This window comes from Anopheles ziemanni, chromosome 3 (assembly GCF_943734765.1).
Source record: "Anopheles ziemanni chromosome 3, idAnoZiCoDA_A2_x.2, whole genome shotgun sequence".
In the NCBI taxonomy this organism is placed as follows: domain Eukaryota; kingdom Metazoa; phylum Arthropoda; class Insecta; order Diptera; family Culicidae; genus Anopheles; species Anopheles ziemanni.
The window spans coordinates 56,542,456-56,607,309 of record NC_080706.1 but is presented as its reverse complement, the minus strand read 5'-3'; the positions used below and the strand labels follow the sequence as shown (position 1 = coordinate 56,607,309).

At 41.7% G+C, this 64,854-nt stretch overlaps 5 protein-coding genes across 5 annotated transcripts; 3 read left to right on the top strand and 2 right to left on the bottom strand.

Moving 5' to 3' along the window:
• Positions 1-35,698: 35,698 nt before the first annotated feature.
• Positions 35,699-37,569, bottom strand: LOC131285071 (sodium-independent sulfate anion transporter-like). The gene is made up of 2 exons (XM_058313929.1): positions 37,542-37,569; positions 35,699-37,467 (listed from the first exon to the last, which is right to left on the bottom strand). Exons 1-2 carry the CDS (start codon positions 37,567-37,569, stop codon positions 35,699-35,701), a joined length of 1,797 nt encoding a protein of 598 aa, XP_058169912.1.
• Positions 37,570-38,453: 884 nt separating this feature from the next.
• LOC131288240 (sodium-independent sulfate anion transporter-like) lies at positions 38,454-40,570 on the bottom strand. Its single transcript, XM_058317356.1, has 4 exons — positions 40,525-40,570; positions 39,896-40,333; positions 39,481-39,831; positions 38,454-39,415 (listed from the first exon to the last, which is right to left on the bottom strand). Exons 1-4 carry the CDS (start codon positions 40,568-40,570, stop codon positions 38,454-38,456), a joined length of 1,797 nt encoding a protein of 598 aa, XP_058173339.1.
• Positions 40,571-43,567: 2,997 nt separating this feature from the next.
• On the top strand, positions 43,568-46,147 carry LOC131287648 (sodium-independent sulfate anion transporter-like). The gene is made up of 5 exons (XM_058316717.1): positions 43,568-43,589; positions 43,976-44,120; positions 44,188-44,840; positions 44,946-45,701; positions 45,771-46,147. Exons 2-5 carry the CDS (start codon positions 44,078-44,080, stop codon positions 46,137-46,139), a joined length of 1,821 nt encoding a protein of 606 aa, XP_058172700.1. The 5' UTR covers positions 43,568-43,589; positions 43,976-44,077; the 3' UTR covers positions 46,140-46,147.
• A 747-nt stretch (positions 46,148-46,894) lies between these two features.
• LOC131285069 (putative mediator of RNA polymerase II transcription subunit 26) lies at positions 46,895-54,944 on the top strand. Its single transcript, XM_058313928.1, has 6 exons — positions 46,895-47,069; positions 47,205-48,516; positions 53,249-53,473; positions 53,550-53,812; positions 53,886-54,034; positions 54,626-54,944. Exons 1-6 carry the CDS (start codon positions 47,014-47,016, stop codon positions 54,844-54,846), a joined length of 2,226 nt encoding a protein of 741 aa, XP_058169911.1. The 5' UTR covers positions 46,895-47,013; the 3' UTR covers positions 54,847-54,944.
• An 8,491-nt stretch (positions 54,945-63,435) lies between these two features.
• LOC131288288 (uncharacterized) lies at positions 63,436-64,606 on the top strand. The gene is made up of 4 exons (XM_058317407.1): positions 63,436-63,571; positions 63,785-63,875; positions 64,223-64,341; positions 64,455-64,606. Exons 1-4 carry the CDS (start codon positions 63,436-63,438, stop codon positions 64,604-64,606), a joined length of 498 nt encoding a protein of 165 aa, XP_058173390.1.
• The last annotated feature ends 248 nt before the right edge of the window (positions 64,607-64,854 follow it).

Sequence of the window (64,854 nt, the reverse complement as noted above, 5' to 3'; positions counted from 1 at the left end):
TCGTCCGAGTGGCGTGCTGTGATTTAGGATGTCCTGCCGGCAGCCCCAGGAGACTGCTAACGGACCGAGTGTTTGTTTCCTATCATATTTCGTCCGATGTTTTCCAATGAATCTAGACGGCGACTCTCGGAGACTGTCCGGAATTGGATCGTTGGAATAGTTGTACAGACTCTCGGTTTACAACTTAATTTATCTTAGGCGTGCGAGAGGCCGTTTAGATATTTCCAGCCTCTCTAGCATCCGTTGGTGTTCTTTGCGTTCTGATCCGCACATGTTGTTCTCTTACCCTACGGTTGGTGATTGTATAGCCGACGTCTTTTTTACGACGGTTCGATCGAGCAGATTTCCAGTTAGGCCAAATACGCGCGCACACCAGAAGAACGCAAGCAAGAATTGCGGCCAGGCGAAAAAACTGTCAAAAGGTATTTCTCCTTTTGCTTCATTTTCGGGCTCCGTCCCAATGGTCCCGCCGGTGGGAGTTCGTTGCTTCGTTCTTTCGGTTCGTTAATTCGTTTGTTCTTGCGTCGTGGCTCCCCGAGGCTAAAACGGGAAGTTCAAACTCCCGAAGAGCCGCTCGCGCGTCGCTGCTCCCCGGGTGGAGAAATATAAACAAGATAATCAAAGAATTCCTCGGCCCACAAGACGTGATGCTGGGCGATGGCTGGACCATGCATGGTGGGAGAAAGAGCACGAGACACACGGACCCAAGATCGGTGAGTAGCATCGTGTTCACGACGGTGTTCAAGCTTGGAGGGGCTTGGTCCAATGCCAATAAACGCGTTTCATTAGCCGATCGAGCGGGTGAGAAAATTAAGAGGTATCTCTTTAATGATTCATCCTTCTCGGTTCCCCGGATCCGTTTGGGGGATCTGTCGGCTCTGTCTCTCAAATGCCAGCGTATACCAGCCTTGCCGTTGCACGGCTGAAAGGTTCTTGGGAAGGCCCAGGAAACAGACAAAAAACCATCGATTTTACACGCGCCTCCGCTCCGTTCTGGTGCGCTAAGTCACTTTCTCCCCTTATTTCTCGTTCACATTTGGAGGCTTTGCTGGAGCCACCGGCTACACACATATACACAACACTAACTTGTACACAAAGCGAGAGAATAAGCCTAAGCCGCGTGCATCGTGTTCATTTTAATCACTTATTTAATTTCTCGTTTCGAGCCGCGTCTTCGCATTTTTCGCGTTCCCATCCGTTGCTTTTAAATGTGCCACACTCGTTTGGTAATTTGAGATGTCCTTTTTATAAATCAGTTTCCTTTTATCTTTTATAATATTTGTACACTATATATGAAAGTAAATTAAGATTCTTCACTCACCAATTTTTTATTTTGTGTATTTGAGATGTTGGACTACATATTTCTGTTTGAAATAAATACTGGAATTTGAAAGCAATTTTATGTTTGTACATGAAAACCCATATCGGACATTATTTATTTTGAACATCAATAGCCACATCTATCTGATATTTTTATTGTTTGTGCTTTTGAAAACATTTAATTTTTTTGCTACAAATACTGAAATACATCAAAGACGCATGCCTTTGATCGTTCAATACGTCCTCCGTATGTAGGGCATTAAAGCGCGCATGATGTCCACATGCACTTTTCTTGAATTGCATTGAACATAATCAACGTTTAGTATTAAGGCAGTTTCATGTACTCCGTATATCAAAGAGTGTTTCCGGGTTGACTATCTGCGCACATGAAACAACAATCGACATATGTTGTGAAAATAAGTAACCAACGCTCTAGGTTCTAGACAAAACGTTTTCTCGTACAATGTTTTTTCTACATCAAAGACGGTGAGATCGTGTTTGCGTCGTTTCAGGTTTTATCCAAACACAACAGACCCGTAGATCAAAAAGAAATTAATTAATATTTTCTATATCATGCACGTGTTCGTGTTCCCGTTGCAACAACGCGATATGAACGCAGATGTTGTCCATTTGTTCGGCATTTGTGCCGTTCCATGCAAAGAAAACTCAAATCCCGGACTGGGTAAAGGGTAAAACGAACTCGTCAGACCGGAAGTTCGGGTTCGATCGAACAACGATCACGTCGACTTGTGGCGTTGATTTTGTAAATATTGATAAACTGATCGAATATCGATGGCAAACGTCTAGCTGCGGCAAAACGTGTATTTCGAGCTGACTTCTTGAGAAGTGAATGTTTTCTGCAGTCGACGACACCGAACGAACCGAAGTTTTGAGTATTACATTTTACAAACCAAACTTTGTTGCCACAGATTCATTGGTGCTACCGGTTTGACCGCAGATATCAATGTACACAATAACCAATATATGAAGATATACCACAATGCTTTGTTTGATTATAACTTCGCTAGCGTCGTCGCAATCCGGACACATGAGACGAACGCAACTTAAGCACGGCCTTGTTTACGGTACGGAGGAAGTAAGCAGAAAAAATACATATCAAATCTAAACAATGGATCGACCGTATCGATAAATCATGTGTACCAAGTTTTCATTTGTAAACATTGAAAAATATCACAGTTCAACAGATTACACTTGGTTTAACAATGTGACTATTTTTAAATCAAATGTTGTTGTCGTGTTTTTTTTGTTTATTTAACAAAAGTTCTTTGAAACAAATTTAGGTAAAACCGATAAAATCGTCAATTGCAAGGGTATGCCCATGAGAGATAATTAAAAAAGAAAATTTTCTTCTTTTTGGCGTAACGACCTCTTGGTCATGCCTGCCCGTTAAGGGCTTACGAGACTTGTTTCCTTGTTGTACGTGGATAGTCAGTCCTCTCGTACAGGGGAGGGTCCGGTCTCGGTTGGGATTCGAACCCACGCCGTCGAGGTGGTGAGCCCCGGCGCTCATGGGCCGATTTTCTAACCGGCGCTACCGGTTTATTTGTTTATTTAACAAAAGTTCTTTGAAACAAATTTAGGTAAAACCGAGAAAATCGTCAATTGCAAGGGTATGCCCATGAGATATAATTAAAAAAGAAAATTTGACAACCTGCTTATTGTGGAAACCACTAGAAATGCAAATTCAAATAATAAAAGAGAGTAAAAACTTTCATCCAAAAATCGATGATTTTTGATAATCAGGAAGATCACATTAAATAAATCCCTGGAACGCCTAATACGGCGCTTCTCTGTGGCCGGTAAAACATTCTTCAATGCTAAACGGAGAACTGTGCAAATCAGAAATTACACACTAGAAATATCTGAATCTGCAATCATGCAGACATTTCTCTCTTTTCCGCGCAACCAGTCAAAGCCCGAAAGCTGCCGAGCGAGATCTGAGATTGCATGTGCCCCTCAGCATCGAATTGGGTCGAATTGGGCTCTCCAGCGCCAGATTGAATCAATTCGATTGCATTCAACCGCCATCGACGGTGCATCCCTTTTCATCTCGGGAGGGGCACGCCAAAACAAAGCAAATGCTGAAAAATATGTTATGCGATCCTTCCCTCTTCGCTTTCCTTGACCGCCCCCGTAGGCGTTCGGCGGCGTTGTGCTGCGCGGAAATATAAATAACTAAATTAAGCCATTATCTTCGTTTTACTCCTCATCACAAAATTGACGACTGTGGCAGCCTTTCGTCGGCCAACTGGTGGGGTCTCCATATTACGTGCGCAAAGGATGAGCCGAGCGAGTGTGGACAAAGCAGAAATAGCAATCATTGCGGATGGTTCTGCGGATGATTCTTAAACCCTGCAGCGAAAAGCATGGTCAGCCTGCTTCGGCCAACGAATCCTGTGCCGTGCAGCGACGGCACAATCATGGGCGAGCTCTGCAAAAGCTGCGTGAACAGGGCGGCCGATCGATTCCCAACATCCTGGCTTAACGCAGCCTGCCGCCCGGCGGGCTGGCCGCGTAATGAGGTGGTGTGGTCTACCCTTGCTCTCCGGAGCGTGTTTTATAAACCGCTTCATAATAATACCGCGGTGCCTCAGATTTCGCCTGACTGCGTGACTTTTATCAGCGTTTTCGCTTGTTTATTTTAGGGTCCCCATTTATTTGCTCGCTGCCAACTGACGTGTGGTAGAGCCTGGTTTTTTGTGCACCTCTGGACACCCCGAACCCTACTCAGGTATGTCCGAGTCCGTTCGATAGGATGAAGCAGCCGAAGTCATCGGCCAGCGGATCGGAACTGAGATCCCAGGATGGTGTTGGCAAGAAAAAGAAGGATAAAGCAGGTGATGCAGAAGATATTGCTCTTGGACAGGATGCTACGGAATGTCGGTGGAGCACGAGTGAGAAATGATTTGGGCACGAAATAAGGCCTTGAGCAAACGACTATTATGAAGTAATGAAATATTGCATGCTAAAACCTTAACCTTTGCATTATTGTTTCTCTGCAGCTTTCCAATTTGCGATGAAGTATTTCCACGCAAACGACCTGGTATCTTTAATAATTTAGCATGTTCTTGCTCACGTTTCGCATGTGCATTGAAATAAATGCTTTCTAACCAAAATTTTAGGTTTTCTAATTAAAAAAAAGTTAAAAACTTATCAATATACAATTTGTTACTTATAACTTTTAAGCTCTTTTCCAAATTATAAAATACTAATCTTGGGTACGTTGTTTTCATTTCACTCGAGCGATTTACTTTTGAAGGCTGTTTCGGCATGCATTTACCCTCTTGTAAATGGTTTAATAACTTTTTGTTTGTTTTACGAACCTATGAAACTATCTCTCATCTCAGACGATGTACCAGAAAATAATAAAAGCATGAATGAATTTATGTTTTTCAATCCATCAAAAATGTAGTTGCTCCTCAACTTTCCAAGTTAAAAGAAAAATGGAAAAAATTAAAAGTCATATTGAACAAATGTCAGTCAAAATCACTAAGATATTTATGAACTCAAATAGTGACAAAATCAGCGTGATTTATGTTTACCCTGAAAAATGAAAATAATTATTGATGCACAATTTTAGTGTTTTCAAAGAAAGCATTTTGAAATTCTCCAGCCAAACGTGTAAAACGTATGAATGTATTTTATCTCGACCTCTATTCGATTTCATCACTATCGTTATTGATCCTTGTCAATTTTAATATAACTGTTGCAAGGCGATATTCTGTTTAATGAATATTACAGGGGAAAGCATGGTGATTGGATACTTCAGTAAAATTTGCATTTAAATAGTCTTGAACAGCCTTGTTTAACATTCCAAAATGTAGAAGCATGCACTTTACAGTTAAACCGCGATCGAGCTTAAAGTCAGTGATAAAGATTATAATTAATATTTGACCTCTTTCAGCAATACAGTACAGATTCACTACAAAGGAGAAATATTCATATTAAGTTGCCATAAACTATGGCGAAACCCATTCGATACCAGTCGGTCTTCTTATTCGGTTTGTTAGAATGTGGATACACTATCAACGTCAACTTTCTCCACTTGGAACTCCACTCCACTCCACGTAGTCATTACAAGGCAAACACCGAAGCTCGCCCAGAAAGCCTTTCACATTACGTAGTGGACGGATTTATTTAAAAGCTGGTGGTTTGGATTTCCCATGTTTTGTCTCAATGGCTTTCGATGCGATTTTTTTCTTCGTCCCTACGCTACATCTCACTCCAATGGATGAACCCGTTTATGTAAATTAGTATAGCGCATTTATTATTGCAATTTATTTCCACCCATTTTCTGCTCGTTTCCTTGTCGGCTCGTCCTTGTACATCGATCGGGAGCCCAAGTATGAAGCCAAGAGAGTCCATCAATTCCATCCATTCCATTCCAAAGCACGGCGGAAGAAATGCGGCCAACGTTCTATCACAAACTAGCAGAACATACTCTCTCTCTCCCTCTCTTTTCTCTCTCCCTCTCTCTCTCTCTCTTTCTTTCTCTCTCTCTCTCTCTTTCTCTCTAACACACACACACACACACACACACACACACACACACACATACACACGCTTTCTTCTCTCCTAAGATCCGACCACAAATGTGTTTCAAGTTCCATTGCTTATGCGACACTTGGGCGGCAGGATGCACGATGGTGGCACTGGTTTATTTTCATGAACATTTTGCAATAAACTGGTTTTCGGACACGCCACGGTACAGCATCCTGCTGTTTGTCTGATCAGAAGCGCCTGGGTCTGTTCCCTTACCTGGTTTGCCCAAGGAAATGCCATACTACATTTTCAACCATGCTGACCAACTCGCCTCTCCGTTTTGCTACAGGGTGGTAATCGAAGCCAATCTCGCGAAAAAGCAATCGCCGACCTTCTTCGAGGTGTGCTGGACAGTGTTCTGCCGGGGAGGTACGGATCGAACCATTTCCAGTTACGAGCTAATTAAGCCATCATCTACATGATTATAGGACACTTTTTGCCTTTGCTTCTATATCGCTTCGTACTCGCTCTTTTAACTTCTGGTTCTTTGGACTTTGGAGCGATCTTATTTTCTCTCACTCTTTCACACTCTGTGTTGTTTTATTTTCTGTTTTTTTCATCAACAAGATACACAGAAAAAGAATTAAGAAAACTCTCGGCCAAACACTACTCATATACACTTGCTGTGAAGGTCAATGAACAGGGCATGAATTTATCTCGAATATGTGGGCGATGGCTAATGCACTTTTCCGTACAGGGAAACCAGCTGAAAGTTTCATGAAAAAACGGAAACCCCATTGGATTACGTGTGGAAGCATGGTGTTAAACATCCTTTTTTATGAACATACGTAGCCGTATGCGAGGCGTGTAAGCTGCGGTAGCAAAGTAATTTAACCATAGCTCAGTGTCATTGCGGTAGAGGCACACAAGTGTGACCGGGTGCCGATCGGATGATCATGTTACACGAAAGATCACCCCCGGATAGGCTACGAACATGCTACGTGAGAAAATTGTTGTTGGTAGCTTCAAGTTGCCGTACACCACCGCAACCGCAAAGCAAAAGTCACATTAAAAAAGGGTGAACCGAAAGCAAACCTGCAATGCACATGCCCAACGCATCGTGATAATGTGATAATTGCATGTGTGGCAAACACAGCTCAATGCCAATTATACCGGGACTCCTTGATACCGGGAAAAGAGCAAAACAAAGTTGCAAACCTTAGGCGTCCATACCATGTTTAGCCACGAATGATAGTGAATTAATTAAGGGAACCTAGCGCTACCCAGTAGCTGCTTACATTATGTGTAGCGTTTGCTGGCGGCAGGAGGTCAACCAAACTTGTTACGGTTTGATGACGCGCATCGGGCTGGTCCAAACCCCGTAGTCCATTGCGATCAGTACCAAATAGAGGTGCACCTCTCCCAGGCCCTGAGATAACCTGTTGAACCGAGCAGTCCCAGTTCCTTTCAAAAGGTCCATCAAAATACTCTTGTGCGTCCGACTGGGGGCGCTTGTGTACTGTAAGTCCACGCTTATCTGAATTCTATGAAGCCAAGGAAGTTAGAAACTGTATACGGGACATTAAAGGCGCCTCGAATTGGGCTACACGGATCGAACGAAAATGATGAGCTCACTGTCCAAAAATGGTGAGATTCTATGTCGGCTGACATCACTAGAAAAGCGGTGCGTAATCTCATATGCTATATTAAAGGTACTATGTCGGATGCCGCGGGCCACAATGGCACCGCAATAGCAAAAACCTACCGATTGCGTTACGACTATTTACTGAGACATGCTGAGATGATCAGAAAGCCATGATATATTCTTACACAACCAAAATGACTAACGTATAGGGAACAGGAAATGTCATTTCTCATTTTGGCAACATCCGCATATTGAGATTGTAGCAAGAACGGAACAACCAGAGAGAAATATATCCCAAATTAGTCCACAGGGTGAAGGAAAGACCATGTAACAAAATAAAAAAAGAACAAGATCTGGCCATCCCAATCCTAGTGTCAGTGTTGGTGGGAAATAAGAGATGGAATGAGCAACCATCTCTAATAACGCCTAATTATCCTCAATTTGATTAAGTGATCAGAGCGGCCAGAACTGCGCCCGGCCAGAGTTGGGTATGCCTTGAAGCGAAACTCATCTCCAACGTAATAACCATGCGAAAATTCAGTCCACTCTAGTCTGGGATTAAAAAACGGGCCATCGCCCATAGGAGCCCAAGCTATCAATGCCCATTGGTCGACCCTTCGTAACAGGTACAGATGAATCGGTCGGTCAAGGTGTACCTATGCCTTTGAACTATACCGGCAGCAGCCATTGACACCGGCGCCTTCGTTAACTGACAATTCCGGATCATGTGAGTCCTAGAGATGCTGGATGTGCAGGTATTAAAAGAACTAATAGGACGAGTAAATTTTATGTTTAGGCATTGTAAAAGTTCATCGATCGAGTCAAATCCGCAAACAAATATTTGCGCTTCACTCCAACGATTCATTCCAATGATATCGTTCACGTTCAGATTCAGTTTATTCATTAATCATCCAGCGCTGAAATAGTCCCAATTTTGACCAATAAACAAGTTTCTACAATCTACTTTGGAGTAGTTCTAAGCTTCAGCGATGAGTCTTGCCAGAGCGAGGCGCGGAATGAGCTGTTGAAAATATTCCACTATGCTCCTGGTGACTCGATTCGAAATGACAGACCGCACGGTCATCTCTGAGTAGCGATGGTTATCCATCCAATCCCGTGGGTCTTCAAAACCCTTCCCCGCGAGCACTTGTAGAATCCCGCGACTGGCCGCTCGCATTTGGTGTCGAAATTCCAATCAATCTCACGCAGCGGCGTCCTCCAGCTGTGATTACGGGCAATAAATCTTTCACCTCTCGAAACGTGATCATTAATCCTTTCGTTCGTCTTTTCATCGTTTCGGTGTGCATCTCCGCTCGATCTTCATCAAGCTGAACGGTTGGCGCGCGCGCACGCTCTCTTTCCTAACTCACACATTTTCGCTTCGAGAATACTACTACTTTTCTCATTATCCATCGCCATCCGTCGTACTTCAAGACCTCAGAAAGGAATTGCCTTCTGGATATTGGAACATGAAACCTTCCACATCGATGCCGTTTACGGTTCCGGATTTCACGAAAATACACTCAATGGCTCTAGTACAACTACGAGAATGTTGGGGGTTCACTGCTTCGCTAGCTTCTGTTTTATTCAGGGTGGCTGTCCTGTGCAACACTCTAATGAAGTGGCCACAAGGTGTGGCATTTCAACCTTACCCCATAAAACTAGACAACTGGAATAATTGTGAAGTGACAAGTCTAAGTATGAAGTTGATTCTTGAACAGCTGTTTTTGGATATACTGTGAAATTAAAAAAAAAAAACATTAAAGCGATCAACTACTATGTAAGAGGATGTACCTCAAATTTCCTTCATATGTAGCAATATTTTTTTTTACAATGCTAGACATGACTACCATCAATACCACCCACGAACACGTTGTGCCACAGCGCTGTTTAAATACTGTGAGTAATTGAAAGTTTCGACTTCATATTCCGGACATAGTCGTGTTCATAGTAGTTCCGCTCATTTGTAGGTGCTCCCAAGTCACCAGCTGATTTGCTAACAACTGGACGGCGTGCTTGAAATTGGTGCGGCAGATTTATGAAGTGAACAAACTCAGCGAGCATGGGTGTCGTCGAGCTTGTTTCAGTAACAGGATAAAAAACAGGGGGAGACGGAAAAAATAAACGAACCTCCTCCGACCAAGCTGTCAGATACCGTTCCTGTTCTGTTAGTCTGGGGTTCGAGATGGAGCCTGCTGAACTGGACGAATGCCTCACATAGCCTTGTAGGGAGAGTGATTTTGATTGATGGAGTCGAAATTCCAACCGTACACATTTCAAAACAAACCAGGTGGTTATAGTTATTCTCCATTAACCCATCTCGTCTGACCATCCCGTACAATATATACCGGTGGTAATTGTGAAACATTGTCACCTCACCAGGGAGATATCTCTCCGATTCGGAGAAACGCAGTAATTGAGGACAATTCTCTACAGTACCATACAGGGTGGGAGGAATTGGGGGAACTAATTAAGTCACGATGAGATCTTTTCAAAACGCCATGGCCTTTCTCGCCTCACACAGAAAGCCACACACTCGGCCAGCTTTGAATAAATTGGGATGAGATCTTGGCAGGACCTCAAAATTCACCGAAGTTTAACATGAAAAACAAGCCAACGGTTTAGAAAGAAAAATATATTACAGCACATTCTGCATTTACCACGACATCAATTAAGCGGACAGCGAGAGAAGGTGAGCGAGGTATTAATCAAGTCGTTAAAGTGTCTCGCGGATGCTTTCTCGCCTCTGCTCTTTGATGCCATCCTTTCACTCGACAGCACCGGAGAAAGGAACGCCATAAAAAGACACAATAAAGGCAAAGAGTTTGATCTGGCAAGTAGAAGGAACATGAGCTCTTGAGGCTGGCTGGGGGGAAATAGCTTCCAGGCCGAGAGTGACTCGAGCTCGTTTGATCCGATGCGGATATTGCGGTGGACCAACTCCAAAAGATTAGCTTCACATCTATGATTGTTGGGGACTGATTCAGTGAACTGTTCAGAAATGTATTCATGGTTTTAAGGTCGATTGTCAGTGGTGACTTCTGCCGTACTGGGTTCGAATCCATAGTAATAACGAAGCCATCCTAGGCAAAAAGCCTACATATTTACCAACCCTCCAGAACGCTCGACTGTTTCTGATCACGTTGTGTGTAAAGTAGTGATGTGCGCTCTGAGTGAGAATGAGTGAGTGATTCGAATCTTAATATTGAATGAACGATTTAAGTCCTTACAGATAGTTTTTGTGACTAGCTCTGATTTGAATCCTTAACTGGGATTCGAATCCCAAAAGAATGAACGAGTTGGTAAAAGAGTCGCTAGTCGCCATAGAGATTCGAATCCCAAGTTGTGATTCGAATCCCAAGTTGTGATTCAAATCCCAGTTTGGGATCACTACATGGGCGTCTAGCGACTCTTTTACCAACTCGTTCATTCTTTTGGGTTTCGAATCCCATATAGTGATTCCCAAACTGGGATTCGAATCACAACTTGAGATTCGAAACACAACTTGGGATTCGAATCTCTATGGCGACTAGTGACTCTTTTACCTACTCGTTCATTCTTTTCGGATTCGAATCCCAGTTAAGGTTTCAAATCACGTCGAAGGTTAATAAATCATTTTACACGTTTTAAATCACAAAAGAGTGACTGAAAGATTCGAATCATCGTTATGATTATTCACTCTGATTCAAATCTCTAAAAAGAGTAAACACGGCAACATAGGCCGCACTAGCTTTAAGGCAGACATGACAGGAAACGGACGTTAAGCTGAAAAGGAAGAAAAGATTGAGAATTGAACGAGATAATTTATATTCTGTGGGTAATTATGATACTTGATTGTAACGTTTCAAAGAATTGTGGAATAATATAACACGATTTTGATAAAAATTGCTGCATTTTATTATCATGACTTAGTCTATCCTTTACAGCACTAACATGATGCACATTATTGAGGCAGACTGATTATTTGACTGACAGGGGTCCGGGACAGCCGAGCGGTAGCGCCAGTCAAAAAAATGAGCGCCCCAGGGCTCATCATCTCGACGGCGTGGGTTCGAATCCCAACCGAGACCGGACCCTCCTCTGTACGCGAGGACTGGACTGACTGTCCACGTACCCAAAAAAGTAAAAAAAAGTCTTTCAAGCTCTTCTATTATTTGACGTGTCGCAACTCTCGCATTCCATTGGATTGGTGATCAATGCCATCCTTTGGTATGGAAATAGTCACTTAAAGATTTTTCCCGCAAACAAAGTTAGTTATTTAAACAACTCGCACCTTCTGATGCTTATCTTTTAAACATCTAGTGGAAATCACAAGTAAAATTAAGTTTTTTGTGTCTACGTTAGTACATTCATCATCAGCGTAAGAAAGTTGTGACCCAATTAAACTCGATAAATAAACAAATATTTAAAAAATACAAATTATGCTTCAACAAGAACATAACACAACATGATCAACGGAAACTGGACGGCTTCAAAGATTACCGAATTGTTCCTCAACCGTCGTGTGGCCTGTTTTCGCCACATCAGCATCGCAAAGATAACAAGTCAATCAACGTTGACGAGGAAAAACATATAATAAATGAACCTGGAGCCACACCACCACACCACCTTGACTAACCATTCTACTTGACGAATGGATGGCGAGAAAGTTGGTTACCCTCCTGTTTTTTCCATTGACCATCTTATTATTTTTTTACTGTATGGGGCATCTTCAGATGGCAAGACGGGAGGAATTGAAAAGTTATGTTAATGATCACACGGCGAAGGTATACACAAATTATTACTTTTTATGACGAACGAGCGTTTGTCTATAAACGATCATATATCTTCATCAGTGCGGGATTTCAACAAACAAAGTATGTAGAATCAAGTCTTCCTTTTTTTAATTTTGATCGTTCACGCAAACCAACATTACTATAATATAATACATTTGTTTTGCTCACGATAACTAACCTAATTATTCCACTATTCTTATCTTATTATTGTATAATTATCAGTTGGGGTAAAATTGCCCAGCAAATATTCCATTGATTGCATTTTTGACATTTTGAAAATACTGGTTTAGACTATGTAATAACAAATTGCATAGTGTCTTTTAAATGTCATATGAATCATAGAATCACTGACATGCTCCTCATAATTATCGCACCTTACCGAAACTATTATAATCAATTTACCTTCGGTCGTTCAATTTCCATAAAGTTATCGCATCGAACCGTTTTCCATCATTATCCCTTATTTACTTCACAATCTTTCGTCAGTGTAAGTTATACACAAATTGGACTGGCTTCCGATTCTTCGCCAACACCTTACCTTTTACGTGCTGAAATACATTTGTGACATATTGGCTCTCAAGTCCATACCTGATCGTAACGAAACCTACCATTGATATTAGTGCAACACGGTGCACTTTAAAATTCCATTTACAGTAATTGATCCATCGTTTTACGTAATGATGAACGGCTTCATTGCAGGCTCGGTGACGCTTGTCGCAATGAGGCCGACGAACACCATCGAAGGATGAAATCTCTGTCAAAAAGCGTTACAAATCGATGGCATGGACAACTCTGTATTCAATAGGAGCAAAGTCTCTCTACCAGCATCGGTTCAACTTAGCTTGCTCATTTTTTACTTTTTTCCTCCTTAGAGTTGCGGTCGCACTGCTCGTGATCTTCCAGCGAATCAGTAAAGTAGGATCATTTGCCCACAAACACCGCCATGCACGCCAGCTTGCAGTGCACGCACGGCCGCTTAATGCGTAATTAAGTCATTAAGTTTAACTTTACAGCCAGCACTCTGGCCACGGTGGGCAGATACCAGTGGATGTAGAGCCTTCTTGGCGCAGTTGCATTTTCCAGATAGTGTTTCCTCCTGAGAGTTCCTTTCCGACGTAGTTGCGACCCGATAGGCCTCTCGGTAGTGGTAACTGGTTAGCACGTTTGCGTCTTGTTCGGAGAGAAGGTCATTTTTTAATGAGTGCCAACAAACCACTGGTGATAAGGAAGGAGGAAAACGTTCAGCTGGTCTTCGGTGTGTTGTTTGTGCATGTAATTTGGTCCCGAAAACATTCTCCGTGTCGTTTTGCGTCCAACCAAGCACTGATCCTGTTTTGTAAGTTTGGACGCATTTCTGTTTCCCAATCTGGTGACTGTTCCGCTGCGGGGCCGACGTACAGACGCCGGTGAAGGCTTTCCGCAAATTGGCGGCAACTGGCATGCAATAAAGTTATTACAGGCCATTTTGACCGAACATCAATGAAAGTATGTAAATTTAATACCGCTGCCATTCGCTCCAGCATTCTTTAGTGCTCTTTCGGAGATCTGAACACCATAAATACTTTCCTGAAAACTCAAACGCCCTCGGGCAGAGAAACGATAATGACCACACCTTGGCAAGCCATGGCAACCCTTGACAAAACGAACCTCGCCCCTGCAGTAAATGCATTTGCTGTATAGGCTTATAATCGTAAGAAACATGCTTCCTTCTTTACCCAGAAGATCAATTAACAGATATCACAGAAATAATACAACAAATAACAAAACACAATAACCAATAACAAAAATTTCAATATTTAACTAAAATCTGCATCGTATTGATTATGAAATGCGTTCCAAATATGTACTAAAACTGTGGATAAACTTTATTTCAAAATGATTGTTATAATCCAAGTAACTTATCTCTTGCATCTAATCGGTTTCGCGAAAAGGCCACCAATCGTTCCCCGAGAAGTGTTCTCTCAGTCTCTCTCTCTCTCTCTCTCTCTCTCTCTCTCTCTCTCTCTCTCTCTCTCTCTCTCTCTCTCTCTCTCTCCCTCTCTCTTTGCGTTTAGAGAAATTAGGCCCTGTCCGACCTGGAGAGCGCTGTAGCATGTAATGATGTGTGGATAGAGTCGTAAAATGTTTGCAAAGCCCACGAAAGACGCTTTAACGCTTTTGTTTGCCAATGAGGACTACACCATGCCAATTGGGATTCCCTGAGCCCGATCGCCGACCATCCAGCAGTGTCTTACTTTGCCCATCTTTCCCTGTTTTTTTTTCCTGGAGGCAGATTGCAATTTTCTGTTGAAATGCACCGTCACTAAAATGCCCCAAATGATTGGACATCGGCGGAGAATCAGCAAAGGAAGACCCAGGAATAAATTGAATGCTACAGTCGGCGGGTAGTCAAGAAAGGAGTCATAAAAACGCAGGCAATACCCACCAACAGCGGAAGTGTGCCCGGAGTGGCATGGATGAGCCGCGTGCGAGGTTAAGAAAATAAAACATTTATTACCGCGGTGCAACATATCCACCCGAACTAAACAGCCGATTGCGAGACGAACGCAATTTGCGACACCGATGCGGCCAGCCTCATCGATACTACCTTAGGGGTGCCTGGGCAGTCTGTGCGTCATAATTAACTCTTCACTCGATTTAGCCCGGGGACAAGCCTGCGCTATTGCTGGTGATCAAAATTATTATTACCGTACATAATGAGCCACTCAACACCAGGTACCAAGGACTAGCGGACCGTCATAAATTGTCACAGTTATTGCCAATCGTTGGCAGTCCATAGGGCAGTTCAGGGTGTAGTGCTGGGACCATCTTCACCGTTAATTTCCCATCACGGTTAATAATCCACTAGCTGGTATTGGGTAACGTTTCAAAATATCCCGATAACATCGGGCTGGTTACCGTTGCTTATTCGCTACGGACGAGAATACCGTAATGCTTTCTAGCCTTTCCCATTTCATTTTCAATTAGATAAGGATTAGATTCAATTTGAAGATTAATATCATGCCTTTCATTTAGCAGTGAAGGAAAGATTAGAATGTACATTTCGGTAACAAACAAGTGACTGGTACGTACTTTCGGACTACGGTGAGCTTTGAAATTGAAAAATATTTTCAGCTGATTTCCATAGAACAACAATTTTCGATGAGAGAGAGGAAAACGTATAAAGAAAACGAAAAATGTTTTTCTTAAAAAAAACTAAAAACTAACAAAAACATTTTTTTATCATGGTATTACAGGCGTTGCTGTATTGTGAAACACATGTTATTACACGAACAGCCATTTACTGGTAGTAAATGATGGTTTTATGGTTTACATGGTAGTAAATGATTTAAAGAATCTAAAAACAGAAAAGATAAGAACCCCTTCCACTTATTAAACGTCCAAAAACTATCAGCCTAATGATGGAATAAATGACATTCAAGAAAATTGAGTGATTCAAAGTTTTTTAAAAATGAATTATAATACATTTTTATTGTTTCTGTTATCAAATCTCATTTGAAAGGGTCACCTTCGGAATTATGGAAATCTTCAAGGAAGGCCGTTACATACCGTGTCGCGGCAATTATTATGGCTTCCGGTGTAGTTTAGGTTGTTTGTAGATTGAAAGATTCATCATGTGGAGTGAGAATCTACTTAAGTGTACTTTATATACATTTCAATTTACAACAATGGTGTGTAGTTCATCCAAACGTTCTTCTATTCATGTCTATGAGAAAAATTTTCCGCATACAAGGGATCGGTCCCCTACAATGTACAAATTCTTCTTCTTGGCTTCTTGAATGTACATATTCAAGATCGTTAATTACTTAAAACTGGCCTCAGAATTACAAAATGTAACTGTTTTACATCAGCATTGCTTCGAGCTGTGTTGGAACTTCTAATACAAAAAAAATCTCCCATCAAATGTGTCCCTACGTCCGTCGCTCGTTTAATGTCCCACTGCCGGGCCCTTCGTTTTTCCCTCGATCTCGGCGCTGTTGATACTTTCACTTGACATCGAGAGTTGAAAGCGGAAGCCAAGAATGATTATTGCCCTCCGAACGGAAGTTCACTGATCGTTTAATCTTTTCTAAACACTCACGTACTGCCAACGGGTTAAGCAAGGGGCTATGAACATTTAATGAAGCCATGCGTTTCATCACGATCGATGCGTACTCATTCATGGTGATCGTTTTGTTATTATGTTATGTAGTATCCAAATGTTAAAAGAAATAAAAATCAGTCTAGTAGCATTTGTTTTATGGCATCTCTTTATTTATTTAAATAAATAAATAAATCTTAGCGATATTTACTTCATTTTGATCATGAGTCATATCTATGTCTTCCAGCACTCTCATACAATAGCTAAGTAAAAACATAAATCAAATCAAATAAAATGAAGAAATATATGTTAACAACGGTACTCCGAGTACTACAATACTCCGAGCACTACATATGGAACAATGTAAAAGAAAAGTTTCACGCAAAAGAAACGTTTCATGATGAACTACAAATAAATACAATCGAGAAAACACCAAATTGTATATGTTGCAAAGTGAATAAAAAATAGAAATCTATTTATTTCGCTCGCACATGGCATTCTTCCTTCAAACTTCATGAACGATCACATTATTTCAATAAAGTAGGACAACAAAACCTCCATAAGGAAGAACCCACAAAGAAAATTTTGAAGTGAAAATAACCTGTTGAGGATTTCTCTTTTTTCAAAAGTTCTGGATGTTATTTTTCAGTAGATATTTAATTTAAATGTGTTGATACTCTATGAACAACAGTAGTTATAACTTCAGTGCCATGAATTAATTAGGGGTAGTATGAAAGGAATATACAATTTACACTACTACGTTGTTAGCTTTAGCTCAAAACTCCACCAATTTCCATACGAACATTTATTGCTTGTTTGATTATAAAATGCATAATTTCTATCAGTAATTTTTGTGACATTGTTAATGGTAAGCAAGGAACGATCACAATGAAGAAGAATCACCGCGTTTGAAAGTATTATATTACACCAAAAACAGATTCGACATTTTCAAACGGTCTTCAAAAGATCCGAGCCCTCATGAGCACAATCGCACCACACCTTATCCTTGGCTCTAAAGATCTTATAGACACCCAGACATTGGTTAGTGAGAGGACGAAGGACGACGGCGAAACCTTTTTCCACTTCATACTACAGCCACTGCTTGCAATGGTCAATGAAACTGTAGAAGTTTATGCTAATGCCCCTGCCGAGTGCTACCTTAATCGCAGAGGTTGACTGGGCACCGTATCTGCTGCAGTTTGTGCGATTTTTTACTTTGTTCACCGAATATGGCCGCGAAACGTACGGTGTGCTGTGCGACACGAGGTAGCCAGTTTGCCAATCGAATGAAATGAACCGTGCAAGAAGCGATTTTGCCCCGGCGAGTAACCTGATATTAAAGCCAATAAATAATCCCTTCTTTTGGCATCCGTACGCACTCAGCACCATCTCTCAACTCGTACAGTTTAAGATGTTTGCGTATTTTGGTTTTTGTTTGGTCGGATTGTCTCAGCCCAACCGAGACGGAGGGTCCTGGGAGATATCGTCATTGAACAATTTGGAAGCCTGCACTCCTTGTGAAAACTACCGCCATCGGTGGGTCGCGTTTCAACCGGCAGCACCACCGAACCACGTCCGTACAGGCCGATAAACTTTCAATACCGAAACATCAGCATCAGATCAAACACATCGGCAGATGACGGTTGACAAAAACTCCCCGTGATCGTTATTAGCTGAATAAATATAATACTGCCAAAAGACAAAATCCTTCCGTCAAACGATCATCTCACCGCTGTCCACCGTCGGGCCGTAGGTCAGAAAGCGTCTGGGAGCGGGTTCGGCATTTTCCTTCATTTACATACGACCGTAGCACTGTCAATATTAGTTAAGCAATCTACGGTGCAAACAGCTCCCCGTTTGACTGGATCGTTGAGGAAGCCGGCAGTCGGAAAATGGGAACACTAGTTTTACTATCGTAATGGACGTCACTCAGGGTTGCCAGCCAGCTCCGTCTTCAACTCTTCTTTCGTCCAAATGTCTCCTACATAGAGCATCGCTACACCAAGGCTTCGCTTTGCTTTTCTATATCTCCTTCCACCTCCCCCCACCCCCTTTAACGATTCGTCTTCTTCTAGCGTCAGCCGTGCACGTCACTGAGGGCCATCCATTTCTTGTATATCTGCTGGGCGCATGACGATAAAACCGATTACTTCGAAGCCGGTATTCCATTTAAAACCGGGGCTAACATATCAATTACCACCAATCTGCACCCTTGGATTCGTTACCGGATTCCCATGAGCACAATTCATATAGGGCGGTATCTGGTGAATGGTCTTCCCGAAAGGAGAACTACGTCGGTTGCTGAATGAGCAATGGGACGAGTACCAGTTTCCAAAGATTGTTCGAATCAATACAGTGCAGTGTGATAATTTGGCGGCAGCACATATGGTTACCGAAATCAGAGATATTTGGGTCTAAAAGTAGGTACATTTCGTTGACATATTTTTCTCTCCAAATTTTTCTGGTTAATTAGTGACCCGATTCAGCTTCCACTAACGCAAAAATCGCGCGAAGTTTACTATATTTAAATTTGCTAAATTATAATTGTTATTATTTAATAAATTAGTATTTATTACAATCAGACAGATTTTAAAATGCGTAAGTTTCATTTTTAAAACAATACCTGCACCATCAATCTGTAAATCTTTATCTGTAAATAAAACGTGCATTATCATTCGTATAAATATGACTTGTGTCTTATGCCAACAATTCGATGTGCACTGTGAAGCTCCCTTCGGTAACACATAATAAAAGGCTCGATCGGTTTTGCAAAATAACAACGACTTTGCTTCCAATCACGTGAGTACTTGGACACACACTTACCATACCCACGAGGACAATCACGTCAGCTTCCTTCAAGATCATTCACTAGACTTTTTTACGTTGTGGGAGTAGCGTCGTGCTTATATCGAACCCAAATTAATGCAAAGTGATTCCGCCGGGCAGTCGTAGACCCCGTAAAGATAAAGTCGACAGGACGCCCATCGTCCGGGGAAAACATAACCCAGGATAAAGTGGATCGCAAGAAAGCTGAACGTGAAGCAGATCGAGATGCACAATTTCGCGAAGGAAACAAAAACTGCCCAAACCCCAAATACAATCATCGAAGGCAAGCGTATGCAACGGTTTTCAATGAAAATAAAAAAGAGACAACCACAACCATATTTTGATTATTGAGGGCGGCTTAAGAAAGGCAAGAATGCAAGGCAGGGAACCACGACATTGGAAATGAATTAACCGGACAACATTTAAGATCGCACGGCGTGAAAGGATACGCAGGGAATTGAGTCACCATCACGCAGGCTTTGGGCAAGTATGCTGGAAAGATAAATGTGCCTCGGAATAAATTGAACTTAGGTATACGAGTTAATCAATTGGACAAAATTTGCAGGAAAGGAAGAAAGGATTGAGATATGCATCTCATCTGAAGTGCACATGAACATGCATAATTCGTTATTCGCGATTTTAATTATTGCTGAGCGGATGTAAAATGTAAAATATTGAACATAAGTTGAAATTTATAAAGTCACTGGAATTAAAAATGAAACTACATGTACTACACAACAGAGACCTACTATCATTGAAAAAACCATATAACAGTCACACATTTCGACAACTTACTCAAATCTCAAAAATTGGCATCATCCGGTAAATCTTTGGCACACTCAAATATCTCCGAATCGCGTTATTGATACATATAATTTATACTCACTCTGCCCCAGCATGGGCCCGTTCCTCTCTCTAAAATCGACTCGAGCACGGTATCAGTCACTCTACAAAATTCGGCGATCCGATTCGGAGTTCCCGCTTCATCAGCTTCAAATTAACTTCCTCCGCTGCCTTTGCGGGTTTATTCATTTATGCTAATTAACACTCATTAAATCGACGGCGACATCGGTAGAGCATTTGTGGTTGTAAAATTAATGAGCCGATCATTCCGGGCCATGTCCCACCGAACCCAATACGGACGCCGCGTGAAGCAAGAATGTACTCCTCGTGGACGGTCAGGCAAGGGGACTGGAAGCCAAACCTACCTCGTGCCTCGTGCGTGGAGATTCGAACCACTTTACGCCCAAAATGTATATGGGAAAAGCTCACAAACAAAAAAGAAAGATAAGCAAGCGGTGAATTAAGCTTGAGTCAACTATCCAGATGCAAAAAGCCAGCCGAGTGCATTGGCCTGGAACTAACTTGTTGTCGCCCCGTGGTGCAGGTGTAGGGCGCAGGCAGGAATTTTTTAAATGGTTCATCGTTTAATCGTATCGTCAGCAATACAGTGTAAAGGTGACCATTTAACGTTCCGTTTGCTACGTACAACAAATTAGGAGAGGCACTTCAGATGAAGCAGGTTAAGGTAGCAAACAAATTGTTGTGGTCATCAGAGTAATAATCCCACAATACCACTATGAAAGACAACAGAATCAAACACTGGTTCACCTGGACAAAGTAAACCCAAGTGTCCTCCTTTTTATCTCAAAGAATCATAACAGATACGCAACAGCGATTGGGGTTTATATGATCCGCTTGAACTGGTAATCCATAATATCATCCTTAAGTGCGATGGCGGTCCACGACAGCCGAGCGGTAGTGTCGGTTAGAAAATCGGCCCATAAGCGCCGCCGGGGATCACCACCTCGACGGCGTGGGTTCGAATCCCAACCGAGACCGAATCCACCCCTGTACGAGAGGATCGGCTATCCACATACTCAAATGGAAAAGTCATCTAAGCCCTTCATGGGGCAGGCATAACCGAAGACGGTCGTTAAGCCAATTAGAAGAACAGAAGCGCGATGATTAAGGCCGCTACTAACCTTTGCTCATAGAGACAAACATAGAGCGCGAGAGGCGATTCTTCAAAATTGAAAATGTGTCAAACTACTGAAAGGTGGAATCGCCATTTGCAACATCATATTTTTTAAATTTATTTTTCTGAACAACTGCTTTAAAATGTAATTCACTTTATTAAATCTTTTCTTTTCAATCATTGTTTTCAGTTCAGAAATACTTTATATGATTGTTTATTACCTTGTGTGAATGAGCTGTGATACTGTACATTTTGCTACTATACAATTAAAAATAACTTCATCAATTTGTCCGATGAAAAACAGTAGGGCATATTACATTTTGTTGGGGATCAAAGATCAGGTCCTCTAGAAGTCAAGAAAACAGTCTAGAAAGCCCTTACAGGGGTAGGCCTGAGAAGAAGATTAAATTTTGATGTGTATAATCTAATTAGACTGAACTAAGTTTAAGTTAATGGTATCAAGAAGGTTAATATATTTGATGAAAGATATGTTTCCGAATTTCTCGCCATTTTAATTTCACGATCACTTCATGGTTTACCTACAATGTGTAATGAGCAATGTTCTTGCATTCACCCCTAAAACCCACGCGCTACTATTTTAAGACCATTTACTTATTGGACGGCCACATTGGAATAAAGTGCCACTTATTCTATAATATCGATTCGCAACGACCCCCTGGTGCTTGAGGTTGATCACTTGCCCTTCCTCTGATCCAAGATCGCCCCCTACCCATCGCATCTCACGGGCGGCTCTTTTCAAACGATGACGAATAAATAATGCTTCGATGAAATCGTCGAAAAATAAGAGCAAATAAAGGCAAATTTTCAATTCCCTCGATGACCCACCATTTGCGCGAAAGCGCGCGCGCGCTCGCCCTCGTCAATTATGGTGGTGTGCGTGAACATTGCGGCTTGGCGGTACGTTTGCCCTCCATTAAACATGACCACCTATCCGCTGGTCACCGCAATCCTCCCGAGCACTACCAGCGCGATCGCTTTCCAGACGAATGCAACCCAATACACGCGCCGTTCCATGGACAATGAGACTCCCCAAGGGGAATATGGAGCTGGAGTTTGGGGGAGGATTGTTGTACCTACGGATTTCCATTTATTTATTTCTTCATATCCTTTGGGCCGTTCGTGCGTGCTTTAGGGAAAGATTATGCTGCACTGGCCACGCTGTTCTGTGGCTCGGCAGTAAGCTTACTCGACTGCACTCTGCTGCCATCTTCATTAATCCAAAGTCGAGCGAAGTCATCAACAAACCGAGAACTTGATGTGCTGCTCGGGGAAATCTATACAGCCAGGCAGGCAGTGCAGGTTCCGCATGTAGTGTGCGCTACAAATGCTTCACCAGCCCCGTAAGCAAGCGTTATCCAGAGGGTGTTGCGCACTGGGCATCGAAAGGCCAGCCTCACGGGTTCGCAAGAATTATCTGATTTATTATTATTGCGATTTATATGATCATTTTCATTTGTTTCGTTCGCTTTCTACTCAGGATATTCCTTTTCTGGTCCTCTTTCAGGGGCTTACGTGCGCCACCAAACGAGCGCATCGGTTCAAACGTCCTTATCCGTGCCGTGGAGTCAACGGGGGCTTGGCATTATTTTACTTTCCATTTATTTTATTTTCTGTGTTTTATTTACATTGCATTATTGATTCCCTTTCCTTTCGATTGCAGATATTTGGTGCCGACTGTGTGTAGGCTCGCGAATCGCCGAATCGATCAGCAGATCGGTCACGCTGGTTTTATTTTATATCCGGCCAATTTTCCTTCGCCACAGTTGCAATTGTAGGCTTTCCGACCAGCTATCTGTTTCGAGTGCCTTTACGCCACCAATCCCAGGTTTGTGGCCCCTTCACTATTCTATGACTTAAATATGACTATGGTCTAATTCGATTGCATCCTTTGTAACGTGAGACATGCACTGGTTATGCATTGTCTATCCGACAAACAGTTTACTTTCACGACTTCTGCTCCAGCTTTCGGGTTCTATTTTAGTGACTTAATTGAGCACGATAGCGATTCATTGTTTGCCGTCTTGTTCGCCTTCAGTGTTCAGTTGTTGCAGCGATCCTTTGGGTGGGAACGGTTTTGCATTTTCCGCGTAGGTGGGAACCGCGTGGGAGATGGTGAGAAGATGTGGACAGTATTTTCATTCCCTTGCCTTGCCACGATTTGACTTTTGACGTTTCTATTTCTCGTTCGCGAGACGACGCGACCATAACTGTGGCCGTAACAGTTTGATGCCTTGGAAAATGGGAAAGAGATCCCAAAATGGAATTTTATCTTACACCGCGACCTTTCGGGTACGATGCAGAACGAGCGACGCCATGAACGGTTCCGTATGGTACGAAGTATCCAACAAGCTGGGGACGTTGAGATTTCAAACTATGCAAACGAATCAAATAATTGAATGCTTTTGATGAAGACAAAATAAGAATTTCTACTATTCAACAAAAATCAGCAGGTCGAAGATTTCTCCTTGTGTCTGTAGCTTGGTACAACGTAATTGATGTTTTACTTACTTACTTAGCTTTAACGATGTTTAAATTAGTTGCTGGACACCTGCAGTGCCAGTCAAGAATACAGTTTAAACCCCCAAGTTACTAAGACCGTCCTTATTCATAATTTGCCCAATGTACCTGTCATTCCAACAAAAGCAACTTTGAGTCTCGAAGGTAAGCATCGGACATATCCATACTGATTATTTGTAATCCATGGGTTAATGGCCAATGCTTAAAATGCCATAAAATCACACCTTTTCATCGTGTCCTTGTCGGATACACCAGAAACCATTCCAGCAGATGGTCCCCAAGAAACCGCAAAAGCCAGCACTAAATCTGCGGAGGCTGAGAATCTCTTCTGTGTCTCCGTTTCTCGACCAGCGAATCACCTTGCAGCCTACGACAGCCTGTCGGATAGGATGGGCCTATGCGAGGAACATATGCACGCTAGCATGGGGTCCCCAAATTTATGACTGACTGCATGCTCTGCATTGAACTGGCTCGCCGACGTCGGTTTCCCGCTCGGTTGCACTTTCTGGTTTCTTCTGGTAGGTACTCCCATCCGTTTCCTTCGTTTAGAAGCTAAAAGAAGGTAAAAGCGCAAGGGAATGAACATTCATAAAACACGGTTCCGACCACGGAACCAAAGGCCATGGTTCAGCGCATGCCGCGACCAATTCACACCAGCACATTTATTGCCATCTGCAGATGCCGTTGCCTGAAATGCGTGACACGATAATACCGGCTCTGTGGGGATCACACTATGCAACGCATCAAGGCCATAGTATGTGGCGAGTTGGTGTATGGCACGAAAATAAAGTCATTATCACAATATGGCTGCCAATCTACGCAGCTCGACGGATGGATGATGTGTCCTCTATTCTTACATAAGCATCGAATCTATTCCAAACAAGAATCGTTCATCTCAGTATTACTGAACGTTGCGAAAAAGTGCAAGGATCCTAAACTCACGGCATGCAAACATAAACGCTTTTTACCCGAGTTTATCAACATGAAACTCGCACATCGAACATGATTGTGCATAATTCCTGAGAAACACAGCCACACTGATTTCTTTATTTTTTCTTCTAAAAAATTTATGACACATTATAATTCGCTACACGCAATGCTTCCTGCGTCTCCCCCTCAAAGGCGCTAGCGGTGAGGGTTACTATAGCGGCAGAATAAACTCGTTTCCCTTCCCATCTCATTTCATTCTGATGCCGCTCGGTTGCTCCAAGCTGGTCCCACGTTTTGCAAATCACTCGCACGTCCACAGTCCCCCAGACGGGCCCGGTGTTGGTCGTGTTCCTTTTCGGATCTGTTTTCGTGTAAACGTTTGTCAGAGTTCACGAGCTCTTGATCATTTTTGTGTTTCATATCGGACATGCCTGTAGCGGATGGGTTTTTTTGTGTGTGGTTTTTATTCTTTTTTCGATGTCCGTTGCCGTCGTCATCCTTCCCAGCCTCTTCCGGCCATCCGGGAAAAGGCATGAAGACGGATCATCTCGTGAAACATGTTCATTTCATTGCTTGATGCTACAGGGTGGCATGTATACATACTTGGCATCGCACCATTTGGGTTGATATTGGAAAATTCGTTTGCAGCCGTTAGGAGCACGGAGCGCGTGTGAACATCATGAGGCAAACAATCTCGCAGCATTTATGAAACTCCTTAAATATTTTACACATCGCGCCTATCTGTACCCGCGATTTGCCTTACCCTGTGGGCACCTTGTTTCGTCGAACTCGCGACGATTGTTTACATAAATATTGTTCTCGTTCTCGGCCCGGTGTACGAAGGAAAATGAATGGCTAGTAAGTCTTGTGCGTTGGGTGCGACAGACGCGATTGCGATCTTCTCACTGATTTTTTCGTCGAAGGATCTGTCCAGAGTCCTGCTCCTCGAAAAGTGGTGTTACCGTAGATAGGCACCGTGGAAGTTTGGTTCAGATTTTCGCGAAATTAACGCTCCTCATCAGAATTCAGAAATCAGAAAATATTCTGCGAAAAAACATTAAAAAAAATAACTAGTCTACTCCCAAATGGCCAAAGAAAACGACAATTATTTTCCTGATGTTGAAACGCTTCAAGGGAGTTATACAGGTTACCCCAGGGGTCGGCAAATTCCGGACGGGAAACTGATGTTATCTCGCCCGCGAAAAAATCTAATTAGAAATTACAAAGTCCAAATTTTTAAGCATTTAAAATGTAAAGCAATTCAAAATTACGCAAAAAATGTACATTGTTAATTTGAGCTATTTTTCATATCAGATAATACAAACACTTGCTCTTGAAAATGGTTTTATATCACTTTATCTAAAACATCCAAATATCGTTTGTTGTATGTGTCGAATTCGACTCTTTCAGAATCTTTCCCCCTCTGTGAAAATTGAGCCGACTTCTGATCTTGCTCCGAGCGCAGGTTCTCTTTGTTAAATCAACGGCGATCTCTCTATCTTCACCATTCACTCCGGGGGAGCCACGTTTCTAAAAGTCGTTTTTCTCTTATCCCTCACAACACCTTTAGTGGTTGGCAGCAGGGGCGGAAGGGATGTTGTATTTCGAGAAATATTATTCTCGAATATAATGTCTTAATTAGCGAAATAGCAAAGATCTCCTCGTATGGAGAGATTCGGGATAAGTCGCTGGAACGGACCTGAGAAGAGCAGCGCCAAGCAAAGGCACGTTAACACAAACACCAACAGATTAGCTATCCATAAAACTGAATGTAAAACTTTGTGTGAGGCTTGTTGACTTGCCTTACCGATTTTAGAATCAGCTTTATTCCACGATTGGACCGGTTGTGACTGCCGTGCAGTCGAAGAAGTTATTGCCTCCCGAAATGCTACGAATATCCAGTCAACGTAAGCGGAACCAATACTACAGATGATCGATAAAACTGTCAACACTTGCTTTCTTGGCACTTAACATTGGCACTTGTTTGACGTCTACAGCTTGACTTGAGGTAGCGACTACTGATGGTTGGTCTAAAAACGGCTACTTCTTTCAGATGTTCGTTCATCTCGTAAAAACAAAAACACAAAAAGTTCTAAAAATTTAGCTTTATGTGCTCATGTGATCAATTTGTGGCTCATTTTGTATCTAGACGACGGATCGTTTACCGATCACTCGAGTGCAGCGTTCCGGTTCAACATACAGTATCTGTCAAATTTAATTTGATTTTAATTTATTACTGTTCAAGAGGTCAATTGAATGCGTTTTTATGAGTGCATTTACTCACGGCTAAGCTTAAATATAGGACACGGCCAAATGTGCCAATTGAGAACGGAACAACTAAGGAGGCATGGTGTTTTCCTATGACCCCAACAATTCACTTTACCTCGAGGGCCGTCGGTGTCAACATTGATGCTGGCTACTTTAGTTCAAAGTGACTTATTGGTTCTGCCAGTACGACAACAAACCAACTTGACAATTACAAAACGCTAGAATCAACCACTTCAGTGTGTTGTTTAAAGACGACATAAAAACTGAATTTAGTGATGGAAGGTAACTGCTTGAGAGACACCTCGGGCAAATCGCAGTCACGCAGGATTTTATCAAGGGTCCTTGACAAACCACTTGGAAGAGTTTCGCGTGTTGATGTAGTACAATCAAATTACCCAAAGCCAAGTGGGGTTTATTACCTCGGAATGGTTGATACTTCAATGAGCAGTAGCGATCCAATTTTCCCTTTGTATAAAGTTAATTGATAATTCAATTGAGGGAGTACTTCATATCCGTGCACCGCAAACGGCACCATTTCATCATATCACTAGATATATCCGTTCAACAATTGATGAAAAAATGATCATCTACAGAATTAGTACTCCATTGTATTAATCACTCATATCTTTTGAAGAAAGTAGGTTTTGTGTCCTTCGGTTCCTTACTGTATTCAAACATATATGAACAACGAAATAGGATCTATAGTTTTTTTCCCAAGTCAAATTGATGCAGTGTAGCCTACAAAATTAGGAACGATTTGTTTCAACACTATCTTCACACTATAACGCGTATACTGTACGGACAGAAAGTCACTGCCGGCTCCTAGGTTAAAGCTATTGCCATGGGTTTGTAGAATGGTACCGACCATCGTTAACATTTATTCGCTTTGATTAGTGATCAATAAAGCGAAGACGAAGCAAACTTATACCTCACCGTACGAGACCCGTTTGTTTCATCCATAAGCCTTCCCAATCGACGTTCGTGTTGCGCTGGAATGGAAAACGGACCCACTGCCCAACCGGGGATGTCATTCGACGGCGCAGCAGTAAAAATGTTAAATTGGCTCGTTATGACGCACTCGGAAACCTAGATTTATACCAAATCGAGGTGTCGGCTTTACTGGGCCTATTCGACGGCTTCGACCTGTTAAGCCTACCTTTCGATGCCCGCGGTCTATTGGGGTCCGAATTTGGGACTGTCAGTTTGAAAAATTAATCTGGTTAATCATCACCTTCGAACACACCGGCCGATACACCGATAGGGGTCCACTAGGACTGGTCCGGCCGCAAGGGATAGTGCCACGATGGGCAATAGTGAACGGTTGGGCGAACGAAAGTATAAATATTCATAGGACGTTCACGTTTTTTATGACAAAAATCCGTCCGGTCATAGAACAATGGAAGGGAGCAAACAAACAAGGAAAGGAGTGGAAGGAAGGAAAAAGAAGATCTTCTTAACCACGAAATGGGAAGCGTAAATTGATGGTGATGCGGTACGTCGCCCGATGCTGCTGCCGTCTTCATCAGACAGTTGACCCTATCCTGGACGCGGTTCCGTGAAATGGTGGGAGTTTGTTAGCTAGTTGCCAGAAGTCAGTTCTCACCTCTAGCACTAAATGGACTCGCGAACTGCCAAGAGTCGTAAATTCAAACGGATTGCAATTTAACGATGTCCATCTCATACCGCGTTGCTGCCATGAATCACGATCGGAATCTTGTTGAAACGATCCAATTTGCTACACCTTCCGAAAAAGGGGTGCTTGAACCAAAACAATATTTACATCGTAAAAAAACCTTAAAAATCAAATATTATTTTGTCTCTGTCTTTAAAAACACATACTTCGCTCAACCAGCTCTAGCTAGTTAATAATTAATTTGTTAAATCCAATTGATACATTTCAACCTCCGGTTATAACATATAAAAGAACTTCAATCAATTTCGATCGAATAAAACCATTTTTGTTTTCTAGCAACAATCTCCTCAATTATCAAAAACTTAAAAGTATCTGGATGAATAATTCATTTCTGAAGAAACATTATATTGAAATGGATATAATCTACAATGTGTCCACAAACATTAAACAATTAACAATTAAACGCTGGGTTCTAAGAGAGTTTTCTTGTGTTCCTTCATGCATTTGTATGTAAAATATCTATTTTATGTCAGATATTTATTATTTCACAACAAAAAACCCAGTCTAAAAATACCTTTCTCGGTCTCGTACATCTCGAAGAACCGCGAGCAACAGTCCGGAATGGATGAATAATAACTAGTAAAAAGGAGATAGAAAAAAGGTTTGGAGAAAGTGAAGCAGCGAGATAAGTAGATCAACACAACCGTTGAAAGAATCCCTCCGCACCGGAGGAACGATGCCATCTCTGTATCGTAATTATCATAATTTCTATAAATATTATTTCTCGCCTAGCAAGATTTCCTCAAGAGGAAGACCGTATGGGCGTCGACAGCACTTGAGTGTCCCCATACGGGCTCTTTTTCCCAAAGGTTTTGCGTCGTGGATCGACAGTTGACCGAAAGAATCCACTTGGCCACTCGAGCTCAACAGCACCAGGGTAAGAGGTCTCGGAGTGCCGTTCTTTCCAACGCTTTTGAACCTGAACCCGCTTGGCGTCTTTGAGCCCGGTTCTGGCCGATTCCAGTACTCTGTTTCATCGGCCCTATCCACGCCATATATATGACAACAATATAATTTGCCTTGCTGCACTTGGCCACAGCATGCGCAAGTGAATAACGACTAAGAACGGTACCACGCACGACTATTGTGTGCATATGAAAACAAGAATCATGAAATCAAAACAAGACTTCCGAAAATTGCCCACTTCACCGATAGCCTGGACGAAATTGAACCATAAGAATGGAGATAGAGAATGATAGAGATAGAACGGGAGGACTCGAGAAAAGAAACGACTAAGAGAAAGTCAGCATGTTGACCAGCACTTTTGCGGGATTGCTGATGTAGGGCTAACCAAAAGAAACATAAGGCAACGTCAGAACGAAAATAGGGAATACAGGAAACCGAAAGAGTTCAACGAGTGGTAAGGTTAGTGGAAGAAATTATAGCCAAACAAAAGCCTTCATGAAAAGCTCGGAGATAGAACAAAAAACTCGCATTACCAAGTCCGGACAAGCCGGAATATCGAGGGCCATCGAGACGGTACCTGTCGGACTGCGCCGAGGCGTAGATAGGAGGTTCTGGAAGATTGTCATAAATCTTGAAGATTGCTTCTTCAGAAAACCGGAGAGCTCGTGAGAGAAACCCGCGATCGACGCACCAAAAAGGTCCACAAGGACGCACAAGTACACCCTTGCCCATCCTGTCCACTGTGGTACCCTGCGACCATGGCCCAAGCTTCTCTAACGATGATGGTCCAATCTGAAAATCCGAGGCGCACTTCTCAAGCGTCTTGCAAGACGCTCACGGCCACGGCCGGCGGTAATTAGTGAAACGATTATTTTCCTCTTCTGGTGCTACTTGAGTGCGTCGAGTGAGGCGAAGACGAATTCCCCCTGGACCTGATCCCTGATTGTTTCGACCACGGGGACGTGCTAGGCGAAAGGTGGACGCACAATAACAACAGCAAACGCAAGCAAAAAAAACAAAGCCAAAGATTCCGACGTCCGACGAAACGATGAAGACGCGCGCGCCCAATTCGAGGGGCGAGGCACGCGGCCCGGTTCGCGATTCGGCCGTCGGACAGGTTTGTTGAAGTTGTTAATTCACGCCAAATCCCCACGGACCGAAAAGTTAGTGGGCAGGCATGCGATGATCGACGACGAGGTTCGTTGTGATCATCATCATCATCATCTGCGCCAACGTCGCTCGCAAGGGATCACAGCTCGGAGTACGGCCCGCCAGTAGATCCGTCGATACGGATTGATGGAATCATTTATCCCGTATCGCCAAACCAATCGATAGACGAAAACTGATGACCAAACGGTTCCAATGGCACGTACCAGTGCTTTCCCTCCCAAAACGAAAGGATAATTGAAAATGCAGATACACGCTCACGCTCCCGGCACCATCGTGTGGCACTCGAGTTAGCGGTACAAATTAAGTCATTTTTCACAAATCTCGCATCTTCACCTCACCCCATGGCTCCCTGTGGACTCTGCTGCTTGCTTTCCCTCGTTCCATCGGTGCCTTTCTCCCTTGCACTCACAGTGAAGAAATATTTTGAACCATGCCTCAGCATAAATTAAGCGATTTGTTAGACTTCTTGGTTCGCAGATGAAGACAGAAAGATAGAAATCTAGAAAGATAGAGACAGCGGGCTACATGGGCCAGATGGAGTGAATGAGAGTGCAACGTACCGTTGAGCCGTTAAGTGGTCATCAGCACGATGACGTATGGAAGATGTCCACGACGACGATCATTCGCTTTAGCGTGTGCGAAAACGTCATCCGGCCATACGAAAGTGCTAGATGTGGTAGAATGGAACATTCCAATTGGAAAGTAGTAAGTATCTCAGCAATTGCTGTAGGGGGCAGCTTATATCACACCAGTACCAGAGGCAGTGCAGCTTATTCTCGGTTCAACGTAACTTTTATCAATTAACCTATCACATTCGTTCTATTTTATCCATGGTCCATCGATCGAAAAAGTTCATGGATTACCCCGTGATGGACTTTTTGCACCGATTGGTCAGAACATATATTCATTACTAAATTGTAAACCTGAATATTGATTAAGATTAAACCTACGAAGAATTTTACAACGAAACACGTTTAATAAAATTAAACATAGCTGTAGGTTTATGTACATGTACATGTTACATCTTTGTACAAGAGAAGAAAGGACGGTAAAATCTTAATCTACTTTTTCTATACACACAAAATATTACGATAAAGGCAGCATTAAATCATTCAGAAGAAATAATGTAAGTCCCACATAAGATTAATAAGGAAGACATTTATACATAAATTACCATTACGCGTTACGTATATGTAAGACAGAGAATAATAAGAAAATAAGATGGGTGGGAACTACTGAACCACAACATGATTGTTTTGAGTACTTTGTGATCGTCAACATTGTTATTATTTAGCCAAAGGTGCCGAACCAAGACCCGCGAGAATGTCGGTGCGAGCAACAATAGGATGCAGTAAACGTCGGGAAATCCACGATTACAGCGGTACCAACAACAAGAACAGCAACAACATAAAAAATGACGATAGTTAATAACAATTCTCATTCTCTCCCATCATCGACTCATCGGGAAATAATCAATTCAATTCGATCCAAGCCCAAACTCGCCGGAAAGGTCTACTTGGCTCCGCGAAAGATGAAATCGACGAAGGGAAAGAGAAACTGAAGGATGCTTTCCATGGGCGGTGTGCCATGGGCGGTGATGTCTGAAAAAAGAAAACGGAATCTAATTTTCAATAGTGCTGCCCCGGGGCGGCTAGCAGCTGGGTCGAGCGCTTTTGCAGATGCCCCTACGTTTACTCCGAAAACCCACCATTTGGGGGCCCTTTGAAACTTAATCCCATCGATTTTCTCTTTGTTTTCCCATTGCCACAACCCTTGTTCTAGTGGACGACCACAATCACCTTACACCGAACCATCCGTGGAATAAGAGGCCGGGTCCACATGCACTTTGATTATTAAGTTATTAAATTAAAATTGAGAAATTAGGTGAATCCGCCAAAACACCGCCCGCGAGGACGGTAAACCCATTTGGGACCTTTGAGGCATTGTGAAGGAGCACTATTGATTGGAACCGGTCCCGGGTGGAACGGAGCTAACCGAATCGATCGAATTATGAAGATGCCAGATTTGATCATCGGCTCCCTATCTGATCCGTTATGTCCGTGATTGTTCTGCGGTGCAATTACGATTGCTCGAGAGATAAGTACATTGGTCACTGAAGTTCCCACCCACTATTATGACCGGAACATCCAGCCAACCAACACCGGTCGTCATATAATTCATTGTTGAAACAGTGTCATATCGAAAAAGTCACATCCAACGATTGATTAATGACGAGTGCAAATTTTACGCCTGCGCCCAAATTTTTTTACCAATGAAATAATATTTTGCCAGAAGGGCAGTTTCAATGAGACTTTTCGTTCCACCATCTTGCAAGACGGGTGCAGACCTACGAACACGGCTATATAACCTACTTTCCGGTTGTTTTCGTTTTATGCTCCCTCCAAGTTCGGGGGGGTTATTATATTCGCATAGCAAATTTACACACTCCTTCGAAATACCATCGAACACCTCGAGGCGCAAAAGGTGTAAAATTTTGATGAAATGGTGATAAAAATCCACCGATCTCTATCAGAGGGCTTCAGTTTTTTATTGTCCTTACCTGTGAAAGGTTGAACTTTATTTTGTTTTGTTTTTGCCTGCTTTTCAAGACTAATTCGACTTGTTCGTGTGACTTCCTTTCGCCGTTCCCGATGTTTAAGGCCCACGGTGACACCGTTACCGGTAGCCATTGGGGGACTGCTCCAGATGCGAATAGATCTGGAACATTCAGCCGTACGATGATGGTTGGTTTTGAGTTACGTTTTCTCTGCGCGTCAGTCGGGGCATTCCGCGCAAGGGTTTGGTATAGTTAGTTTGGAAAGATATAAACCTATGATCCGTTTTATGGCATACTCTATAAACATGTTAATCGAAAAGTCTACGTTCCATCACCCGGTTCAAATCTCCCGTTGGCCTTTGCAACATCCTATTTTTCCTGTATAGCTGTCTCTGTTGTAATCGCTTTGTGCCACTCTCACTCTCTTCGTTAGTTTGCCTGGTCGAATCTCTCTAACACGTTGATGATTTCCTTTCTATCGCCGGTGGTGTCCCTTCGCCGTGTTGCTCTGGATCGTAGGCATAATGATTGCAATCACGCCGTCCACAGCACCCACGTATTCACAACATGAGGCCACATGCCTGGTCTGCGCCAAGAGCGGCTTCTCTGCGGATACCGAACGTCACTCCAAAGTGCCAAGAATGGGGTGACCCGGGCAGCGGGGTTTATTGTTGTTTCACATAGTTTATTGCCCGGGCGAACAATATTATTGAAATATCACAATTTTTATGACCCTGCGTGCGCCCCACGCTACGGCTCGTCGATCTTCCGCCATCCGCCTTCCGGGCTTGTTCCGCGACCGAGAAAAAACGACGGCGGAAACGAGCTCGAGCTGATCGTGCTGGAATCTTGTACGTTTTACATTTTGCAATCTACGTGGAAGGATCATCCAACAGGAACGGGGGAAATGTTCTCCAATATCACCGTATGTGTACCGCTTAGAGTGGTAAAATATGCATCATTCACGAATCATCAACTAGGGCAATTTTTATGTTGCGATTTGGACGCAATTCTTTTGCTTGGCCAGCGTGCTGTATGCACGGAAACAAACACTTCATCTATCCGATTCATTTCGACAATTTCGAGATCCTTTCCTTCCGCAGTTTTTCGTGAGATTTCCTCCCGGACTCCGGTTGCGCTTGTCACTAAACGTGTGTAAACGATGTTGGGACCGAAAAAAAGAGATGGATGAACTTGCACGGGTAATCAACGGCAGATCGAGAGAAGATCAAGCGTTAAGCAGAAGGAGACAACAGGTCTCTTACGGCAGGAATGAAGGTAGGGAAAGAGACAACCATCACCTTTCTATTCATCGTTCTTCACAGTTGTGTTTGTGACAACCGGTCGCACTACGTAATGTTATGATTATGAATTCGGCCAAAAAATTGATAGCCAGGGTTTCTAAACCTGCTTCAACGTAAAAAATAAATAAATAAAACCGCATAATCCATATTATCTGTTGACACTCGGTTTTGCTTTTTTTACGCTTCGTGTAAAGTTAATGAATATTATTGTCATGTCGGTGATTCCAAATTTTGACATCGTTTTCCAGCCGTATCTTTTGTTTTGTCAATGTTAGTGCTGTTTTCTTCATTCTCGCTTCTTTCCCCATTCGGGGTCTGGGGAATTAAACCCACTTATTATAATTTATCTAATGTAGGTACTGATCAGTAGTAGTAGTATATATATTTTATAGAGGCTTTGAGCCGGGTGGCTTCTTTCACCTCTAAAAAAGTACTGATCACTAATAGGGGTCCACGACAACCGAGCTGTAGCACCGGTTAAAAATTCGGCTCATGAGCGCCGATGCTCACCACCTCAACGGCGTAGGTTCGAATCCCAACCAAGACCGGACCCTCCCCTGTACGACAGGACTGACTATCCACGTACACATAGGGTAAAAATCTCGTAAGCCCTTAACGAGCAGGCATGACCAACAAGGTCATTTGCGTCAAGAAGAAGGTACTGATTAATCGCAAGAAATTGTGTAAATTTAAATTTTGCAATAAAAAAGCATAGAAATCAAAACTGTATTTCCTTGCATATTCGTAGAACGTCACTCCAGCATAGTGTGGGGATAGCTGTCAATCATCACGTTTTCAATATATCCACTGTGGAGACTCCGGACGATAACATGCACGCTAACGACACTTCTTGACTAACATAAGCTATACATATAACTCAACGTGGTAATTTGTGTCCCAAAAAATAGATGTACTCTAAAACAAACCCCTAGAATATTAGAGAAATTTTAAGAATAATTCAGTACTCTTTTGGTCCGGATATATAAATATGGAGGATTTTTAATGCAATATGTTAAACAGAAAAATATCATTATAAAAAAAACTGTGTTCCTTTTTTCCTTTTTTCCTTTTTGCACAAAATAACTTTATTTCAACTTTTTTGTTGTTCAATAAAAAAATTTATAAAATGGAATAGATAAATATTTTAATGTCGGGTCTAAATCGTTCACCTTCCTGATGTCTTCATATATTTTCCACAATTTGGTTACTTATTCTGTTCCTTGTTAGTTTTTGAAGATCCTGTCTCTTTAAACATTTGTTCGAGATTGTCTGCGGCCGTGAATAAAGGCTGAAATAACGTTTTGTCCATTCTGAGCAACGTGAAGCGGGTGGCTCGATTACATTTCCAGTAAAGTATGGTTCGATTTTGTAGTTGCAAATCCTTAGTCATGCAAACTAACACTTTGGCCGCAGTCGTATCGATCGAAGCGATGTGCGATCCATCTAGGATGACAATCTGTGCCCCCGCTTTGTTCGAATGTTTAAGAATGTGGTGTTTCAAATATTCTGCTGAAGAAAACACTATGCGTTGATCAGGTTGAGCAACTAATATGGTCTTGCCATCGATCGTGCATTGCTGAGGGAGGAGCATTGGCCGAGATGTTTGGTACAGTATGAAACAAACGTTGGTCCCAACGCCAAAGAGTATTCCTATTTCCAGGCCCAAGAGTAGGCAGGCGATCAACGTTGCAACCATCGGTATGATATCAATTCGCTTCGTGCGCCAGATCTCCACAGCTGTGTGAATTTCAACCATGAAAAACATTGCTGCTATAATCACACCTGCCAGAGTGGCTTTCGGTATGTAATAGAACGTTTTGGTTAGTAGTCCTAGAGCAAAGAGAACCAGGATACCCGTTGCTATCCCCCCAAACGGCGTGCGGACCCCACTGTTATTGTTAACCGCTGAGCGCGTGAAAGATCCTGTGACGGGCATCGACGACACAAACGATCCGGCAATGTTTGACAAACCAAGAGCGATCATTTCCTGGGTTGCATCTATTGGCTTTCCTTTCGAAAAGGCTTTTGCAATGGCGATGGATTCTAAAATTCCGATCAAGGGTAGAGTGATAAGGGATGATCCCATTTCACCTATCATTTCCGAGAAACTGTATGTCCGACCGTCCAGTATCGTCGTGAAAGGGGGTGGCTGCAGGGGAGGCAGTCCAGCAGTAACATTTCCTGTTAGGAGAAATGGTTCTGAATATCCAGCTTCACTCAGTAGATACGCCAAAAGCGTTGCCAGAATAACAACGATGGCGTTTCGTGCAAGTGCAACATATTTTCCAACCGACGCCCAACAGCTTTCACCAGACATATTTTTCATTTGCATTAGAACCAGCAACACCACGATCGTTGTAGCACCAAGCACAGTGTCCCATAGCCTAATTTCGTGCAAATTTTCGAACACATTCATCCACGCTTCAAGAAACTCGTTTGATTTGCCCGGCAAACCGAAGAGGGATTTCACTTGACCACTAGCTATCGTTATCGCGGCTGCCGACGTAAATCCTGCCGTCACTGGGAGTGAAATGAATTGCACTAGAAAGCCAAGATTGAGCACCCCGAGCACTAAAATCACGCATCCGGTAAGAAACGCTGACAATATCGCAAAGTCTATTCCCGAGTTTGCTACATGCACTTGCACCATCAGAGACATAATGGCTGTCGGCCCGATGGTCACATCTTTACAGCTTCCGAAAATGCAGTACACGAAGCATCCCATAAACGCTGAATACAATCCATATTGGGGATCTAGATTCGCAACGACCGCATAAGCTATCCCCTGTGGTATCACAGTTAGCCCGACGGAAATTCCAGCAACGATGTCCTCGGCTAGGAATTTCAGATTATAAGATGGTAGCCAATGCAGTATTGGGAGACGTTTCAATAAATGCTTTCGAGTGCAAATACTTCGACAGGATTTTGCTACCCATTGTCCGACCGGGGGAAAGGATTCTTTAATATCGTCATCTGCAATTAAAATAAGCACAATTAAGTCGAACGTAAACAAATGAGAAGATGCGTTTGAAATGGGAGTCACCTACCTATTGCTTTGTCAGAAACGTTCGGCATATTCTGAATTGATATTTGAGTCGTTGCCATGATGATGTGTGTGATTTCTGTAAAATAATTCAATTCTCAACTTCTTTGCACAAAAATCAAATTTAATTTTAAAAGCCTGAGGTATGATAGACCGAAAAATAACGTCCCTTAACCAGATGGACGGAACAAGTCACCGCTTAACACCATCGAGAGAAGCTCCGGAGCAAGAACAACTACTGAGCGACGCTCGCCTACTATTTATCCGGAGAATTGGACGAATGCATTTGCCCTACCACATAACTTAGCACCTTCATCGCCTATCCGGTACGATTATTTTTATTATCTATTACCATTCTACTAACCACCACTGGATGATCCACCAGGGAAGATGTTGAAGCTAATCAGTCAGTTGCTCCATGGCCTAGAATGCATGTAGCTGAAGCTTATCAACCTCATACCCATCAACAATGCAGCTCACTTGAACAAGGTCATAGGTATGAACGATACGAGGTACAATGCGATTCACGCTGTATTACCCGTATAATAACTTCTTATTTCTTTTCTTAGGGTTTTGAACATGGTATCTAGTTCCATAAATAAATCTTGATATGTCATCGAATGCAAAAATATTGATTCCTGGTCCGTCATAGTTTTAAACCAAATCCAGTTTGTACGATATTTGATTTGTCAGTACCGGCGAATTGTTATAATGGGAAAAGATTTAAGTCAACACAATCGACTTATGCGAATATACACTTCAATGTTCAAACAGTACATTTTTAACACAATAAATTATATGATTTATTTAAACTAAACTTTTAAACTACACGTTAGTTGCTACTCCCCCAATGCGGAATGTATGCAAAACCCCAATAAACGTTGCTCACCGTGCTGTTGAATTCGAACCAACCCTATTAAGGTAAAGCGTCTTTGCAAACTTCGTTTCCTAAATGCTCCAAGCCACCATACTTAAACAAAGGGTAAAATAAAGGTTTATTTAATCGCAACAATGTGCACTTGACCGATCTGTTCCAGTTCCAAAATAATACTGAACACTTGCGGAGCACCAGCTCATCAACGGTGCTGGCAAGGATTTTAGCGGCCGTAGAATCAACGTAGCTTACATTGCTGCCGTCGATTATCACAACCGACACTTGAGTCTTATCCGTCATTTTCACTATTTTATGCTTTAAGTATTCGATGGAGGAATAGATAAGACTTTGGTCCGGTTTCACGACCATGGCCTCAATGCCACAAGCCGTTCGGAACAGTGCCTGATCAATGCCCGGACGTGACGTCATGTATAGTACAAAGCAAATATTTAACCCAATGCCTATGAGCATACCATACTCTAGACCAAGCAGCAGGCATGCACTTATCGTCACTACAAACGGAATAATGTCAACCTTCTTGGTGCGCCAAATTTCCGCAGCAGCGTGAAACTCCACCATAAAGAACATGGCGGCAATCATCACACCAGCCAGTACAGACTTCGGTATGAAATAGAAAGTATCCGTTAACAAGCCTAGAGACATTAAAACGAGCACTCCGGTCGCTACGCCACCTAACGGCGTTCGAACGCCACTGTTGTTGTTAACAGCAGTTCGTGTGAAGGATCCAGTGATGGGCATGGACGATACAAAGGAACTGAAAATGTTACACAAACCCAGAGCAATGAGTTCCTGGGTGGCATCGATTGATTTTCCTTTCGAGAATGCCTTTACGATCGCGATCGTCTCGAGGATTGCTATTAACGGTAGTGCTACGATCGAAGAGCCAAGCTTAGAGGACATTTCCGGAAATGGTACCGTTTGATTGTTAAGTACCGTGCTGAACGGTGGCAGTTTCACTGGTGGAAGTCCGGGTGTGACGGTTCCTGAAATTAAAGCAAATTAGTAAATAAGTAATTGATTCTAGAACCATGCTGTTTCACGTTCTTACCTGTCAACGAGAATGGATTGCTCCCGGATGCTGCAAAAAAGTACGCCAGCGCAGCACCTCCAATAACGACGATCGCATTTCTTGATAACGCAAGATACTTTCCAACCATCGACCATTTGCCACGGACGCTACGAAGTAACACAAGGATAATGATCGTAGAAATACCCAAAAGTGCATCCCACAGTTTTGTTTCGCCGAAATGTCGATAGACATTAAGCCATGATTCGATAAATTCGTTTGATCTTCCTGGTAATCCAAGCAAAGATTTAACCTGTCCACTCGCAATTGTGATTGCTGCGGCAGATGTAAATCCAGCTGTAACTGGCATTGATATAAATTGCACCAAAAATCCTGTGGAGTAAAACATCTTTAATATATCATTTTCTCCTTCATAATGCATCGCTATGTACTTTACCTAGATTGAGGAGTCCGAGAATCAAAATAATACAACCCACCAAAAACGTCAGCAAAACAGCAAAATCCACGCCGAGACCACCCACGTATACCTGCACCATCAGTGCCATAATTGCCGTCGGTCCAATGGTAAGATCCTTACAGCTTCCAAACAGGCAGTAGACAAAGCATCCCATGAACGCAGAATACAATCCATACTGCGGCTCCAGATTGGCCATCACCGCAAATGCTATTCCCTGAGGAATGACGGTAAGTCCCACCGATAATCCGGCCACGATGTCTTCGATCAGATAGTTCGCCTCATAAGTCGGCAGCCAATGGAGAATGGGCATCCGCTTCAGTAGTAGCTTTTTGTTACAAAAACCACCCAATTTTGTCGCCAACATTGGTCCCACCGAGGGGAACTTTTCTCTGCAATCATCCTCTTCTTCAAGGTCACCTAAATTGGGTAGAAGAAATCGAATTGCAGCACATATTCAGTTTTATGAAACAAAACATTACTCAGCCATTGCCAATGCCATTGTCAATGACGAATATTGAACCGTGTGAAAATTTAGCCCATTGGTTCATGCAACTCCAGTGGTATTACGATGCACCTCACGTACAAGTGCGGGGCGCTGCAGCACCTACCGTTAATTTGCCTCTGTTTTCGTTCTATCAGCTCTGATATCGTCATGGTACCCACTTCCGGCTGTACGCCGTTTTCAGTAAACCTAACCATCGCTACAATGTTAACGCTTCAGCCTTGCAAGTGCCTATCTCAATCTATTTACGGAGTGTTAGCTTGTCAATATTTTCAGTCAATAGGACATTTGTTAACTTCACATTTTATCTACGTTTAACAATATTATGAGTACACACTATTCCTTAAAATTTTCCAGTCACGCTGAATATCCCCGGCGGATAAAATCAACAAATTTTTTAGCGCAAAAAAGTACTACACTATACGATCAACTTTGCCATATGTGATGAATGTGAGAAAACGGAAGCGTGACAAAGTTATTTGAAAAACTCAGTCACGTGTTTATACGTAACAATTGAAACCATGCTATCCGAAACCAACAATCGTGTGAACTATGGTACACAAACGTGCCACTTGCCGATCATTTGCAAAACAAAGCTGCTACCGAACAGCTGTCGGTTCGTCTGTACACTGTCTGATAAACCGTACCGCAATCGACTGGGCGTCGAATGTGCTGATCATGCAATGTTATACTAGCCGACATCAATGGCGTTGCCGGAAGCTCATCCACACGTTGCTTGAGGGGAGGTTATGCATGTGACTTACGATCGATAGCGAACTGTTTGCGATCATTCATACACACACAAACAGTTACTTCTACAGTACAGTGAATCTTTACAGCGCTAATCGGTATGGAATTTATTTTTAGAAAACAAACATCAGAAAGCTTCCTATCGCTCGTGGTTATAGTTTTTTTACTTGTGTACTTTTCAAACTACTCTCAAACATCCCCGTTCATCAGAAATGATGTTTCTTTGTGTTGATAGTGTGTCAGTGTGCTAATCAGGTATTGATTTTAGCCAACCATAATTCGGTTTCTTTGCTGTAACGAGTCAGTTGGGTATTGTCCAGTAAATACAAACCTTCCGCATGCAAGGTAGAAGTGAGCAAGTTGATGATACATAGTACTTTAAGCTTAGAATCTATTCCATAAGAAACACAAACATGTGCTACTGGGAATCCCAACGTTTGGAAAAGCCGTAAACCGGTATGAATTTGTTGCATTCGTTCGCCCGATCTTACTTCACGGAACAGGTCATATACACGACCAGTCGAGTTGGAACAGACGTGCAAACAAGTAGATAGTTTGATCAGTTCGCCAAAAAGTTCGTTCGGTTCGGTTGTTTATCTTAAATGTTTAAGATCACCTCAAACGGATGTACCGAAGATTGCACTCAATCAATATTGATCAACATTTCACTCCCGGAAAGGTGAGTCTATTTTTGAATCGTTGCATACAAAGGCTTTATAAAATACGAAGGTCCTAAGAAACTCCAGCAATCTATTTAAAAAATAAATCTACCGCAGATAAGCGAAAAACAATATCTTTGCAAACAACAGCGTTCGCCAAGAGATCACAAATATTTGCCCAGACGCGATCCTTCGTGATAAAATATTATCGTAGAGCTGGATTCGTCCATGGCCAAAAATAGTGTTACCATGTCTAATTATGGCCTCTTATCATTAAGCTCTCAGTTAGAATAACAGTTAGATGCAATGTTGGATTGTATGTGTAATGTGAAGTGATAGCTTGCTTAAGTTAACTATATTATAATATGATTGTACAATTGGCCGTAACAATCATGAATGGATCCAATAACATTCGCAAGTAACAGTTGTTATCATTAACATGACCATCTGATGATTTTTGGTTCTAAGCTCATTTTCAGGTAAGGATTTTTTTGCTGCTGGTCAATTTTTTTTAAACCTACTTGATAAAATTCTTTCAAGTCGTTGTTCATGAGAACAGAAAACACAACATTTGTATTTTTTTCCTTCCATGGGAATGAAATTCTTAGTGGCCCTTGGCTTTCTCAGAGGAGTGGCCGCTTAAAAGGTCAAAATCGATATTATACACTTATTGAATGTAATTCTAGATTGATTTATAACTATGCACTTTCTGGATCATTAGTATTATGCACTGTTTCACTAAATGCAATCTCTTGAGCAATAGTCGATATAAGTCCTCAACAAGCATAACTGCACAACAAATCACCAAAAATTTAAACGCCTAAAAATCATGTTGATATAGCGGAGTTTGTCGTATCAACCCTTCGTTAAAGGCACCGTCATTTGATAACACCTTTTATCGGAAACAAGTTAGCAACATGCAACAGGCGTGTTCGATGTCAAGGAAGTAAAAGACACGTACAACTGTGCGCTGAGAATTTAAAAACCAACGTGGAAATAAATGGCAGTACACGAGCGCCAAACTAACTTCGCATCTCTGAAGGCCACGTACCTGGAGCAATGGAAACAGATTTCAGTAACGGTTTTTCGTTCAGTTCAATCATTGCCACGCTGCACGTGTTGCTGCATCCGGTGTATTGCTAACTTTAGCTCCCTGAAAAAACACTAGTTCACAATACCGGGACAACCATCCAATGCCGAATTAACGCACTTGTGTCGTTTAATGTCCTTTAAAGTGGTGAAACGGTTCCTGCACTGTTACCGGAGATAAATGGTACGCTGTCCAACGAACGAGTGGTACTTATAATCGGAAAAACATGTCTTCTTATCATCCGCGATATCACAGTATAGTTTGCATAGCGACAGCAAATCTAATCACACGGCCATCGTATGAATGCCAAACGGTTGGTGAGTGAGACGAAAATGTGAAGTCCACTGGAGATCAGCTGTTTGTGTTATTTTTGATCCGGATAGACTTTGTTTTCGCGGTCATCAACGCATGAGACAGCGATAGTAACGCGTAGCTCGTATGTTCCGTTTGACAGTTATATGCTGTCATTTTATGCTCGAGAAGCGTTGTGTACATCACAACAAACAGCTGTGATATGCAATATGGAATCGATACCACAATCGCTGCATCAAAAGCATACCCGTGTTAACCAGAAGGCATTTGGCAAGCTTGTTCGTTCGGTTTATAGTTAGCTTCTCAGTGCGTGCGAGCATTGCAAGTGATATCCGTCGGAATCCATAAACTAGCGGCATGGTCTGTTCTTTCTAATCTGCCGTTCATTGTACCCCTAGAAAACTGCAAACAATCACAGGCGTGAAGGCACGAGTTTGGCAGCAGCCCACCGTTTAATCGGTGCTATTAACCCGACCCATTTAGCTATAAATGTTTAACCTCAGCTACTCTGGCGGTACTTATCATGAGGATGATGATAGCGTACCAAAACTGGAAAAAAGGCAGCCTTAACCATCAGCGTCACCGTACCATCTTCGACAGCCCCAGTAATTAGCTTCTATCTTTATGATGCGTTTTGTTTCAAATTTTCTTACCGGTGTCGGGCCTAACTTCCCCTTCCTCAATCCTGACGGCAAACAATTGGTGCTGGACTTTATGATTGGGCGACACCTGTAATGATGAAGAAGATTGTACATCACCGAACGCGGCTCATTCCTCTCGGTGTCTTTGTAAAGAACGAAAGTAGTTTCAGATTTCCAGTCTAATGAATCCACACAAAGTGTAGCAGCATGGATATGGAAAATGGTGTTTTTAACGGCTCTACTCGACGCGGTAAGTTCGGTGCATAGAAGTGCAATACTGATATCTAATCGTCGAATATCTCGCATTATCTTTTCAGAAAGCTTCGATCATCGGGAAGACTTTCCTAATATAGGAAGTCTCATAGTGCGTCGTTTCAGAGGCATATGGACGAAGGATACCTTATATCGCCGCTTGCCCGTCTTGCAGTGGGCTCCCAGTTATGGACCTAAAAGTTTTATATCGGATTTGATTGCCGGCATCACAGTAGGTCTCACATCTATCCCCCAGAGCATAGCATATGCCACGGTGGCCAATCTTGAACCTCAGTATGGCCTATATTCCAATTTCATGGGATCGTTCGTGTACGCGTTTCTTGGATCGGTTAAAGAAATCACGGTTGCCCCCACGGCCGTCATGGCACTCATGGTACAACAACCAGTGCAGGATCTTGGGCCAGCCGGTGCCATTTTGTCATCATTCTTGTCTGGCTGCATTATGCTACTACTGGGGTGTCTTAATTTTGGATTCGTAGTACAGTTTATATCGATGCCGGTGATTACGGGTTTTATTACTGCTGCCGCAATAACAATCATCAGCAGCCAGTTGAAATCGCTAATGGGAATTTCCTCCTCCGGGAAATCATCTGAGTTTGTCGATACGTGGATCAACTTGTATGAAAACATAGGAGAAACACGACTCTGGGATTCCTTACTGGGATTTACATCACTCTCGATACTGATCTTGTTGACGGTAGGTTAAAATCGACTTGCTTCAAACTATGTATTTTGCACGCGTTATTTTTTTGTTTTTTTTTTGTTTTTGTTTAATGTCGTGTATTGCTTCTATTCTTTACAGCTCATTAAAGGCCGCGGTAGTGGAAGATGGAAAACTTTTACCAAATATCTATGTCTGCTGCGGAATGCCACCATTGTTCTGAGCGGTGGAGTTATAGCCTACATATGCAGCACCAAGGAAAAATATCCTTTCAAACTGACCGGCAAAGTGGCTTCTGGATTGCCATCATTTCAATTGCCACCATTCCAAACGGATATCGAGGAAAAACATTACGATTTTATAGATATGATTCGCACACTTGGAACATCCGTCATATCTATTCCGCTAATTTCAATACTGGAAATTGTATCAATCGGCAAAGCATTTTCACGTGGAAAGTTGATAGATGCAACGCAGGAAATGCTCTCTCTTGGATGTTGCAATGTAGCGGGTTCGTTCGTTTCCTCCATACCAACAACTGCTTCGTTCGCTCGGTCGGCGATCAATAGTAGCAGCGGTGTCGTAACTCCGTTCGGAGGGGTTTTTACTGGTATTCTGGTTCTACTCGCCCTCGGTCTATTAACAGATTACTTTTACTACATTCCTAAAACCACCTTGGCAGCGGTAATAATTGCTGCGATGATGTTTATCATAGAGTATAGAGCCGTTGCTGAAATGTGGCGTACGAAGCGCATCGACATCGTTCCCTTTCTTGTAACCGTTGTGGCTTGCCTGTTCTTAGGACTCGAAATAGGAATAGTGGTCGGTATAGCAGTGAATCTGTGCTTCCCATTGTACTTAGCATCACGCCCTAGGATTAATCATCGTCTTATGAACGTAAGCAAAATTGTTAAAATCTCTGTCGGATGATGATTTCAGTTATACTTAATTTTGTTTTCATTGCAGGTCAACGATACAACAGTGTTGATTGTTCGTCCCGATAGTGATCTTGCGTTCTCATCGGCGGAGTATTTCCGAGAGAAAATACTAAAATTAGTTACACGTACTCTACCCCATATTATACTCATTGATGGTGAGTGGGTCAAATTTGTGGATAGTACGGTCGTGAGGAATCTATCAAGTACTATCAGCGATCTGCGGCAACAAGGACGACATGTTCTGCTTTGGCGATGGGATAAAAATATTCGTAACGCCATGTATCGCTTTAAAAAGCACAAATTTATGCCACTTTTCAGAAATGACGAGTGTGCCGAAGACGCGATCAACACCTGGAAGCAAGGTGCTGTTAACGAATCCTTTGTAAATAGCGTATGAATGTGATCAAATACAGATATTCAACATTTGTCCTAACTGTAATAAAATTTCGGTAGAAAATTGTTTCATCTCGATTTTACCTTAAAAAATTGCGCCACTTCAACATTTCCACAAAACACACAGTTCTTTTATTAAGTAACATGTATGGTATCAATCACAAACAAAAACTTGTATAAACTTTCCTCAAAATGTCGAAAAGAATGCAATTCTTTTCTACAAACATTATTAGCTCCACTCCAGGAGCAAAGCTTTTACGAACTAACGTTTTGTTAATATTTTCTTTAAATGTTCAAGGTTCGTAGAGAGATCAGACTTTTGCTGAGGTCGTCCAAGATCTTTTGACATAACCTGCTATTGTAGCCTTGGTAACCCGCTAGGCAGCTAGAAATATCGTCCTCAAAACTCCTGCTTTTTTGTATAGGGATGAAACAAAAGGAGGACGTTTTTCGAGCAATCGCTCTATTTCGTCCTACTCACCATACAAAACTGCTCGATGTTTGTGTCACGTAGGACGTTTTTTTAGGACGATTTGCTCGAAATCGCCTAGCGGGACTTTAATCGAATGCATCCAATCGAATCGAGTTCTCAATTGTCATATTGGCGTGAACCGAAAATCCCATAAGAATCGGATTAATCAATACAATCCAGCTCCGACCTCGCATCACTAGTTGGGTGTCAGTGTTGCTCAGAAATTGTCAACACTAATCCAAAGTACAATTTTTGTAAATAAATCACTTCGTCCGCAGTGTGTGAGGTCGAGGAGTTGTAAAAGAAATTACCCTTCGGCCGCTGGTTTCGGCGGGGGGCAGTGGATTGATAGTGATAATTAAACATTAGAATATCACAAACAACCACATCTCGAATCTGGCACAGCATGGAACAGACATCTCAACCCAAAAGTGGTCCTGAATCAGAACTTCGGGAAGATGTGTAAGGAAAACTCACGAATGGTGCTGTTCGCCCGCTCCTCTTAAACCTATTGAATCGCGAACACTGATTGGGTAGTGCAAAACTAACGATTGATCTTTCATTTTTCATGTGCGATGCATCTGTAACCTGCAACAGACCCAACGATAATCCGGAAACGTACTGCCGATTATGCTTCTCTGAAACGAACGTACATCCTCTGTTCCCACAGAATGGAAGCCTCATCCGGGAACTGACGGAAAAGATAAGAAACTGTGCTGGTATACAGATTAGCGTACGGGACGACTATCCGGCTGGGCTCTGTTTTGCTTGCTTGTCCATACTAGACGAAATCCACCAATTTCAGCAACGGAGTAAACACTGCGATGAAATAATAAGAACTAAGCGAGGTTTACTAGAACAAATAACGGTGAAAGTAGAAATGACCGAGGAGGACGGTGTACACTTTGTGCCTCCTGGTGGAGGGTCGTGTGGACCGCTGGGTGATGATTACACGAACGATGATTGTCTAACTGAGAGCAGTATTATTGCAGAGGCTATAACGAGTTTAAATGGAATCGGCGAATTGATGGGTGCGTTTCACAGTAGCTCTATTCCGGCCACTGCAGCACTGTTGGTGAAAAGCGAAGGTGAAGCTAGAGGTGTTAGCAAAGAACATCGCTGTATGGTGTGCAGTAAGCTGTTTCCCGATAGGGAGGCTTGGATGGTACACTTAGGTGACCACGCGGAAGAACGCCCCTACCAGTGCATGAAGTGCTTAGCACAGTTTCGCGAGAAGCGATCGCTGGCGAGGCACCTGAAAGCGGTCCACGAAGAGGTTCGCGATCGACAGTGTCCATACTGCCCCAAGTCGTTCAAATATAGCCATCATCTACGATATCACATACGAACGCACACGGGTGAAAAGCCGTATATGTGCGAAATTTGTAGCGATTGCTTTTCGCAGCATATACAATGGAAGCGACATATGGCGAAGCATCAGCAGATTCGAAAGCCGCAACGTATCGCACCACCTATCCCCACGCCTCGCAGTCTCCCACCTGAAGAACCAAAAACGATAAAGTGTGAATTCTGCCCTCGCGTATTTTCCCGCCTTCAAGACTATCGCCGGCATCAGCCAAGCCATAATGCACACAATCTAAACCTTAGTTCATTGCAGAATCAAGCACAACTACACCATCTTCAGCAACAGCAGGATCAGCAACTGCAACAACCACAACAACAACAACAACAACAACAACAACAACATCAACAACAACAGCTACACCAACAGCAACAGATACATCATCAACAGCATCAGCAAATACTTCAACAACAACAGCAGCAGCAGCAGCAACAACAACAAGAATCGCAACAAGAACAGCATCATGATAATTTGCATCAACATGAAAACTTACCGCAACACCATTTAGTACAGCACGTACATCATGATAGTATCATTAAGGAGCAAGTATCCCAACTCCCACACCACGAAATACTGGTACATCATGAGTAGCAGCAATACTGGCTCGAATGTTTCGTTAAGAATCATTTATCACGTGCTGTACAAGCGTATATTCTAGCAACTATCAGCTGGATAATAGTCAAATAAAGTTGTAAGCTATATATATATATATATACATACATACTTCAATATAAGAAAACTAGAACGATTCTGAAAACTATTTCGTTGAAAGGATTTCCTAGCAAAAAAGTGCCGAAATGTGCAGGCAAATATAACAGTAGTCAAAAGTAAAATGATATACAATTTTCAACAATATTCTTTGGCACTTTATTTTATGTTCCAGCTTTATTTTATGTAACGTATTCGTTTATTAATATTATTGGACAACGTCTGTTTGTAGATAGTGAATATGTTTCCACCTGGAAACAGCATCCTGTAGTCCTAAATCAGTTCGTAGTATCGGAAAAAACAATTCCTCTCGCATTCGAAGTAATGTGCAGGCAATTTCAGGTTCAAATCGCCACAGTAATAGACGAACTTGACGCATTTGCAAATCGTGCTCCATCTCTACAAAACTTTTGGCCACGGTCATATCGATGAAGTGCACGTTCAATCCATCGATAACTACGAGCTCCACACCGTCGTGCCGTTCAATCTGCTTCAAAATCCAACCACGTAAACGGTCGACTGCGGAAAATGCTAGTGATTGATCGATGTTGACAAGCAGTACACGAAGATTTGAAATTTCCATAAGCTCTACCGTAAGCCGAGGGGTGGACATCAGATACAGCAAGAAGCCGCAATTTATTCCGATGCCCACCAGAATACCGTAGTCCAGTTCGTAGAATAAGCATGCTAACGCAGTTACCAAAAACGGTACCATGTCCAGTTTTTTCGTTCGCCAAATGTTGCATATTTCTTCCCAGTCAATCATATACGCCATTGCCGAAATAACGATCGCGGCCAGTGTTGCCTTCGGAATATAATATAGCACGTCGGTTAGCAATGCTAGTGAAAGCATTAACATGACTGCAGTTATCGCACAGCTTAGAGTCGTACGGACACCGCTGCTATTATTGAGGGCCGATCTAGTGAACGATCCGGCAACGGGTAACGGTGAACAGAAGGACACAAGTAAATTCGACATGCCCAAGGCAAACATTTCTTGAGTCGCATCAATACTTTTTCCCTTGGAAAATGCTTTTCCCACGGATACGATTTCCAGAGTGGTCACCAAGGGGATCGTTATGATAGATGTGCGCATTACCGCCAACATATCGCCAAATCCATACACGGTACCATTGTCGTTTGTATATGAAAAGGGCGGTACTTGAAATGCGGGAAGCCCTGCTTGGACGTGTCCCGTGAGAAGAAACGTAGGGTTATCAATATCTGTAGTCAGGCAGTACGCCAAAGTTACTCCTATAACCACGATTAGTGCATTGCGCAATAAGGCAAAATATTTGAAGAAAGTTCGCGATCTACCTTCACCCAAGTCTTTCGATAGCTAGAATAAACCATTAGACAGAATTAAATTAATAATGTTGTGTACACCATTGAATAGCACTTACCTTCATTACAACGAGTAGAACAATTGAACAGCAGCCAAGCAAGGCATCGGGTAACCGAACCTCATTAAGATGGGTGAAAACATTGTTCCATGATGTGACGAAATCGGCGCGTTTGCCCTGCGTTTTGATTCCCAACAGAGACCGTACTTGTGCGCTGCCAATAGTGAAGCAGGCTGCTGTTGTGAAGCCCATTATCACAGGAATCGAGATAAATCGTACGAGAATGCCTAGATTCAGTAAGCCGAACGAGATAGTGATCAAGGCAGCAAGGAATGTTAATAAAGCAGTGCCATAGTGTAATTCTTGGACTATGACTTGCACCATGATAGCGGTAAGCGATGTTGGAGCAATGGTGACGTCTTTTACACTTCCAAATACTGCATACGCGAGACATCCCATTACATTCGAATAGATACCATATTGTGGGCCCAGGTTGGAAAGAATACCATAGGCGATACTTTGCGGTATTGCGGTCAAGGTGACGGTGATCCCGGCGATTATATCGAACGGTAAGAAAGACCACTGATAGTTAGGTAACCACAGAAGCACTGGGATGCGTCGCTTCACCATCGAGTAGCTGCACACCGTCCTGGCCCGCTGTCGAAGCCATCGCCCCGCGGCTGCCGGAACAGATTCGCGGTAATCGTTACTAAGAATCCGCTCTGTTTGTGAATGTTGGATGGATGAAAAACAGTAACATACAACAACGTTAGAGCCAACTCTGTTTTAAAGTATTTCAATCACTTGCCGTCATTTTGATTCACAACCTGGCGAGAACCCCGACGCATCCTCGCTGTTCCGACTTCATCTTTTGACATCTTAATTCAGTAACGACACCGATAACGACAGCGCAACAAAGTCAACAGTTTCGTTTAGCAACAGTTGCAACCGATTCCGGTGTTGTCCGGTTATCAAAGCAAATTGCGGACCAACCACAGGCGGGTGTCATCAGGCCTGTAATATGATCTACGGTAGTTGAATGAATTTCAATGACCGACTGTGACTACCATAGGCAATAAAAAAGAAGCACACGAAGCGAAACTGATAAGCATTTCAATTTTCTCGGTGCTGGGTGCAATGCATTCAAACTGTCTTTGACAAAGTCATGTTGTCCCATTAGGCGGATTTATCAGCTGATTCTGGTGGAATTGGGAATATATTGCAATTAAATGAAAAATAACGATATCAAAGAGGAACGACAAACAGTTACTTAGATTTTTTATTCAGCAAATCAACAATCGTTCGAATCAAAAAGTGAGTGTTTTCCGCTCGGCAGGTGCACAGTCCTTCCACGTTACAGTATCCGCCAGCCTTGCCATTGATGACACAGTACTCTTTACATTGGATTGACGATATCACATTCGCTGTGTGTAGCGAACACTTGGTTTGAGGTACTACTCCTGTATCCTGCGCCGTCGATATGCTGGCAATAATCAGTACAAACGCAATAACTACAGACAACTTCATTTTGCTAAATCAGTGTAAAGCGTTGTCGATATGGAACTGCTGCAGCCCCACGTCGCTAGACCTTTTAAAACCAACTTTATCGTGCCGATAACCCATCTAGACTCGGCTAGCATACAAGCTGTGTAAACATTTAAGATTTTTGTATGTAGGTATCCGAACGTACTAACGGCAGTCCGCTGGAAAAAAAACGCACATTTTTCATCTTATAAATAAGGTATAATGAAAACTTTGAATTTGATACCACTACTATGTTTGAAATTCAAAGTCATCCTTTGTAGTTTCTCATACCATTTGAAGATTTGAAACTATCATAGCATTACCTTAAAAAACTTGTTGTCAGCCATTTTACTCAAAACCAAAAACAACAATACATAATGTAGAAATTATCGTTTATACCTCCAGCAAAACGTTTCTTCCAGCAATTTAGCAAATTTGCGTGTCGAATTTGCAAATCAATGAAAGAACTGTCCATATTGTCTATTTAATTTTATTTATATCACTTAATCACCAACATACACGTGGTTTACATGGTTGGCATGATTTGTGAGTCTTCCAGTTTTCATCACCATTTCTTCCAGTTTAGTTGATGTTCGTACCATAGGGGAATTTTAGCTTAGGCGATCTATAGGCTTTAAACTTGTTGATGATCGTATCTGAGCGGATTAAAGTGTTGATCATGAAAACGATCATAAAAATGATTGTTTTGGCTGCGTACGCGACACGAGAATATTTGGTTACGTTGGTAACGCGTGGTGGCGTTACTGGCGTTATTGTTACTAGTGATGGAGAAACTGAATCCCTACAGGGAGTTCTGAGATCCGGATCTTCGAATCCGAGTCCCAATCCATCATATCATGCGTGCCTACCAAATTTACCGATTTTTCATATTATTTGTTACTTTAACAATTGTACAATCAATGATTGAGTTGATCCATAGGCTAAATCGAGCTTTTGAATGGTCCCCAGAACCATCTGGATCGCTATCGCTATCCGCTCCCAGGGGGAGCTGTTTCATTTCAGTTCCGAGGAAACTACCCACCACTATGCGCCAATTCTCAATTGAAAATTCTCTCGCAAAGTCGCAAAATCTCTCTTTCGAAGAGAGAATGTTTTTTCGACTATCGGTCGACCGGGCCATTGTCGAAATTGGCAACGCAGTATTAATTTCTCCAAAACTGGAAACGATGGATAAGTCTTTACTTGCACAAAGTTGTTGGTCTGCAACAGACCTTTCATTTGAGGGGTCACATGTACCAATCGGTTAAGCGATCATCAAGTTATTAACAAATTTGTCATTTTAGCAGGAATTACCAACCAAGGTATCTGTACCTACATCCCATTCAAATGTTTATTTCATAAACTAAAAATCGAGGTAGAGTCTTTGTTGTATCAAGTTATTCGCCTTCAAAAGACCTTTCATTTGAGGGGTCTGGTGCGAAAATTGGCCAAGCCACTAAAAAGTTATTAACAAATTAGCTATTTCAGTCATTATTTCAAGCTGTGACCAAGGTTTTTGAATGTTGTTGATGCCAGTTTTGCGTTTGTGTCAAATAGCGCCACCACACATTTCTTCGCAGCAGAAAACATACGTGGATGTTTTCAATTCCGTCATTCCATCAATCGCCGGCAGCGGCCGTAAATACGTGTGGAAATTAGAAAAGGTGTTTTATCTTAAGTACACAGTGCCTGAAGGCACATGAGCTGCTTTCCAGTATTTTCGGCGATTTGTTGCGATCAGATCTATTGCTAATAGGTGTACCCCATTTCAACCGCACACGAAGATTAGCAGTAAAAGTGAAAGTTTTACCGCCACACAGTGCCACATAATGAAAAAAGGCTTGGCGATAACCTTGGGGATACTGGTGCAGTTGGTAACGTTGGCTATTTGTCAACGTGTAGCACCTGGTGTTAATCCAACTCATTATGTAAGCTTTTCCAACGACCATATGTATATACATCCAACTGTGCAATGAGACTATTTTTCCATCTTTATAACAACAGCAGCAACAACAACAGCAACAGCACCAGCAGCAGTACCAACCGCCACCACCACAGTATCAGCAAGCTCCGCAGCACCAGCAGCCGCAATATCAACAGCAACCGCCCCAGCAGCAGCAACAACACCACCAGGGACAACCTCAGTACCAGCAACAACAGCAGCAACAACAACAACAGCAACAACACCAACAACAGCAGTTCCAACAGCCACATGGCGACCATGGTCAGCAAGTGCTACATACGGGAAACCTTCAGCAGGAGAAACAGTTAGGGATTTTCATTATTCACCCCGTTTTTTTGTATTTAAAACATCTGTTATACTTTACTTTTCTTTTTTAGACACATTGCGGAACATATGGATGTTCCAATCGATACGAGCAAAATGAGCGAACAGGAGTTGCAGTTTCATTATTTCAAAATGCACGACTCTGACAACAACAACAAGCTGGATGGATGTGAGCTAATTAAATCACTCATTCATTGGCACGGTAAGTATTCATCGCAAATATGCACTTGCTTGCTTCCTAACTGTTAATTCGTGTTTCTGTTTGTGTTTGTTCGCATCACGACTGCTACATGCCTTACCAAATAATTCGATTCTATTGCAAAAAACGTAAATGTGTACAGTGGCATTTCATTGGAGGAGGTAGTGTAAAATTTGGTTGTCGTGTATTGTCTAAGGAGATTTTCCCTCGGTTAAGCTAACTCATTTCTTACTAAAACTCCTCGAGAGACCGGATGATTGTGTGTTTTCACTTTCCATTGAGGTTGGATATAGCCTGGCCAAGACTGTTTGGAACAACGGGTTCGTTTACGTGATATTTATGCAAACACATTTGTCAGCTTTTACGTGCCTTTCCTCTGCTTCGAAATGACACTGGACTACTTGGTTGAAACAGCAATGTCGGTCCCCATGCGCCAACAACAACACAACAAGAAACAATCGCGTTGCCAAGACAAAAGATCATTGCGTTTCGTGTGTCTGCTGGTTTGGTTGTATTCTAAATCGAAACCATTTTTCCTATCATCCTTCATCCTCGCTTTTTATCCTTGGAACGAACCTTGGCACACGCGAGCAGAACAAGGAAAGGCGCAAGAAAACAGTGGCCAAGCTCAACACGAAGAAAAAATATTCTCCAACGACGAACTGTCCGCCCTAATCGATCCCATCCTCAACTCGGACGATCATAACCAGGATGGTTTCATCGATTACCCAGAGTTTGTGCGCGCCCAGCACAAAGCAGCCCAGCAGCAACATCAAGACCAGCAACAGCAACAAGAACAGCAACCTCACCCTTAGAGAATTCACGATTTTAGGCGTGCATAACTTGACCCTTAACAGACTGATACGAAATAAGCGAGCTTTTAAAGCGCAGCTAAAACGAACGAAAAGGGACAAGTATTATTCCCGATTCCCGCGATCAATGTCAACATGTTCGAGCTGACACATTCCACAAACCAGAACCAGACGTTTAAACGTTTTAAAGACGTACGAGACAATTCAGTCATCTCATTTTATTAAACACTATTACAGTAGAAATGTACCTTGCACAAACAAAATTTATTAGAAAACAACTATCTTTGATCAAAGTCGAACTTTATCCGTTAACATGAACATTCCATGATGCTTCTGATGGCAAGAATCATTGCAAACCGCACAAAAGAAATTTTATGTTATTTGGGGCTTATGATGTATGTGTTTGTTTTTTTTAGTGTATTTTGTTCAAATGAAGATAAATAGAAGACAACCGATACAGACGTACTTACCACACGTGCTTCACGACTATGTAGAGAGGGTTCCGTGCCCATCCCACATATTTCATGTAGTTTGGAGTCTATGTCCGAAAGCACATTTTGCTAAACTGTCACCATTTCATTTTATTCGAATTAACATTGCATGCGACTTATCTGCGTTTGCAGACGATAAGCATGAGGGAGAAACGGCTCCACCGACACCTGAATATACGGATGATCAGTTGCAAGATATCGTCGATTCGGTTCTACGAATGATGGATATTAACAATGATGGTTTCGTTGACTATGCCGAGTACCGATTGTCTGGTGTTGAGGAGAATAGGCGAGATGATTTTCCAGACGGGCGATAGATCTAACGAATCGGTGGATAATTTGCCCGAGTCCGACATCATGTCAGTACTTTGTCAATTTTTTTCTCCTTAGTATAAGGGTGGTGGGAATTTTAATTTCTGCTTTTTGCCTTTGTGAATTGAAAACAATCTTCGGTAACTTATGTGTGGTAATTTTCGAAATTCTAACTGTAACAAAATTTTTCCGTCCAGAGAAAGACAGCGGCGATGGCGAACATCATCACGAGCCGGTTGCGTACACTGACGAACAATTATCGGGCATTGTTGATGCTGTTATGAAAAATATGGATCGAAACAATGACGGCGTTGTCGACTGGCCCGAATACGTGCTGTCGTCAAGTCGTTAAATTTGCATGATATATGGTTGTATGGTTCACTGGATTTTTCTAACCTATTATTTGTTTTAGTTGGGATTATCTTTTCATTTGCATTTTCTCTATCTTTATGTAATATATACTAATAAAACGCAATAAAGGTGCGAGGGGTGTTTTTGTTACATTTTATTTACTGGTAAGGGTACAGCAATGTCGTCCGTTAGTAGGAGAATTGTAACAATTGTAACATGTTGTTTGAAATATTGGGACTGTGTATTTATTTGCCGATTGCAGACGACGAGAACCAACACGGAGGTGACAAACCCGCGGAAGACACGGGAGATCACCCCACCGAGACACAACCGTACTCTGATGAAACTTTAATATCTCTAGTCGATCCAATAATGGACATGATGGACAAGGATCGCGATGGATTTATCACATACACGGAGTACCGACAAACCGAAAACGCTCAAACTTAATATGTGACTTGTAGAAGACGAATTATAAGAGACAAGAAAGCTTAAAAAGAATAAAAATATTAATGTAAGTAACGATTGTGCATTGTAAAATTTATTGAAACTTTTTTTTAAGTATATCTCACTTATTGCTAGATTAAGTACTGGTTGGTGGATAATAGGTGAACCTGAAAAAGACATCACATTCCCAGTATGTCTGCCAGGAAACAAAATATCCATTCTGAAATGTAACAGATTTGTAACAGAACATTGACAAACGCAATCAAGAACAATACTATCTGTTGCTAGTGTTACATTTTGCAGGTACTAAAGCCACACCTAAAGGAATTACTATAGTTTTCTCGATACGTACAGCGTTCAAACTTGTTATTACATATTTTATATTCATTGTCTAATACTAAAGAAGAGTTCTACTCGAACTAGATGTTATTTAACAGATGAGATTCCCACTTTGTATAGCATTTTAAATTGGGCTTGTACAATTCTGCATTCTTCTTGATTATCCAAAAAGGTTTTGTTTCTTTCTATTATTCTATTTGTCATTTAAGATTATGGATAACATGAACAGGCTACGCAAATTCTAGATGTTTGCTAAATCACGGTTAGAACATGAAAGTCCTATTTGTTTGAATCAAAAAGCAAAGAAATACGCTGTAGAATTAATGGGCCACCATGTGCGCAAGCGCATCATGTTGGTGCGGCTTTGGTTCGTTCGGTCGACAACTGATGTAACATAATCAGCTGTTCCTACTGCCTGTATGGGTATGAGAACTTAGACATTATATGCCATCCTCTATCTCTATGCTCTTCGAATCATGTTTCGATTTTTCTCTTATTTGCTGTGGCAACCAAACACATTTTAGTTTTCGTTTCGGAGCATTCGCAACATGAGCACGATATATTTTGAGATATGTTGTTGCAAAATGTGTTACTTTTACGTATCTATATGTATTAAAAAATCGCTTCAACTGAATTGAAAAGTGTTTAATTGAAATATTGCTTTAACCTATTAAATGTAAAGATTACTCACAATGCCACATTTCTAAATTCTTCGGATATGCTTTATCAACCATGCCTGCTAAGACGGCTGCTTGGTAACTTCTAATTTTCAATAAGAAGAATATTCTCTCAACATACTACATACCGTGTTAGCTCTCTTAGTACGATAGGCGGATTCGTTCTTTATGCTCTTCTTTCTAACGTCGATGGAGCCACAACGATGCCCCATCTTCGTCGTGGGTGGCTATGGATACTATACAGCCAACCAGTCAGCTTTCCGTCGGCCAGTACCACAGGACCACGACAGTCGAAAACCGCAGTCCGGACCGATTTAACTGAAACGGGGCGACCAGTGTTGTGTTCTTTTTAGTGCTCCCACCCACTCGGCCAGTGGACAGAAAACAGGAAACGATTGATTCATTGCTCACTAAGAACGTGTTCCCATGTTGTGCATAATTCTGGTTTTTGTGCACCTTATAACATTAACCGTTGTCAGTAGTCACGATATCAATAGGTAACAGAGCAGCAAAGTATGAATTTGCTGTGGTTCACCAATGGTTTGGGGTAGTCCGTGCTAATGGAAAACAAGTGAAACGAGTGTACAATACTACAAAGGTTAAGGCACATTTTCGTTATGGGGTTTCCTCCATTTTACATCGATTGTTGGTGATAAACGGGAAAGGAAAAAACTGGCAACCGGTCGACAAACAGTTGTTGGGGAAAGAAAACTTCGGTCGACAGAAGGACGAGCGACGAAGGAAAACGTCAATGTGCGAGAGAGACTTTTCGGATGAGTTTTCCGCAGTCCTCTCTTGTACAATTCGGCAGATTTTCTGCTCATCTTGTCAACTCGCCACTTGTGTCTCTAAAATTCTTAACAACGCCTGCGGACACCCGGTTCTGGCTTTGCGACGACAGTTTGTCTTGTGGTGATCCCGTCACCTGTGTGTGCCTCAGTAATTGGTGAATTTTGCCGCCACTCTCATCATAATAGAATTTCGCTAGAGCTTCTCCATCGAAGCAAAAAGGTAATATATACGATTCTGTATTCTCAACATGGCATTTGCTTTTTAATGAAATCAAGTGGCTTTTCAAATGTTAAGTGAAAACTGCTGGTATTGGTATATCGGCTGGCCAACTAAAAAAAAGGACTTTTCACAGACTTCAGCAAGCACAAGTAAAGATTACCATACAGAACGATAAAAAAGTTCTTTGATTTATTAATTACAATCTATTTGATATGTACTTTGTGATCAGATAAAATAATTTCAAAATTTTGCGTGTACCATAAGCACTAGGTACTAGGTGTAGGAGAATTGATAAATAACAGAAGAACCAAAATCTGCTCCGCTTAGCCTATTGCTGATTCAAACTAGTGCAGTTGGTAAAGCGGCACTTTTTTGGAATAACTTTATAAGCATCTGGCCCAATCGAGACCTACCTATAATTGGGGTGCCTTGATGGTGAAGGTAAAGCATCTGTGCACAGTATAAATAAATTGAGCGCATTTCACCCGATACACCCGCTTTTAGTGGTTGGTAAAAAAAAAACTAGAAGTCGAATTGAAAATACCATAACTTTCCCCGATCTAATACTTGCGAATTGCGTTAACGATTGTTTGAACCGTACCCGTTTTCCCAGGGTCGCAACATGTGCTTGCAGCGTGTTGCCCGTATGGTTTAACTGGCTACATTTGACGATTCTTCCGGCGCAGCCGGTCTGCGGTTCAAATGTGCTACATACTCGCGAGCCGAAATTGTATATTTTTGTTATTTTTAGTTAAGACTTCGTCTTTGTTTCTCTGGTGCTTCACAGAAGCCGAATCGAACGTTTTTCTATACTTCCCATATGGGTAAGCAGACCTTATTGCCGAGCAAAACAGACGTTCACTTTTTATAGCACCACCTCTCCAACATTCTACACACAAGAGACGCACGAAAACATAATTAAGCGGGAAAATAGATTTTTTTAGAGCAAAGCTAGAACCTCAGCTTTAGGAAACGGTTTGTTTTGTTAGTGTACATACAAACATATGAAGCACTAAAAATCGAAGTATGTAGGGAAACTGCTGGGGCTCTCTTTCTGAATGTCTCCAATAAATAAGCTTTGCTGCTACGTTATTACCATTATAGATAAGTAACCTACTACAAGTACTACATATTACATAAAAACTATCAAGTAAAATGTTGATGCTAAGTCAGCTTAATACAACACGATATCATCTTTCATCAGGAATATGTGAGAAATTGCTTGATTTAGGTTTTTTTTCGTACAACTATTCACTGTACAAATAAGATAAGTAAGACCTGAAACTGAAATAATGTTAGGATGCTAATTTCAGTAGCGCTGCCGAAACTAGAAGCTGAACTGCCGCGATACTTGTATACCCGAACTGGTCATATTGGGCGAACTACCTAGAGCGTTTTCGGATAGGGCTTTTTTAGGCCAAGAACGCGGAGCTGTTGTAACGCCAATTAAATTAGTAAGATTTGAAAATACTTCTTTTCTTTTCTTCCTTCTTTCTATTTTAAGTTGAAATCATTGTTTGTTGTATTTATTGCAACATATTGCACCATCATGGTGTCAAGCGGAAATAAATTTTCTATTATCAATTTAGATTTCGTTATCCCTTGTCTAGTTGTGACAAAATCTAGACGTATTGACATATTCGAAAGCATTAAAACAAAATACTGTTGATTTTTCTGCGTAACATATCATTTCCATCACCCGTTCCGGCGGAAGCATTAGAATTTCCTTTCGTCTGTAGTGAAACGTTCTTGTCGTTCATGTGGCCCTCTTATTGTGGTTCACTGGGTAGGTGTGAACGTACAAAGTGGTTCCGTTTCCTTGTACCAGTAGAAAACGGACATGCTGTTCTCGCTCATCAGACTACCACAAAATGTTTCTTGCATGCAAAAGCCTTCGTAAGGAACTCTGCCAAAGGCGGCGTTTCACTATGCACATTTGCATATGCACAATGGAAAATGGACGGTATAATGCTTCCAAGGTGCACTCTACTGGTCAATGGCTTCCTAAAGGGCAAACCTCCGGCATAGTCAAAACACATGGCCAACGTGGTGCGACATAGCTGCAGTAACCGTTTCCATGCCGGTATTTTCCGGCCAACGTCTGGGTGGAAACTTTGTGAAGTAGGAGCAGACTGTCGCACGTAATGAATCACTTCCTCTACATGCAACGCGAATTTCCTGTGATTTATCGGCCTTTAAAGCGTGGGAATTTTATCGTAAGCGCTAGCGTAAGAGCCACCGAGGTTGGAAATTTAATAGAAAGGCGAAGAGTGGTTATTGCAGTCACCTTTCATTTTACTCGTTTTAGCCCTTAAAGATTGCAAATAATTGCGAAATAATAAATTTTATTGCTACTCTGACGAAGATTTTTGGTTTATCTGCTAAATGATAACAAGTTTATTGACAAATCTGTTGGCAATAGGAATGGTTATAAGCATATCAATCGCACATGTGTATCATAAACATGATGTACATGTTCAATAGATCAGTGATGAAGTGTATTTAGTATGAAATTGTACATACTACGGTCGGTCAACACACTTATACTCTTTCAAATGAACATATATTTTTTCCTCCACTTTCCCATCGCTTTGCTTTGTTAGCTAGATGTCTAGAAAAAATTATTTGAAGTAAACTTAAAAAAGGGAGTGCCCATGGCGCAGCGGTAGCGCGAAGAAACACCACACCACAGGTGTGGGATCGAATCTCGAGTCTGGCATCCTCCGGTATTACGAACGGCTGACCACCGATCTATAATATACCGTCTTTCGATCACACAAACTCTCTTCGGAGAGAGGCCTTGTCCCACTTGGGGATGTCGTGCCACATAAAAAAAAAAAAAACTTAAAAAATGAAAATATTTAGCACAGAAAAATATTCATATTTTTATGATAAAGCAGCTTCGGGAATGCATAACTTCATGAGTATAAAGGTATCTTGGAAAGGCCGTTTCATAAACAAACAAAGCCTTAAAATTTGAGATTACGGGGAATTCGACGGGGTTAAATTATATATATATAATAATTATATATATAACTATATATATAAGCAATTATTGTACAAGCACGCTTAGAAGTCAAATTTACCACCGAGTTAAACAATGAGATAAAATGTGTGGTTGCGGCAATGTTGCATGTCTGGAACCAACGCTATATTTTCTATGCAAATTAAAATAAATAGCATTTGCGTTATTGTAGGGGAAAAGTCTAGTTTGGCATAATCATATTTTATGTTAAACTCGCGAGTAATTTTATTTATTTTTACCATCATCATTTCATCATCAAGTCTCATATTTTGATTATACAAAGAAGATAAGGTATGTCTATTAGAACGAATATTACAAAAATAAAGAACAAATTTCGAAGCATAGAACAAATATCGACCAACAACAGATAATATTCTAAATCATCAGGTGTACTGGCAATATCGCAATATTGATTCTGCAATAGTTTCTAAACATATTTGGATATTTGTGATTTGCAAGCATTTGTGTGTTTGTTTCTTTTGGGGGTAGAAACATGTTTTGGTTTAAAATCATCGTCAAGTCAATGCATGGTTTGAAATTCGTGAGACTACTGGTTTTTACGAAAGTGCTTGCTTGATTAAATCTATCTATGATGGTCTTGAAATATTTAAGCCGCCGACATATTTTGCAAGATTGGTGCCAGAAACCTTTCTGTTTCAAAAACCACACCGCTAGCAGTGTAAATTGTCATTAGGCCTTGTGATCACTAATTATACTATTGATTCGCGCTTAATTGGAACCCCGTGAACAGCACAATTTCGTTCGAAATATCTTCCATTCTACAAATAGCATGCTGCATACATTGCCATTCTATAGCGTTCCTAAACGTCCTAAGCGTTCTGTTGGCAATCGTCGAGTGCGGCACAAATTGTTCATGTAGGGAAGATCGTGATGACATGTCCAGCAACTTTAAGTGTTAGAACTTTATTAGTGTTTGAGGAAAGGGCTCGTGTTCAATAGTGCATTATGTTTCAACGAAAAAGCGGTATGCAAATAAATTGGCAGAGTGATATGAAGAGGTGTTATCTACACAAGCCGCAATATGGGGCACACCGTTACCATAAACCTCGTTGTCGTAAGATTTCTGTACCTTCCCTTTTTTCACTACTTGGTCACGTAGCACATTTTTTAACACAGTCTTGTGTATTGTTTTCTTGCTTGTCTATAGATAACTCTGGGAGCACGTAAAGTTCGATTTAAACAATTTGGAAATTTAAAAACCAAACCACTTTTTTGGTTGCTGGAATAATTTAAAAAAAAACATAGAAAACCCATAGGAAAAGAGATGTAAGTGTTTCATTTGTATCGTTAAGAAAATCATAGTTACATTAGTTGTCGAAGTTGATTTATGTTTGAACCATGAGTTCTAGCATCGGTAACCAGAACTTTTTTATCTTGCCAAGAACGAGCGTAACGCGAAGAAGGAGCATCATCATGAAGTAGGAATTTTCGAATTAATGATGTAAGATTCAGTTTATCTCGAGGTACAACAAAGCAGTTAAGATTTTGCGTCCGTATCCTGCTCTTCTAGAGCGCCAGATCGATATTATCTAACGAAGCAAACTTTCAAAGAGTGCAATCATTGTAGTTGGTTAAATTTGAGGCCCAATGATGAAAACCAATATCGATCGAAATTGCTTATTCAAATAAAACCGCAAAATGAAACACTCTTTTCATTTTTAATTTCAGACCAAAATAAAGAAAAAATAAACTAGCACAGGAGTATCGTGAAAAATCGTGACCACTCTACCAACTACCAAACGTAAACTGATACTAGAAAAAGGAAAACTCGACAGCAGAGAAGAGATTTGTAATATTTAGCATGATTATAGAGCTTACCAACGAATGGTTGGTGAACGCACATTGAAATCCACAGAGATTCGAAAAAAGCCCATGCTGCAAGACTAACGACTGTGTACCGGAATAAATCTTAACCGCCATGGAACGCAAATTATTGTACGCCTTTCGAGGATGGATTGCCTTCGTCGCCTTCATGGACTTAGGTACAGCCTTTCGGTGTTACATCGAACGCCGCAGTTTTTTAGGTGATCACTCAGAAACTCAGTTCATTGAAGGTCAGTACAACTTTCTAATAACATTTTGGTTTACATTCTGATACAACTAACCACATAGACCAAAGGTTCAAGGATCAAAGGTTTAAAGTCTATTTTAGGATAAAATAATGGACTTGATTTCTATTTATCTGATTTCCATCGTTCTTGTTTTCTATTGTGCTACTTTTCTATTCTACTACACATTGGATCCGGTGTATTTACATGGCACTGCAGGAGATTATACAATTTCTAGGATACTGGGAATTTATTGCATACTAAAGGCGGTAGCTTTAGTTCACTGCACGCTGTACATACACTATAAACCGTAAGTACATAATTTTCAAATATATGATGTATTTATTTGAACTACACTTTAATCAACGAATTCGATATCATACGATTATATTAGAAGCAATTTTGGAGCAATCTAATCTACTACACACCTACAGTACTTCCAATCTATTTATTCCTATTTTATTCCTATATGTACTGCTAAAAACTATACATCTGATTCCCAGTATATTTACAACTTTTCCAATTCATTATAAGAAATTTAACTATTAAACATTTTTCGGTTGTGTTCTACATTATTTGGTCAACTTGTAAATACGAATAGTAAAATGCACCTGGGTTCCTCTCGTTTAACATTTTTTTTTTGCTTTTCATCTACAGCGTCGTCAGTATGGGTGGCTGCTCCTTAGCAATCACGATGATGCTCTATATAACAGAGGCCTTGTACTTCCGTTCAACGACGCTAAACTTTTACGTTATATTTCCATGTATTTTAAACTGTAAGTATGCATTGAACTGTTAGCATACCACTTTCTTTTTCTTTTTTTCTTGAAACATTTTTTTAAATTTTTTTTTACATAATCTATGCGTTTTTATTGTTTCATATCGACAGCAATCACATTGGTTGGATTACTGTATATTCCTCGAAAGCTACGATTATGGGAGCATCGGAACGGATCGGATAACGACGACGAAAACTCGCAGCTGCTGAAACAAATGGGTGGCTTTAAGAAGCGACGAGCTCATAAAAATAAGACGCCATGAATACTATGGATAGTGTAATGGCTGCCAAATAATTTCATTACACCCCTAAATTAACCACGTTATTCTACCACAATTGACCCAATTTTACAAGCCTATTTGAACGATTCTTGCATAACGATTTAATCACTACCAAGCCAGTAGAAACCCATCCCAACGTTCCTGTAAATCTTAGTCATATCGTAGCTACTCTAGACCTAGAATAACCCACCCATTCGCTCCTTCCCACGAATTATTTTTCTCCAACAAGT

What these genes read in the sequence shown, in the direction of transcription:
- LOC131288240 (XM_058317356.1), bottom strand. Translation starts at nt 40,570, where the DNA reads ATGACGATATCAGAGCTGATAGAACGAAAACAGAGGCAAATTAACG. An exon ending in AAAACAGAGGCAAATTAACG is followed by an intron (nt 40,334 to 40,524) that starts GTAGGTGCTGCA and finishes TACCCAATTTAG; the next exon opens with GTGACCTTGAAGAAGAGGAT. An exon ending in CAATCCATTCTCGTTGACAG is followed by an intron (nt 39,416 to 39,480) that starts GTAAGAACGTGA and finishes CTTTAATTTCAG; the next exon opens with GAACCGTCACACCCGGACTT.
- LOC131288288 (XM_058317407.1), top strand. Translation starts at nt 63,436, where the DNA reads ATGGAACGCAAATTATTGTACGCCTTTCGAGGATGGATTGCCTTCGTC. An exon ending in CTGTACATACACTATAAACC is followed by an intron (nt 63,876 to 64,222) that starts GTAAGTACATAA and finishes TTTCATCTACAG; the next exon opens with CGTCGTCAGTATGGGTGGCT. An exon ending in ATTTCCATGTATTTTAAACT is followed by an intron (nt 64,342 to 64,454) that starts GTAAGTATGCAT and finishes TCATATCGACAG; the next exon opens with CAATCACATTGGTTGGATTA.
- LOC131285071 (XM_058313929.1), bottom strand. Translation starts at nt 37,569, where the DNA reads ATGCCGAACGTTTCTGACAAAGCAATAG. An exon ending in CGTTTCTGACAAAGCAATAG is followed by an intron (nt 37,468 to 37,541) that starts GTAGGTGACTCC and finishes TTTTAATTGCAG; the next exon opens with ATGACGATATTAAAGAATCC.
- LOC131285069 (XM_058313928.1), top strand. Translation starts at nt 47,014, where the DNA reads ATGGAACAGACATCTCAACCCAAAAGTGGTCCTGAATCAGAACTTCGG. An exon ending in ATAGTATCATTAAGGAGCAA is followed by an intron (nt 48,517 to 53,248) that starts GTATCCCAACTC and finishes GAAGGCACATGA; the next exon opens with GCTGCTTTCCAGTATTTTCG. An exon ending in GTGTTAATCCAACTCATTAT is followed by an intron (nt 53,474 to 53,549) that starts GTAAGCTTTTCC and finishes TTATAACAACAG; the next exon opens with CAGCAACAACAACAGCAACA.
- LOC131287648 (XM_058316717.1), top strand. Translation starts at nt 44,078, where the DNA reads ATGGATATGGAAAATGGTGTTTTTAACGGCTCTACTCGACGCG. An exon ending in TAACGGCTCTACTCGACGCG is followed by an intron (nt 44,121 to 44,187) that starts GTAAGTTCGGTG and finishes TTATCTTTTCAG; the next exon opens with AAAGCTTCGATCATCGGGAA. An exon ending in CGATACTGATCTTGTTGACG is followed by an intron (nt 44,841 to 44,945) that starts GTAGGTTAAAAT and finishes TATTCTTTACAG; the next exon opens with CTCATTAAAGGCCGCGGTAG.